This window comes from Durio zibethinus, chromosome 23 (assembly GCF_047325235.1).
Source record: "Durio zibethinus cultivar Kanyao isolate XHJ-2024 chromosome 23, ASM4732523v1, whole genome shotgun sequence".
NCBI lineage: Eukaryota > Viridiplantae > Streptophyta > Magnoliopsida > Malvales > Malvaceae > Durio > Durio zibethinus.
The window spans coordinates 8,433,004-8,493,951 of NC_143184.1; the positions used below are offsets into that span (position 1 = coordinate 8,433,004).

General features: G+C 32.1%; 6 protein-coding genes and 1 pseudogene across 15 annotated transcripts in view; 6 read left to right on the top strand and 1 right to left on the bottom strand.

Moving 5' to 3' along the window:
* Window positions 1-514, top strand: part of LOC111314519 (heat shock protein 90-6, mitochondrial-like) — a 5,581-nt gene extending 5,067 nt beyond the window's left edge. Inside the window, exon 20 of the mRNA XM_022915950.2 lies at window positions 75-514. Within this exon, the coding sequence (XP_022771685.2) occupies window positions 75-242 (168 nt within the window). The 3' untranslated portion in view covers window positions 243-514. The remainder of the gene's footprint in view (window positions 1-74) is intronic.
* Window positions 515-13,542: 13,028 nt separating this feature from the next.
* Window positions 13,543-25,247, top strand: LOC111314520 (histidine kinase 2-like). Of its 2 annotated transcripts, XM_022915951.2 has the most exons (14): window positions 13,543-14,682; window positions 15,503-15,772; window positions 16,523-17,017; window positions 17,288-17,563; window positions 19,980-20,149; window positions 20,242-20,454; window positions 20,527-20,713; window positions 20,886-20,937; window positions 21,035-21,264; window positions 21,382-21,480; window positions 21,980-22,647; window positions 23,243-23,749; window positions 23,959-24,345; window positions 24,796-25,247. In XM_022915951.2, the coding sequence occupies exons 1-13, from the start codon at window positions 14,302-14,304 to the stop codon at window positions 24,206-24,208; spliced, it is 3,798 nt and encodes a 1,265-aa protein (XP_022771686.2). In that variant the 5' UTR covers window positions 13,543-14,301; the 3' UTR covers window positions 24,209-24,345; window positions 24,796-25,247. The 2 variants fall into 2 exon arrangements, with proteins under 2 accessions (XP_022771686.2, XP_089609363.1); XM_089753237.1 differs by having other exon boundaries at window positions 13,555-14,682; window positions 20,242-20,713.
* A 761-nt stretch (window positions 25,248-26,008) lies between these two features.
* LOC111314521 (major pollen allergen Ole e 10) lies at window positions 26,009-29,182 on the top strand. 3 transcript variants are annotated; one of them, XM_089753238.1, is made up of 3 exons: window positions 26,009-26,244; window positions 26,515-26,766; window positions 29,039-29,182. In XM_089753238.1, exons 1-3 carry the CDS (start codon window positions 26,052-26,054, stop codon window positions 29,065-29,067), a joined length of 474 nt encoding a protein of 157 aa, XP_089609364.1. In that variant the 5' UTR covers window positions 26,009-26,051; the 3' UTR covers window positions 29,068-29,182. The 3 variants fall into 3 exon arrangements, with proteins under 3 accessions (XP_089609364.1, XP_089609365.1, XP_022771688.1); XM_089753239.1 differs by lacking the exon at window positions 29,039-29,182 and adding an exon at window positions 27,899-28,045; XM_022915953.2 differs by lacking the exon at window positions 29,039-29,182 and adding an exon at window positions 27,328-27,506.
* A 4,887-nt stretch (window positions 29,183-34,069) lies between these two features.
* Window positions 34,070-37,941, top strand: LOC111314522 (scarecrow-like transcription factor PAT1). Of its 6 annotated transcripts, none has more exons than XM_022915954.2 (2): window positions 34,070-34,290; window positions 35,780-37,941. In XM_022915954.2, exon 2 carries the CDS (start codon window positions 36,095-36,097, stop codon window positions 37,673-37,675), a length of 1,581 nt encoding a protein of 526 aa, XP_022771689.2. In that variant the 5' UTR covers window positions 34,070-34,290; window positions 35,780-36,094; the 3' UTR covers window positions 37,676-37,941. The 6 variants fall into 6 exon arrangements, with proteins under 6 accessions (XP_022771689.2, XP_089609374.1, XP_089609375.1 ...); XM_089753248.1 differs by having other exon boundaries at window positions 34,089-34,246; XM_089753249.1 differs by having other exon boundaries at window positions 34,120-34,469.
* A 473-nt stretch (window positions 37,942-38,414) lies between these two features.
* On the bottom strand, window positions 38,415-41,426 carry LOC111314524 (WRKY transcription factor 1-like; annotated as a pseudogene). The gene is made up of 5 exons (XR_016332874.1): window positions 41,149-41,426; window positions 39,874-40,438; window positions 39,620-39,788; window positions 39,388-39,546; window positions 38,415-39,194 (listed from the first exon to the last, which is right to left on the bottom strand). The product of XR_016332874.1 is annotated as a WRKY transcription factor 1-like (transcript).
* A 112-nt stretch (window positions 41,427-41,538) lies between these two features.
* On the top strand, window positions 41,539-43,399 carry LOC111314523 (DGCR14-like protein). Its single transcript, XM_022915955.2, has one exon. The coding sequence runs from the start codon at window positions 41,639-41,641 to the stop codon at window positions 43,175-43,177; it is 1,539 nt and encodes a 512-aa protein (XP_022771690.1). The 5' UTR covers window positions 41,539-41,638; the 3' UTR covers window positions 43,178-43,399.
* A 14,606-nt stretch (window positions 43,400-58,005) lies between these two features.
* LOC111313519 (BTB/POZ domain-containing protein At5g48130-like) lies at window positions 58,006-60,586 on the top strand. The gene is made up of 4 exons (XM_022914206.2): window positions 58,006-58,192; window positions 58,279-58,348; window positions 58,535-59,686; window positions 59,918-60,586. Exons 1-4 carry the CDS (start codon window positions 58,092-58,094, stop codon window positions 60,584-60,586), a joined length of 1,992 nt encoding a protein of 663 aa, XP_022769941.2. The 5' UTR covers window positions 58,006-58,091.
* Window positions 60,587-60,948: the final 362 nt, after the last annotated feature.

Sequence of the window (60,948 nt, forward strand, 5' to 3'; positions counted from 1 at the left end):
ATTCGTAATTTTGAATGTGATGATATATGTATTATACCTATAGTTTTCTTACAATTTTGATGTGATATATACAGCCTGACAATCCAGCACAGCTCAGTGGTAAGATATATGAGATGATGGGAACGGCTATTTCAGGTAAATGGTCAACATCTGGTGTCCAGGATACAGTATTGCAGTCTCCCTGTGTAGAGGTATTGGACGCGGAGGTGGTTGAGCCAATTCAAGCTGATGGTCAGAAATGACAAGGGCATGGTTTGTTTTAAAGTTGTTCCATTTGCACATACCATATATTCAGCAAATATTGAAAGGGCTTCGTCAACATGTACCAGATATATTTTGGATGCAGTGATAAGTTAAATGCCATTGAGAGTTTGTGTAGAACTGAGTTGGACAAATTGCGCTCCTTTTGCTCTCTCTTGGCTATTCTACAGCTGTTGAGCTTTATGTTATTGTTTCATGATATGTATGCAAGAAAAACTAAATGAGAAATAGATTAACTTGCTTCTTTTTTTTATTTGTTTTGCTGGAAGGGGACGGATTAATAGCAAAGAGATTAACTCCTATCATGTGGTATATTAGTAATTAATTATCATAATAATCATATTAGGAAATGTTAACGTATATCTATTGACAATGATAAGTTTTCTGTTGGCAAATCAGTTTCAATTATTTTTCTGGTCCGACAGTAAGTTGTCGACAGCTTTGATATGTGTGATAGCCTTGCTTAAACTCTTCATGCCCTTTTTGAGAAATTTGCACTTCTGTTTTTGATTCAGATAAATGAAAGACCTAATTCTGTTTTTGTAGGGATCTCCAGTGTAACTCCTGAATTGACATAGGATAGCAAGGGAGGGCTGTATAAAATAGGCAAAGTTGATTGTGTGCTAAATGTTGTGATTTTAGGACTTGATTAGAAAAGATAATTTGGGGTTTGAGGGCTTCTGTTGGATGGAAAAAGACTCAATCTTGACAACCACAAGCGAATGGAAAGGAAAAACGTGCCCATTTCTCTGGTTGTGAACGATCCCTGCAGACAGTAACTCGGGGTTGGGTTGAAATGATGGTAATGTTGTTGCGGGTTAGGTCAGCATGAGAGTTTCAAGTAAGATTTAGTACTGCTTATCAGGTTTGGCTTATGTGGATATCTGCTTGAGTTTCAAGTAGAGATTAGGACGGCTTATTCAGTTTGGCTAATGTGAATATCTGCTTGGGAGTTCCAAGTAATGTATAAGACAGCCTATTTTAGAACTAAAAAAATGATGGAAATAGGGGAGGAAAAAGAAGATAAAGATTGAGACTGCATTCATAGATTTCCTGTTTTAGCTTTATTTTACGGTCTCAAAGGCTTCAGCACCTACGGTTGCTCCACACAATAATAATAAAAAAAGCATAATGGCACCTACAATTCTCATAGATGTTCTCCCTGTTAATTAATTGTACTGATGTCTCTCCGACTAGTCGAAGGACTTGGACTCCAAATCAGAAGGTAAAGAGCAAATCCCAAAATTGTTAGGCTTGGAGTCTGCAATTTTCAGTAAATCTAGAAATTACCTAAGCTCCTAAATGAGTAAAATATTAAAGAAAAATCGTAAGTTTCAGATATTCATGACATTTGATCTCGACTTTTGAACTTTGTTGTTCTCTGAATCAATAATTTTGTGTTGTATGAAAGTTCTTTTTGTTTTAAATCATTGTTACTTAAATAGAGCTTGATATGGATTGTCCAAAAAGCCTGGAAAATGGACAAGGTGGGTGGTTGATAGCAACACAAGAGGCACGCAATCGAATAGCAGATATAGTGCAAGAGGCCGTATGGAAGATGGAAATGGTGGCTGATGAGAAGATGAGGATGTTCAAGAAAGCTCGCTTAGCTCTTGACGCTTGTGAGCGGGAGGTTAAGGACAAGGCCAAGGAGGCAGAAGAAATGAAGCTAGAGAGAAAAAATAAGAAGCTGCAGATAGAAGAGCTGTAGGGAATTGTGAGGCAGATATTTCCAGCTTAAGGCCAATGAGGCAAAACAAGAGGCTGAGAGGCTTCAAAGAATTGCTACCATCGATATTTATAGGTTCAATGATATTTTATTTTTTATATTTAGTAATATTTTATTTCTTATCCGATTTGAGACTAAAGCATTTTCTCTTATTCTAGTCATGATGCTCTTGTTACGGTTGTCTGCTTTCTTTTAAAGTATGTTTGACGTGATTAGATTTTACCTTATAAGCTGATTTTGTACAAAAAAAAATAATAATTACATGATAAGTACAATCAAAACTAATTTTTTGACTCATTTGACATGGTGTTAAAAATTTTAATGAGATAAATAAGATAGATTAACTTAATACTTAATCTAATTACTTAAAGCCAATGAGGCAAAACAAAGGGGTTGAGAGATTTCAAAAAATTGCTAGCGTCAATACTTAGATGTTTAATGATATTTTATTTTTTATATCCAATGATCTTTTATTTTTTATCTGATTCGAGATTAAAGTATTTTTCTCTATTCTAATTGTGATGCCCTTGTTACAAATGCATACTTTTTTTTAGAGTATATTTGACGTGGTCAGATTTTGTTAATGTATTTTATTATGATATTTTATTAAGTAATTAGATTGACCTATCATATTTATCTCATTGAGATTCTTGACATGAAGTCAAATAAGTCAAAAATTAATTCTAATACCACTTATCATGTGATCATTATCCTCTTTTCACAAAATCAACTTATCGGGGTCTACAACATTAACATTTACATGCACAACAATATTTTTTTTTTACTATCCAATATAAAATTAATGCACCTTACTTATTCTCTACGAGCGCTTGGTATAAACTTGTCACGTGATCATTTTCTTTTTCTTGCAAAATCGATTTATTAGGATGTATAATACTAACACTTATATGCCTAATGATCTTCTTTTTTCTATCAGAAATAGAATTAATATACTCTATCTACTTTCTTTGAATGCTTGGCGTGATAGTTGCGGTTACTCGGAACTTTGCTTGAGTGAGGCAGAGGCTGAAAAGAAATATTTGTTTGAAAAAATAAAGCTGCAGGAGAGTCTAGTGCTTCACGGAGCAGCAGTGGAAGAGATCCTTCCCTGATCTTCTACATGGATACAATATCGCTTCCAAGGCAGAATTCCAGCCAAATGAGCGCCACAGTTTTAGAACTAATCACTAAGGAATCCTGGATGATATGTTATTTATTGAAGCAAGCTATGAAAGTTAGGATGTTACTTTGCTGGTAAATTAGAGTGTTAAGATTTGCTACTTCATTTTATCCATGAACCTTCAGTTAGTCAGTTAATTTATTATCCTGTAAAAGTGATTAGTAGTTGTAAATACGATTCCTTTTTTTGAGCTTTTGTAAAGAATCAGGGTGAGTATCATAACATTCTGTCATTAATGATGAACTTGCTTTTCTGTGGCTTATGTGCAATGAGAATGCTTCTGTTTCTTCATGTATTTGCAATTTCACGTTAATGTGTTCTAACAGGAATTTTGTTCTGTAACTAATCGTACCATGTGTGTAATTCATAGAATTCCCATGTCTTATTGCTGTTCTTGAGAGTATATAATTTGAGGGGAGACATTTATATGGTAGCTTCAACAATGAAAGATGATGATGCTCCACGCTTTTCTCTTCTTACTGAAATAGTTGTTTGTACATGGCTTGCAAGCACGATGATACAATTTCCATGAGCGTTTACTCCTCAGCACTACACTTGTTCATTGGTTCAGTGCAGTGCGGAAAAAAAAAATCCTTTTTCAAGTGAATTTTGCCTTGTCATCTGCTTTAAGAGAACTCCTGAGCTCTGGTGCAAGGAGATTAATGGATAAGGTTACTGAGAGAAACAACGCTGTCAAATGTTATAGCTTTGCTCATTCCATGACAGCTTTTCAGAGAAGTTACATCCTTCTGGATCCTTGATTCTTGTAATTGGTTCATCATCATGCCTGCTCTTTCATCATGGGTGGTATTGAAAAATGGAAGCGGTTGAAAAAAATCACTATCGAAATTAGGTGACAGAAAAATCAAATCCCAGAAATGATCTCAACTGATGGCAACTGATATCTTTAATTCTTTAGCAAGTAATAAATCCACCATAAAAGGATTATTTTTATTTTTGGGTATATAATTAACTCTTAGTTGCCATTTCCACAGCTCCAAAATAAAACCAAAATGGCTGGGGACAAATTTTTTTTTTTTCAACTTCTTGGACGGTGGCATGGGACCATTTTTAGACTGTAGAGCTTATATATTAAGCTTTTCAAATCTTCTTGTTTATGTATTGATCCCATCAGGTACCCGCTGAAGGACAAATCCCACATCTAACAAATCCAGCGTTCAAAGATTCATATTTGACCAGCCAAATAGTTTTCCATCATGTCATAAACAAATGGACACGGCTGCTGATTAAGGTCAGTGATCTAATCCGTTTCCGACGAATTTCAATCAAATCTGATATTATGAGATCAATTTTTTTTTTTTTTAATTTAAGTTTCGGTTCGGATCGAATAAAATTATGAAACAATCGAGTTCAAGTTTTAGACAAACTCGATCCGACTCGACCCGATATTTATATAAAAAATTATTTTTAATTAATTAATTATTTATTTATTTATTTATTTATATATATTTATATAATGATATTTTTAAATATTTTATTAATTTCGGATCGGATGCTGTTTATATAGTGTCGGGTAGAGTTCGTGTTCGGATACGAAAAAACAAAAAAAAATTGGGTAAGATCGGATTTGGATTTATTAATGCATAAAGTCGCGTCGGGTTCGGGGCGAGCAAAATCCATCCCGAATCCGATCCGATGCCAACCCTACTGCTGATCATGAACTTCGTTACACCATTTACTTTCAATCTTTCGAGATGTTGAATATTAAAGTGTTTGTTTAAAATAAATTGGTTTATTAAATTAAAATGAATAATTACATTTTAATTATTTATAACTGTTAAATTTTAAAATTCGTATCTAAAAGTTTGGAGTTTGAATTAATCTTTGAAAATGAAGAGTAGGATTTATAAAATCGAAAAAAAAAAGTTTTAATTAAACTTCGCCTAATTGAAATAATGAAATTTCCAAGTAATACAAAGGAGGGGTTGGAAAGTTGTGCCAAATATATATTTAATTCATGTTCTTGATTCAAATCAAGTTTGTATAATTGTAACAATCAAAAGTTGTCAACATCGACCTAAGTGGAAAGATGGAGCTCTTCAAAGAAAATATTAGTTAGGTGATCGACAGCTATCTCCCCATATTCGAATCCTTCTTAATTCTTCCCTACCTTTTGACTAGATTGTCACCTTCTTGGTGTCGAATAACACTTGGATTTATTTTTTTTTAAAGAAATATTGTAAACAATTTTTATATTATAATAAAAAATTTAATGTGATATTTGAATTATAAATTTGATAATTAATATAATACTCATTTCTAATATGATTAATCTTAGATAATCATATATGATAGATAAATAATTTTTTAAATATCATATAAAATAAAAAATTTATAATTCAAATATTGTATTTAATATTTTATTATCATTTAAAAACCATTTCGTAATATTAATTTTTTTTCAACAAATTGCGTTCTATATGTGGTGTTGGCCTTAGATGTTCAAATGCAATATTTTGTTTGTTAATTAATTAGGATAACACTCTCCTAGACCAAGCCAATTGAAGATGACATGCATTTTGGTTAGACTTATGAAAATGACTAGATTTGAGAAAAATTCTAAGTACATAATATCTTTTTAAAATGAGTTAAGTAGACAAAAATTGAAGGTTAATAATGAACTCTTATTATTAAATCTAGAAACCCTAAAAAGAAACTCCAATTATTTTATTGAAGATTGGGCAACTAAATTAATCATGGTTATTGTCCTCTTTCTTTCTGCTTCACAAATTCAACTTTAATTTGTTTAAATTAAAGGTCAAATTGACATTGAAATCTTAAGAAAAGAGCTTTGTCACACATTGTATGTATTATAGTCACATAAAACTAGAAAGAAAGAATAAAATCCAAGAATGTTAGGTTTTAAGCTCTCAAAATCTCTTCTCTTTTAGCATTCAAAAATTCCATGTCACTCCCAATAGAACTTAGAGAAATTATACCTATACATACATATATATGCTCTATACTAAAGTGAACATCCCCAATGCAATGGCTAGAAGATTTTGTCATTAGTTTATTCCTAAAGTTGATTCTGTTTTGTAATCATTCATTAATTCTTCTTTCTTTTTTATTTTTTTTTATTTTTTAAAGTTAAAAGCATCTATAATTTAATTATATTATCATTGAAAAGTAAATTATGATTAATTATTACAAAATAGGGAAGGGGCTGAAAAGAATCTTCTCCCATTTCCCTCTCCCCATATCTACTCACATGGACCACAATAAGATCTCATCTCATGCAATATATATTTATATTCAAAGCATTATTTTTTTTTTCTAAATTAACATAATTGCAAATGATTATTTCTTTGATATTTCTTAGTTTCCAGCTTAATAATTCACATGAAAAATATTTTATACCATGACATGTAATTTGTTAATGGGTAAAAAGATTGTAGGTAAATTACTATTGAGTTTTCCAAGGCAAAGAGTGTTATTATAGCAGCAATGCTGTGAATATTTTATTTATAACTTTGCAGGTCAAGGTAGTGTTATCATCAAAAGAAATACTATACTAATAATTTTAATGGCATTCTTTAATTTGTTGAGAAAAAAGAGTTGAATGATTATATATTGGATCAATTCAATTTAGATTATATTTGATGTATAAGATTAAAATTTAAGGAAAGTTACTTGTGAGACATAGATAATCAATCTTTCCTCGTATAATTATTACTTTTACTATTTCCCCTTTCCTTTTCTCAACCCTAATAGAGGAGTAATTAGAAGATTCTTGATTAAAGAAAGTTGTCTGGACTTCACTTGAACAGTTGGCATTGTTGTGGCCAATGGTGCACTCTCTCTCTCTCTCTCTCTCTCTCTCTATATATATATATATATATATATATATATATATATATATAAAGGAAAAGCATCATTTATATCATTGTTACATTTAAAAAAAAAAATTAAATTAGAATTAAATTTATGATACTTATATTTAATTATTTTGATTTAATAATAAAGAAATATATTTATACTAATATAATATTTTCTTATATATATATATATATTAAGGTGTTAAAAGGAGTTGATGCATGAAGAACAACACCAATGATTTGAGAAGACAACAAATGAAGCTTCAAGACAACCTTTTATCCAGCAAATGTATCAAGTTTTTTTTTTTTTTTAATTTCAAAATTTGGATAGGATTGATTTTTTATTTAAGGATTAATTCAGTAGTAATTTACAAATTTAAAATAATTTTAAAAAAATTCATTTACATCAATACGATCAAAATATATCATACATACATTAATAAAATTTATAATAACAATCAAATAATTTTTAATATTTGTGCCGAGACAAAAGCATCATAAATAGTATTTATATGGCTTAACTAAATACTAATTAAAACTATGTAATAACTCAAGAGCTTTATCATGAAAATTATATCTCCAAAGACAAGGAGTTAGACTTTCATTTTTGCATGGGAGGCAAAAGGTTGTCAGTGAATGATATATTGAATAGCTTAAATTATGTCACCTATAGTTTGGGAAGGACAGGGGATACTTGGTAGATGGCATAAAACCACATTTATGGTGACAAAGATGGCTATTGGATTTTCAATTATGAGAAACGTCCTTTAGACGAATGGAACATGTCCTCTATAATTAATGCGGAAAAATGATTTTATCAACCCTAAAAATTAAATTACATTGTCATTCTTTTCCTACTCCCTCAATGTTTTAATGCAGCAAATACTAATAGTCATACATAGCTTGTTGAATACATTTATTTGGAAAATAGAATATAATTAATTTAATAAAAAATCCAACATTTTTCACTCAAAAAACCTGAATACCCTTTTTTTTTTTTTGTTTTTGTTATAAACCTGAATAATATCGATTGTAAATAAATAGATAAAGAAAAAAAAAGTCAGAACTGTAATTTGGATGAATTAAAAAAAATTGAAGAAAATTTCTAAAAACACTCTTGTTTTTGCTCTTCACATTTTTTTTTTTTATAAATTAAAAAAAATTATTTAATTATTCTTTCTACAAGTTTCCAGATAATTATATTCAGTAAATTATATAACTTTTTGAAAAATAAGTTTTTAAGCTTTTTTAAAAAAGTTATGAGAATAAAATTTTGTAAAACATTTTTATTAATTAAAGTAATGAAAAAATTATTATTAGAAAGGAATCATAAATTTTAAAAGTAATAAAAAGGAAGTTAATTTTACTATTTTAATAATAAAAAAAGTCTTATAAGACCCTATTTAAATATTTTGTCTTTTAATGTGGTGAGAGATAATAAATAAATTATCATATCTTATAAATACTTGAGAGTTGAAACTTTTGAAAATTATATAAATAATACTACTAAATATTATATAATCTATTATTTTAATTGAAGAAACTCATCACGGTAAATAAATAAAAAAAATTTTCTAAAGAATTTAATTTAGTCAGATCGTTGGACTATTTTAAAATTTTAATAACAGATAAAAATATTTATTAAAAAGGGAAATGGTAAATTTTAAATTTATAAAAAAATTATATGTATACTATTTTATTTTTGGTGGAATTAGAATCTTATAAAATTTTATTATTTTTTTAAAATCAAAAAAGTAAAATTAACTTTTTTCATTAATTTTAAATTTTATAATTTTTTAATAATAATGTTTTATTACATCAGTTAATAAAAACTTTTAATTAAATTTTTTTTCATTTTTCTTAAAATTTTAAATGCCTTCTTTTTTAAAATCTTATCAAATATTGATATTCAAATTTTATAAAAAATAATTAATTTTATTTAAAAAATTTTGTAAAACAAATGGGATGTAAAGGAAAAAAAAAAGAAAAATATTTAGAAGCTGCCGCAACTGAAATACATGTGCACAGTTTACCTCCAACTTTTGTCGCATGGTGCAGTGGGGTGGGGCGGGGGGGTGGTTTTGTCTGTCGGGTTGGTTACGGTTATAACCGAAGCGAAGCTGTTTTTTTATACTTGTGGGACCCTTAAATTAATCGACGTGTCACTCCATGCATTGGCGCGTTCTTTTTACTTATTCTTGCCGATATATAAATAATCGCGGCGAAATTAGTTAAAAAAATAAAGGAGCGTGATTTGTCAGATCGAGCTGTCATGGGGTCCACCTGTTACTTCACGGCTCGCGATGATGGAGACCACTCCTTATATTTAAAAATAAATAAATAAATAAAACAAAAGCAATTTTGGGTGCGTCGATTGGGAAACTTATTGGCTCGACGTTGTTAAATCGTATAGTGCGGCGTAGAAACATTACATGAAATGAAAATGGGCAAAATATACCCTTGTTTGATGAATCGCGTCCTATAACTTCATCCATCAATAAAATTAAGATTAAAAAATAATTTTTATTACAACTCAAACTATCGAAAACGATATATGAATTAATATATATTTAAAGTTGAAAATATCTTAAAATTTTGGTTAAAATAATAAAAATTCTCTGAATTTTATCACTAATTTTTTATATTTCATTATACTTAAATAAGCAACTAACTTATAATTTGTACTAAAATAAAATTTTAAATTTTAATTTATATTTAAATAAATATTTTTTAAATTTATATCTAAATAATTTTTTATCATAAATTAATATTTGATTTGAAATAAGGACTTATTTAGATAAAAAAAAGAATAAAAACTTATTTGAGAATAATAAAAATATAGAGATTAATTTTAAAAAATAAAATAATTTAAAAGCTTTTTAAATATTTTAACCTAAAAATTTTTGAAAAAAAAAATGAGGATTTCTAAATTTTATAGAATGGAATCTATCTCAACTTTTAAAACTAAATATTTGAATTGATATCTTTTCATTGATTTATCTTAAAATTTTCATTTAAATTGAAATTTATTTTTTTTAAGTAAAAAATTCATTAATCAATGCAACTTTTTATCAATTTCAATTAATATAATGACATTCAAATGGTTGAATGGTTAAAGCGCTCAACTCATAATTGGCAAATTTATAGGTTCAATTCTTAGTGGATATATTCTAATGGAACCTTAATTTTAGCTTACTCTTTACTTTACTCAATTAAATAATTTACATTTTAATTTTTGATTAAATAGGTTGGATATTATTTTGGTCTGTTCTTTAGATTTCTTCTTTTATACTTTGTCCAATCTGAAACTTTTACAAAATTTTAATTAGATTTCAATTAGATGAGTTGAAAGGGTTGGCTTTTTTATACTAATGAGTGGTATTTATGGTTATAGCTCCAATGTGATATTTTTTATTTGAGTAATATCATGATTATTTGAATCTATTGCTAAAGTGATGATAAAATAATGTTATAATATCAATTAAATTTGAGATATTTTAAACACATAAAATTAAAATATATCTATGACCATTTCACTTATTATTAATTGATTTTAAATTAAATATTTATCTTAAAATGTAATAAAATTCATAAAAAATATATAAAAAGGAATTTTATGCCAAAATAGAGGCATGACCCAACCTTTTTCAGTGAATTATTTTATTTTTGTTTGAGGGGATTCTTAAAAGCACAATGTCATTCAGGGCTGTTATTAACCCTTTAAATTGGATGGTCAAGAAAATTCCAGTCCATTGTGTGAACCAAATAAATGAAGTGGAATAACGGCGGAATTCCGTCGAACCAAATGTGGAACGATAAAGTTAGATTTGAATTCTATTGTATTTATAATGTGGTATAAATAAATTTAAATATTAATTTTAATAAAATTTATTTAATATAAAGCTTTTATTAAAAAATTATAATTATAATTATAATAATAATTATTTTTTTTAATATTATCCAAATTAATTTTATCACCGTCGCAAATAAAACCTAAGTCCATAACTCAAAAATTCTTTTTGCTATTGTGGTCAAACTAATCACTGGCATTGACATAAAATGATTATTTTAATCCTTGCTTGGCCATCTCAACATTTTTAATTATTTTTTTGCTATTCGTTTAATGCTGGTGGTTAAGGTACATAGCCGACAAACATTTATGTTGATGCCCACATCATCAATTATATTCCCCCACAGACTGCACAGATTAAGAATGTCAGCCCATACCGTAGCAATTGCCGATTTTTTCCCGTTTTACTCCGCTTCCGTTTTCCTATTCTTCTTGTGGGCATAGAATATATATATATATATATATATATATATGTATATGTATATAAATAAATATTTATGACAAGGATTCGTATAGAATTAATTTTTATTTAAATATTTTAATTATTAATTTTAATAAATCTAAAGATGAGATTAAATTATTTTATTATTATTTTTTAAAAATTTATTAAAATAAATAATTAAAAAATATATAAACTTAAAAATTTATATCATATAAATTGAATCTTCCTTTATACATATATAAAATAACAAAAAATTCATTTTAATATTGAAGTTAAAATTTTTAATATTTTATTAAGAAAATCATTTGATTGGTGATAATAATGTTAATGTAGTGTTATTAATGATTCACTAATTCAATTTGTAAAAGGATTATTCTTTTTTATTTAAAATTATTAAATATTAAAATTTTAATATTTTATCAATAAATTATATTATAATTGATGAAAGATGAGTGAGTTCTTTTTTTTTAGTATTTGGGTTGAATTTTTGTATAAAATATCTCAAGAGTAAATCTTAAATATATAAAATTAACATCAACATTTATTGATCCGAGTGGTAAGAAGTTCGATTTTTTTTAAATAAAATATTAATTTCAAATTTTATGAATGAAAAAAATAAATTTAAAAAATCCATCTCCTTATAAAATTTAATTCGATTCGATTTCGAATTAATCAAAATTTAAAATAATTTTTAAATATCGAAGATTACAAATAAAATATATATATATCAAATTAATATAAGAGAGTATATTCTATAAAGGTTCAAAGATAAAATTAGGTTCACACAATTTTAAATTGATAATGATAAAAAACTACAAACACTTGTTAATAATTAGAAATTAAAATTTTATTTAAAACTTAAATTTTGATTTTAAGACAAGAGGATTAGTTTTTTTAAAAAATATATATTGGTAAAGTAAAATTCATGCAACAAAAAGTATAATTTTTTATTATATAATTTAAGATTATATATAAAATAAAATATTTAGTAAAATTTTTTCTTACAAATTAAATTTATAGTCATAAAAAAATAAGTTCCATACAGTGTTACTAATATCTAGGACAATGTTTTTTATTTATTAGAAACTAAAAAAATATTAACACCCTTTTAAAAGAATTGGAACTTTTATGAAACGATTTAACAGTTAAAAATTAAAATAAAATTCGAATGAAAGATTTTGACATTTTATCCGTAATTTCAAACTGGAGTCTGAACAGGAATCCTTGGCTATCTGGCGTGGCTTCTATTCGGGATTGTGAAATACCAAATTTGACCTTCTCAGTCCCTGAGTCTTATCTTTCGTACGGAGACTTTTTAATGTACCACTTAAATTTCTTTATACATCAGCAAATTCATTTAAAAAATATTCATTTATCTTTTAATAAATTATACTTTTACTCCCATGCTCTTTATATACTTATTTTTCTCTCCTTCTTCTTTACAGTTCTCAAAAATAGAATTAAAAAAATTTAAAAAAAATTTTTAAAATAGATTTTCAAAAAACTTTAGCTTTTAAATTTTAAGATTTTCGAAAAATTTTTTGATCAAAAAGCTTTTAGACTTTTTTTTTTTATTTTTGAAAAATTTTAAGTTCTTTTTAAAAATAAAATTTCAAGAAATCTTTTAATTTTTTCAAAAATTTATTTTCAAAAAACTTGAATTTATCTAAACTTTAACTTATATTTACCTGCATTTCATCTAAATTTCAACTAAATCAATTCAAAATAAGTTAAAAATTTTATCTTTAATCAATGCAAAACTTAAAAATATAAGTGATTTGAGATTAATTTGATAGATTTATGATTTTTTTGATTAAAAGTGAAGAAGGAAAAAAAATAACGAAGGAGCAAAAAGGTGAGAAAGAAAAAATAAAAAATAAGGAGTGTAATGTATTTAATAAAAATAGTAAGTTTAATTTTAAAATTGAGATATATTTAATAATGATATATATATATATAAAATATAAATAAAATTACCCTCATACTGTACCTGAATCCGTTTGTCTGAGATAAGCTACACAACAGCTGAGGAAACAAATACCCCACCCTCTTTAAACGCTGAGTGGTGCAGTCTCTTTCAACTCACAAAAAGGCAAGAGGACACCCTCACCAAAAAAGAAGAAAAACGCAGATATATAAAAATGAAAGTGGTGAAAAAGTTTAAAACTTTGATGTGATACTAAGTAGTAAAATAATAAAAAATAAGGGGAATATATATGTATATATTTTATTGGAAGGGTTGGTTTCTAATGCAGGAGTTTGTTTGCTTCTGCGGCCTAAAACCTTCCCCACTAGATGATGAGATAATCATACACCCCAAAAACCTTAGTTTCAATTGCTGGACTCCAAACCGAGCATAGGGAGAAAAAGGGGGGCCAGTGAGAGTGTTAAAAAGAGGAAAAAAAGAAGTTACACACCTCTTCTTTTATCCAAAGTCCGACGATTGATTCCAGTTGGTTTACCTCACAGACCAGCTGGGTTAAAGTCCAAAATTTTGGTTTCTAGATAAATTCTTTTTTTGTAAAAAAAGTTATGATCTTGATACCTTCTCTTGGTTGTACAGACTGTGAGGGAAGGTTGAGAGGCATTGGTATAGAAAAAAGCCAAAATTTTTACTTCATTTAATGATTCCCTTACAGGTTGCCCAAAAGAATACTGGGTTGGGTTCAGATTGTTTGTTTTGGCATGATTGCTGATCCCTTTTTAGTGTTGTTTCAAAAGAAAGGCATGGTTTTTGATGGGGGAAAGAAAAAAAAAACTTAGTATTTGAACTATAAAGTGGATGGTAAAGAGAGAAAGCAAAGAGGTTTGGAGTTTGGACCACTTTGCTTTCTTGGTATGGTGAATAATTGAAGCTTGTTTTTGTTGAGAAATGAGCTGAATTTTCTGCTGAGTTCTGTACTTGGTTAGGTGAAGAATTTTTTTTCTCGGTTTCATTTTGGCAAATTTGAATCTGCTGTGGAATTTTGATCTCGGGGTCACCTTGGAGGTTTTACTTTCATGAGTTGTTCTTCTGGAACTGGGAATTTTGTGAAGCTGTCAAGGCTGCTTGGGGAAATACATAAGATGTCTATGAACGGCAAGCTTTCTGGTCCTAATTGTAGATTATCAGCAAATTTCAGGCTAAAGAAGGCAAAAGAGACTATGCATGGATCCAATTCTTTCAGGAAATGGAAGAGAAACCTTCTCTTTCTCTGGCTTTTAGGCTTTGTTTTTACAGGGATTATTTGGTTTTTCTTGAGTTTCAATAGTGTAGCTTCGGAGAGGAATGAGAAGAGTCCTGATTCTTGTGAGGAGAAGGCAAGAATCTTGCTCCAAAATTTCAATGTTAGCAAGAACCAGTTTCATGCTCTAGCTTCTTTCTTCTATGAATCAGATCAGGTAATTTTGTATCTTTGATAGCTTTAGACTTTACCTGTTTTGGTATAATTTGCTTGGTTTATAGCTGGAATTATTGTATACTGACAAAAACTGTTTTTTAGAAGGTTCTTGTTTTGGTTTATGAAGGCTGAATTTGGCCAATATAATACGATAAGACAAATGTGGCTTTGTTCTATCAGATTTTTCCTTTGTAGAAGATGATGTAGGATGAAGATGATGTAGGATAAAGATATTGTTTATTGGTTTTTCCCAGTTTCAATTGTAGTTGTGCTGGAAATCATAGAAGACATGAATCTGAAAATGGGGTTATGGTATGATAGGATAACCTATTTGTTATCCTGTCCTTGACTCCTTGTATAGTTGAATAACCCAAGACGAGTGCAGTCTACCTGAAATTGAAATATGTTGAATGGATTAAGCTGATGCATTAGTCCTCATTCTCATTCAAGCTTGATGGGCCAGATCCCTTTGCATTATTTATGTGCTCCACTACCATGTAATTTCGTCAAATGGAATACTTATATACTGGAAATGTTCTCTAAATCGCTTTCCACTTCCTTCAGAATTGCATTAATCTGAATATTTTGAAAGAATGGAATCATATGAACCTGTCCGATTATGTAATAATGGCAGCAAGTACTGGAGAAAACATACTTCAGATCTTTTCTTGATAGGCAATGCTTTAGATCTATAACTTGATACAGATAACTTATTATCTGACATCATCGAGAACAGTGAACAAAATATGGTTGCAAAGATGAATGTCTTAGATTTTCTACATGGAATGTCTATCATTCTCTCATTACTCTGCATATTCCAGATAACATTCCTCGAATGTAGCAGCCATTCAGGACCTAAAAAGCCTTCAAGTGATGGTATTGCCTGTGCTCTTAAGGTACTGTGTTCAGAGAAGCAAGACTTCAAAAAGCAGCAGATGTGGGCTGTAAAAACTACAGAACTTAAGGATCAATGCCCAGTCCAAGTTGAGAATATTCCTGGCGAGCATGACTTGTCATTGCTGGAGCATAATACTTTTGTCTCACAAAATGCAGATTCATTAATATCATGGAAGCAGCACAGTGATGGAAAGGTAGCAACCAGATTGTAGAAACACCTGACTCCAAATATTGAACCTTTTAAATTTCAAAAGCAAAGTAGTTAATGCTGTACAATGAATTCTTCCTTCTGATGAGTAAAATTTTATAACATATCTTTTCCCCTTCCCTTGGAGGAAAAATAAAGAAGAAAAAAGACAGACTATACATGGTTACCAAGTAATGGTATAGGAAAAAGGTTGTTTACAATTGTGGAGCTGTTCCATTGGCCCATAATAATTTTGGCTGCAAAATATTTCTGAAAAGAAGCTGATGAATTTTTGCTGCTTTTGTTAGTATATATGGCTCATAAAACAATGATATATAGAGTTAAGCATCACAAAATGTTAAAGACAATTCCATTACTAAAAGATTGCAATGAATTTTTATAGTTCTTCGATACTAGATCCTGTTATTCTTTATGAGTGATATAATGAAATTTATGGTCTCATTTGTGAATTGAACTGTCAGGATTATAATACATCATACAGTTAAGCATGTGTATGTGAATTGCCATGAAGTAAAATAGCATTTATCCAAAAGAAAAATCAATGATGGAAAATGGCTTTTTATGCCCCTCCAGACCCTTTTGCCATAATCAGATAATGCCTGAGTCATCTATTTATTTATACTCTTTCTGGAATTGCATGCTTGAAAGTGCTAAATGAATAGAACTATACCAAATATGGATATCCATGAATAATTCCATTAAAATAACTGCATTTTTTGTTGTTTGGCATAAGCAGAACATCTCGCAAAGAAGTGCACTGGGAGTCCAATCAAAAGATTGTTGTCAGAACTTGTCTTTTTGTATGGTGAAAGGATGTTTGTTGCTTCTTGTTGGAGTGTTACTGAGCTGCAAGATTCCAGGAGTTTGTTTGAAGTGCTGGAAGAACAGAAAGAATGAGCCTGTTCCATTGCAGCCTGTAGCTCAGCAACTACAGCTGCTGCTGCAACAAAAGCAGCAGCAGCAAGCCCAGAGCTCTCCCAAAGGTGCAGGGAAGTGGAGAAAGAAACTCCTAATAGTATTTGTACTCCTTGGGATGCTTACATCCTTCTGGTTATTTTGGCATTTAAACCAAAAGATCATTTTGAGGAGAGAAGAGACACTTGCCAACATGTGTGATGAAAGAGCACGGATGTTGCAAGATCAGTTCAATGTTAGCATGAATCATGTTCATGCGTTGGCTATTCTCGTATCCACTTTTCACCATGGGAAGCATCCATCTGCCATTAATCAGGTTATATTCTATGCGCTTGCACCTGAATATCAAATGCTTTTCTAATTGTACTTGTATGGATAAGTCTATGCTTATGAATGATGATAGCAAGTCTCAGTTATGTTGTATAGCTTACATCATATCACTTAGTTAACTGATTGATGTGATAATTAACCACTATGTTACTGTAATAATTGGCTTAAAATTGTATGTGAAATTCAAGTACTTACAGCATAGACAAATTTAGTTCTGCTTATATGTCAACCTGAACTGCTATTTCATGTTTTGCAGAAAACATTTGGTGAATATACTGAGAGAACAGCTTTTGAGAGACCACTTACTAGTGGTGTTGCTTATGCATTGAAAGTTCTTCACTCAGAGAGGGAGCAGTTTGAGAAACAGCATGGATGGACTATAAAGAAAATGGAAACTGAGGACCAGACTTTAGTCCAAGATTGCCTGACAGAAAATTTGGATCCTGCACCCGTTAAAGATGAATATGCACCTGTGATATTTTCACAAGAAACTGTGTCTCATATTGTCTCTATTGACATGATGTCTGGCAAGGTATGTTTTAGCTTAGCTTAGGCTGTGCTTTATATCTATTTTCCCTTTTATGAATAACCTGTGCTCTCTTGGAACTGTTGATTGCCGTTTTTGTTACCCCCACCACCACTACCATAAACAACATAAAAAAGTCAAATTCTTCCTTTACTCTTTTTCCTTGTTGTGTGTAAGTGTGCATGTGTGTGGATGGATGCACACTTGCACAATGATTTCTTCTTCCTAAAGCTACCCTCCTGGTTCTTATATTATCTGGCTGACTTTGAACTGCTAGTATCAGATTGAGATAACCCAGTTTCTTTCATAACTCATATGGAGATCAAGCGAAATGATTGCAAGCATGCATTAATTTTTTAGATTAATCAAATTATATGTTGCTTGAAGTCTGTTATAGAAAGCTAAATGGATTGAGAATTTCACTAGTTGATAGTTAATGCTGCTGGAATATTGTTTTTATGCAGCTGGTAGGCATATGCCATGTGCTTTACTTAAATTTTGACAGGAAACTACACACCTTTTAGCTACATATTGGTTGGTTCTTGGGAAGTGTCTGTGAAATAATCATATGGAAGGACTAATGATTTGCCTACCCTAAATGGACAGGAAAGTACTAAATCCTTTAGCCTTCGCATTGTGGGAAAAATCATTTTTTCCGCGAGAAGGACAAAATACAAGAAGTCAACTTGTAGTGAAGGTTATTGTGGTATATGAATTCTCCAAATATGATCCTAAGTGTTACTTGGACTTGATTGGAATGTCGTGTTTTTGGTTTTGCTTGGGATCGAAAGGGCCAAAGACAATGATAAATACACAAGATGACATGATTGTCTCCACGAGCTCTTGAATGTGGCCTTCATATGGAACCATGTCATCATTGTCTTCATGGTTGTGAGTTTGTTATTTCCCTTTGGTCATTCTCAACATTGATTGACCATGAGTTTGACATGATATTGGGGGGCTTATCATGACATGGGGCTAAGAGTGGAGCTATTCCTAGGTGTGATGTGGATGATAAAGGAAAATTTAAGAGTAAATGAACTATAGTCATGGTTTAAGAGAGAAGTTAGGAGCAATTGGAATCAGAGGTTTGAAATTAGGGGTTGAGATCTGGTTCTATTCTTCATTTAGGGCCATAATCAAGGGGAGTAAAATAATAACTACTAACTCCTAGCCTTACACCAAGTCATTCTAGGAATACCCCAAATGAAAAGAATTGTTGCACATTATAAGCTTTAAAGAAACAAAACTTTGCTGAATTATGATAATACTTAAGTTGTAAAGAGAGCAAACAGAAAAGGCTTATGCTGGTTTTCCAGTATTTTCGTCTAGTAACAACTAATCTTGACGAGTAGCTAAAACATCTGGAGCAAAATGATATAAATTAAAAAAAAAAAAAGAATAATAATAAAGTGCTGTGAATTATTCCTGCTTCGTGGTGTGAAAAGTACTTATACAGCATGGGAGAAGAAAAGGTGTAGGGAGACAGAAAGGAGGTAGAAAAGAGGGAGAAAAGAGAGGAGAGGAATAAGAGGCGGGAAAGAATATGATTTCGCTATCCCAGTATCAAAGTCTGACTGAAAATTATAAATAGAAAGTACTGATAGTTACAACCCATGTAACTCCAGTTCCTATAGGAAACTTCAAGAATAACCCTTACTATTAAATAAACCTTAAAGTACCTAATATAGGTCTTGCAAGTTATCCCATTTCAGGAAGAAGAATTAAGCTCACCACACGGCATTGGTGCATCACTTAAACAGTTAAATTCCTGCGGAAGAACTAGAAACCAGGGCAGGAAGCTTTAAAGTACCTCGGTGCACATCCTTCCTATTGAAAGCAGGACTAACCTTTAAAGAGTAGGCAAATCGAGAAAATTCTCTCTAGATACAAGCTTTTGAATGATGAGAAATGGTTCATTAGAATGCAGATTTAGTAAACATTGAGGACGACTGTGTACTGTGACAATATTGCTAAAATTAAATTGCTTAGCCTTGGAATGCAGATTAGCAACAAGTCTGTAATCTACATTATCCAAAGTAATTTCTGTTTGATCTCAACACTGAAACATTAATGTATTACGCAAAGGGATCAACAAGCTCAGAAACACAAGTAATGAACTTGATAGGGGTATGGTGTTTATAATCATAGCAGTCAATTTTCTAAGAGACCAGGTCAAAGATTAAAGAATCAAAACCAAATCCCTTTTATCCTGTTATAATTGTAGGTCTACTATTTTAGTTGGTAGCCCACTAGTAGGAATACATTCTCAATTTCATGCTAATAATGTTAAATACAGTTTCCTGAAGAGTTTTACATAAAAATAACACACCTCAGAAGTGAGTCTATTTACATCTTCTTACTATCTCATCTTCATTTAGCCAATAATGTTATTTTAATTTGCTCTTTCTACTCTTCATAGGAAGACCGTGAGAACATCCTGCGGGCAAGGGCAACTGGAAAGGGAGTATTGACATCACCTTTTAAGCTGTTAAAGTTCAATCACCTTGGCGTTGTGCTCACATTTGCTGTTTATAACAAGGATTTGCATCCAGATGCTACACCAGAGCAACGTACTGAAGCGACTGTGGGGTAATTTTCTCAAGACAAGTATTATTGTTATTGTCAGTTAGTGTATTTTTATGTTTATAGGAAAATATTTCAATAGTGAATCTCAATTACAGGTATCTGGGTGCATCTTATGATGTCCCTTCCCTGGTGGAGAAGCTTTTGCAGCAACTTGCCAGCAACCAAACGATCGTTGTCAACGTTTATGACACAACCAATGCATCTGCTCCCATCAGCATGTATGGTACTGATGTAACTGATACTGGTCTATTGCATGTTAGCAGTCTTGATTTTGGGGACCCATTAAGGAAGCATGAGATGCACTGCAGGTTAGTTTTCCCAAAAATTAAAAAGATAATATTGGCAAAAAGATGTGGGATGGTAATTTTTTTCTCTTGCAGGTTCAAGCAAAAACCTCCATTACCTTGGATGGCAATCAATGCATCAGTAGGAGTTCTAGTTATTACTTTGCTTGTTGGTCATATCTTCCATGCAGCTATATGTCGAATAGCAAAAGTAGAGAATGACTACCGTGAGATGATGGAGCTCAAAGCTCGTGCTGAAGCTGCAGATGTAGCCAAATCTCAGGTGCATTTGCTACCCCTAGCAAACACGTTTCTCTCCTTTTCAAAACTTTGGCATAATTATATCCAAATTTATTTCTCTAGTGATTGTCATTTTAGTAAAATTTTCCCCTAAATGTGGCCATAATGGAGTAGTTCTACAGTGTTTTCTAACTTAATGGTTTTCCTTTTTGTAGTTTCTAGCCACTGTTTCCCATGAAATCCGGACTCCAATGAATGGTGTTTTAGGTGATTAGAAACCCTTTCATTTGTATAAATATTAATTCTCTATTCTGGCACAATAATTAAAGAATGGTATTTATAGTTCATTTGTATAATATTCTAGGTATGCTGAAAATGCTGATGGACACAGATCTTGATGCGATCCAAAGAGACTATGCTGAGACTGCTCATAATAGTGGGAAAGATCTTATCTCATTGATAAATGAGGTCCTTGATCAGGCTAAGATAGAATCAGGCAGGCTTGAGCTTGAGGATGTGCCCTTTGATCTACGCTCTCTTCTTGATAATGTTCTCTCACTCTCGTCAGATAAATCTAATGATAAAGGGATTGAGGTAAACCGAACTGTTCCTTTACTATTATTAATTTTTTAAAATTTATTTGATTTCTCTTTCTTCTGCTTTTCTTCACTTATATAATCTTGTTTATTTGTATTCTTTGAACATGAAAAGCTGGCGGTTTATGTGTCCAACCGGGTTCCTGAAGTTGTTGTTGGTGACCCTGGGCGGTTTCGGCAAATAATTACAAACCTTGTTGGAAATTCCATTAAGGTTTGTTATGTTTGAATTTCCATGTTTCTTCTCTTTCCTTTGCATTATATAGTTAAAACTTAAACGACCAGAAGACTAGGAAAATGATATGTTGCTTCTGAACTGGATGCATTTTTCTTGCATAGAATTGAGTGGCTCTATCACCTCATATTTTTATTCAGATTCTTAATCCTACTAAGTTCAATCTGGCTCTGACATGTTTCAATGATTTAATTAAGTTAATAGCAGAGGGTGGATTCTTTCAGGGACAACACATGCCTTAAAGTAGATTATTCTTGTCTGTTGATAGTATTTACAGTTTAAAAATTTTTAAAAAGGCATTGAGCAATATGGTAAATTAATGTAGCCAAGCTTTTCCGATTCATAAATGCACTCTCATGTTTAACTTGCACTAGAAATCCAAGAAATCAGATGAATATTTATGTTTGTATATAATTTCCAGTTTCAGATTTTTGACATTTGAATGCATTCCCTAACTTATTGGTCCTTTAAATTGCAGTTTACGCAAGATAAGGGGCATATTTTTGTCTCAGTGCATCTAGTAGATGAAGTGAAAGGCACATTTGATGTGGGAGACAAGGTGCTACAACAAGGCTTGAACTTAGTTCAAGACACGTCGAGTAAAACATATAATACCTTAAGTGGGTTTCCAGTGGTAGAAAGATGGAGAAGCTGGGAGAATTTTAAAATATTAAATGACAAAGATACAATGGAGGATCCTGAAAAGATTAAATTACTAGTAACAGTTGAGGATACAGGTGTGGGAATTCGATTAGATGCACAAAGTCGAATTTTCACTCCTTTTGTACAAGCTGACAGTTCCACTTCACGACATTATGGTGGGACTGGAATAGGATTAAGCATCAGCAAACATCTGGTGGAACTCATGCATGGGAAGATTGGGTTCGTGAGTGAACCTGGGATTGGCAGTACTTTCTCGTTTACTGGAGCTTTTGGAAAAGGTGAAGTGAGTTCTCCGGATGCAAAATGGAAGCAATGTGATCCAGTGGTTCCAGAGTTTCAAGGATTGAGAGCACTGATTATTGATAATAGAAGCATCCGAGCTGAGGTCACAAGATACCATCTACGGAGATTGGGAATATCTTTGGATATAGCTTCCAGTATGGAGTCAGCATGCACCTATCTCTCAAGCACTTGTGGCACAAGGTGGCTAGAATAGTTCTGGTGGTGCTTATACATAGAAGATTGAAAGCTTTTGATATTTTACACAAAAAAAACCAACTTTCCAAGTTAGAAGGCTTTAATTTGAATTGATTATAATATTAATCGGTACACAAAGGAGCCTAGGGAAAGATACATGGGTACTGGGGTTTTTGCTCTGACATAATTTATATAACATGCGACACTGTGAATACTCTAGTTACTGTTCTGAATCTAAACAGCTGTTATAAAGCTAGAAAACCAACATGTAAACATTAATCAGGGATATTGTTCACAGTTTTTGAAGGCTTTTTAGCAGAAGTTTCTGAGAGTCACCTGTCAATATCAAGACACTTTATATATATATATATATATATATATGATATATATATGTAATATATATAATATATATATGTCCTCTTTCAAAACTGCATCAAGTTTTGTAAGTAATGATACTAATAATAATAAGCATGCTGACTTATGAAAAACAAGAATTTGAAGACGATTACTTTTGGATATTTGAATTACCATGAAAGCTTACTGCCATGCCATTCAACTTACCTTGGTTTTTCTGATGCATTTTTATCTGTTTCTTCTGCAGTGAATTTGCACATTTGGCCATGATTCTTATTGACAAAGATGTTTGGGATCAGGAAACAGTTCTCCATTTACGTACATTGCTCAAAGAACATGGCCAAAATGGCAGGCTAGATGTTTCAACAAACCTTCCAAAGATTTTTCTCTTGGGTACCTCCATGAGCCCTGTTGAACGCTCCAAACTTAAGACTGCTGGTTTTGTAGATAATGTGCTGATGAAGCCTCTTCGTTTGAGTGTCTTGATTGCCTGTTTCCAAGAAGCCCTTGGAAATGGTAGAAAGGACCAAGTACATAGAAAGAAAACATCTACACTTGGGAGTCTACTTAGAGAAAAGCGAATTTTAGTGGTTGATGACAATAAGGTTAACAGAAGAGTGGCAGAAGGTGCTTTAAAGAAATATGGAGCAATTGTCTCCTGTGTGGAAAGGGGCCAGGATGCTCTGGACAAGCTTAAGCCACCCCATGATTTTGATGCCTGCTTCATGGATATCCAGATGCCGGAAATGGATGGGTAATCTATCTAACATTCTAACTACCCTTTGACTTTGTTATTGTAATTTGTTACCTCTGGGTCTAAACATCTTCAAGATATGTTCTAAATGGAAAGAGATCCTCAAATGTCGTGAATGCCCTTAACTTCTGATAACTCTGACTAGTTCACTATTCATTTTTCCTACTCTTAGAGTATATCACAATCCTGATACTCCAAATATTATGCAGATTTGAAGCAACTAGGCAAATCCGCAGTGCGGAGACTGAGGTGAACAAAAAACTTGCTTCTGGAGAAGCATCAATTGAGATGTATGGAAATGTGTCTCACTGGCATGTTCCAATATTAGCAATGACGGCTGATGTCATCCAGGCTACAAATGAAGAATGCCTGAAATTTGGGATGGATGACTATGTGTCAAAGCCTTTTGAGGAAGAGCAACTTTATTCGGCTGTTGCACGTTTTTTTGAGTCTGGTTGATAGATTGGGAGGTGGTTCAACTTTATTTGTCCAGGTTGACCCTATGTCTTTTGGTTGTCTGACTAGTGACGAGCCCTAACTGCCATGAGTCTGCACTGACCGATGTCTTGCCTCATACCATGGACGTCTGAAATATGGTAATTTCGGCATTACTCTTTTCTTTCTGTTCTGAGTTGAATGCTAGTAATAAAATATTGACTATTTCATGCATATTGCTTCACTCCAGTACTACAAGAAGGCATCCTCAACCATTTTTATCTCCTCTACAATCTTTTCATATTGTGTTCTTTTAGGTTGAGTGAACATGCTTTCTATTGTGCTTTTCTTTTTCTTTTCAGTATTTCTTCAGAAAATTTCCTTTCAAAGTATTTGTTTTGAAAAACCTTTTCTACATCTATAATCTATAAACTGCAACTTCTATGTTTCTTATTGTGGGTTTTTGTTTTGTGTTTTCTTTTTGTTTCTTTTGAAAGTGATAAAAGAAGCTTTTTCATGTGCATATCACAAATTATATCATGAATTCAAACTATTTGATGACATTCCACACAATGGTTTTTGGATATTTACCATATGGTTTTTGTCTTCAGGAATGCAGAGCTTGCATCCATGATTTTGCTTCCAAGTGTGTTGAATACCAGGGGAAGAGTATTCAAATTCTTCTGACCCATTGTTTTTGGTCCATTTTGCTCAATATGATCACTTGCCAAGTATAATGGAAAATGTGGTGGCTTTTCTGGTACATACCAGTTTTTATTTAATTGTAATTGACCTCCATTCTTTTTCCCCCCATATTTTATATGTTCTCAGCCAAACAATAAATTTTTTTGTAGAGTTTCCATGTTTCAAGCTCTTGTAAGATGAGTGATTCATTTTTATCATCCTAGTCAGCTTTTGTGTTGGAAAATCTGACAAAGTGTACATGGATAAAATATTGAACTTTCTATTTTATTTGGAGTCGAATATAGACATCTTGTAATGTTACCATTTTACATTTAAATGGACCAAAGGAGATGCAACTATTGTTTGGAAGTTCAGTAAAGCTTGAGCAAATAGCAAACTCCCTCATCAGAGAAATTAAGTATGCGATACATACAGTTATCTTTGCCGAATGATTGTGTTCTTCTTGAATGCTTTGGTTGTCTGTTTCATGTCATGAAGGAGGTCCCCTTGTTGCAACTATGACTTTTCATTGTATATTATCGTTTTCTCTTCTTGGTACGATCAGTGCAAACTAGTTGTAACATATAATGTTTGCCGTGGTTGTAAGTAATAAATTGCTTGATTTGATTAGATTTGTCAAACATTTTGTTCTCTGCCTTTATTTCATGGTGTTGCTGAGCACTTGTGGGTATGGTTATGTACTAGTCACATGAAAGCCTTCGCAGCCATCACAGCATGCTTAGTTTTAGATGGTGAGCTTCAACATGAACCTGAGATTCTGCATCCATGACGTATAATATAATATTGTTGCTCAAAACATTCCCGAGGAAAATGAATCTCTTGTTGCTCAAAGGTTATTCATTTGGGCCTCAAATTTGAGTTTTTGAGCAGTTTTCTTTGTTGAAGATTTCTTGAAACATCTCATTCTTTCTCTGAAGTTGAATGTTGTAAAGGGTTGAGCGTAACATGGCAGGCAATGACCAGGTGCTAATACTGGAAATTTTGCTGAAAAAATTGAAAAATTTAAACGGTTTCTTGTGCTTAGTTTCCGCACTGTGTTTTGCTTTTATTTCAGGTAATACCTTTATTTCTAGTTTGTCAAAATTTTAAAAAGAGAGCCAACATGAAGCCCATATGACCCTTCACATGGCCCCTGCTACGTATTTTTGCAAAGGGCTATGTTATGCTTTTCACACTATATAAGGGATATTGGCAGCTTGTGGCTATGACATCTCTCAGTGGATCATATAGATCATTTTCCCGGTTCCCAGACCGAATATCTCTCTCCGTCTCCCTTTCAAAAAAGAAAATGTCACTCTTGTTGATAAGGGTAATGCTTGTTCTGCTGTTGATGTTGACAATTCCTCAAAAATCAGGTATGATTTTTGCTAACTTTAAGGTTCTAAAGTTGTCTTTTTCATACTCCAAATAAGCAAACTGTCATGATTGTTCAGGTCTGATATTTTTGCTGCATATATTTCCTATTTAATTCTAGCATAAGAAAACCAGGGTACATTGTCAAACATAGTTAAAACACCTTGTCATGTCTCTAAAATAAATATGCTATCTGATACATTCAAATAAGATGGTTTCATGTGTATGTTCTGCTTTTTCTAAAATGCTGATTCCTATCCATGCTACATCAGCTGGGGAATTTGAGCAGTGGTGCATAGCTGATGAGCAAACCCCAGATGATGAGTTGAAGGTAGCCATGGATTGGGCTTGTGGGAACGGTGGTGCTGATTGCAGTAAGATTCAGGTGAACCACCCTTGTTATTTTCCTAACACTATGAGAAACCATGCTTCCTATGCATTCAATGATTATTTCCAAAAGTTCAAGCACAAAGGCGGATCTTGCAACTTCAAAGGAGCTGCCATGATTACAGAACTTGATCCAAGTAAGCGTTAGATAAAGATACTAACTGGATAAACTATTTTTCCTCATTATTTTGCATGGAAATTTCTGCAATATAAAATTCAAAGCAATAATACTAATAATATATAAAAAAAAAAAAACAAGATGAGAAAATCACAAGTGCCTAGAAAGTAGAAACTGCAAGTCATGTGAAATAGCCGTTTGATCTTTGGTGGGTCATGTGCTGCTGTTTACTCGTTTAGGGAACATGTATGAAGCAACTTGCATCTTAACGATGCTAAAGCAATGGATTAGCTGATTCAAAAGGAAGAAAAAAGATATAAGAAATCAGGATTATTACAAAATCCATGTGGGTGCTACTAAATCATATCTTTTATTATGGTCGGAGTGAAAAGAAAAGATAAGTCTCCCTTACAGAACCAGAGGTGGATGACAGCTAGCTTACCGCTTAACTCCATCTCTGTCCATAATCAAACTTCTTTTTGATGCCTTTTTGACTAATTTTCCTTTGCTTATTGATCTTTTCATACACATATACATTGTTCTCTTTATGATGACCTTTATTCCTTGTATTTACCTGTAGGTTATGATTCTTGCCAATATGAGTTTATTCCCTGATTCAGAGTCAAATCAATTCATGCAATAAAATTAGATGTTGGTCATTCTACTTCTTCCCCTTCCACGATCAAGCCTGTTTCTCGTTCTACCCCTGTGGTGATGTGTTGAGGCTTACTATTTCTTGTTGAAAACAAGCTGAAAAAAGCTTTCAAAAAATATTGGTAGAAACTATTTTCCTGCATTATGACCAATTTTGAGAAAATTGGGAAGCTAGTCAGTATCTTGCAAATTGGTTCCCTGTTTTTCCTCTTTCATTTTGTCAAATTAACGCTTTTTTTTTTTGACGGCAAATATAAAAGTTCTCGTATGCTGAGGGTTTAACTGCATTAGAAATTGCATAACTTATCATGAAAAATTATGTCTTTATGATCATAAATTTGTAATAAAAATATGTTTGTACTATATAGAGTAGGATGATCATGCCCAAAAGCACCAAAACCAACACATGCCAATATATATATATATATATATATATATATTGTATTAGGCAATGCTGTTATAATAAGTACTTTGTTTTTATTCCCTTCCAAGAGCAGTGAGAATTCTGTAATAGTAAAAGTTCGCAGATCAATCCACAAGGTATCTGATGGGACAATAGCAAGCACAGTAGCTATGCAGAGGTTACATTATAAACAATGGCAAAGAGGAATATTCCCAAGCACCTGTTTAATTCCAAAGCCTATATGCCTGAAGTTGGAAACTTCCTGATGCATCAGCATAACTTCTTCCAAGAAAATTTCAATCCTCAAGATAACAGACTTGCCCTGCAATAAAAGCCACCAAATGCAGCTAGGGCAGAATAGTTTCTATCCTCCAGATATGCAGCTGTGCAGTACCTACGTAGTCAAAGATTTAATTACATTTTCATCATTAACGATATAAATTCTGCATCAATGAATTTAACTTTGATATAAATACATTCAAAAAATAATTTTGTTTTATTTATATACAATATGATCCTTTTTCTTGTGAAATTTTATATTAGGAAAAGATTTGGTGGGTAATAAGATAATTTTATGAAAAAAAAAAAAAATCATCATCAATAAGTATCCGAACAGTGACTATTTGTAGAATTTGTCAAACAATAAAATAAAGGTCCAAGCACACTATGGGCCAGCTCATGGTTAAACCCATTTTTATGTCATAGGCCTGCGCAGAGTTTGATTAGCATTTCCTTATATTACAACCCAAGCTTATTGTTCATGTAGATATAGTTTCAAACCTTAGAACATGCAATCTTTTTTTTTTTTTTTTGTCTTTATATAAGCTGCGGTTTCTTATGTATCAAATTATTAATTTAAAAGTCAGTTGATAGGTAACCAGACATTTGAAAAAAAAAAAAAAAGATAAGAAACCAGATAGGTAAGTAGAATTAAGCATCTAGACTTTGTTCTAAGAAATTTTGAGCTAGAATAAGAAAATTTTCCTGGTTTTAAGTTAGAAATAGAGGGCAGTCGTAATTGTTGAGTAAAATGATATTTGGTCATAACTAGGTGGAATCTGTCTTGGAAAAAGGGGTAGTTCGATTATTATGACTTAAAATCAAACGTTTTGGACCTAAGGACTTTTTGAGTTGGCCGAGATGATTTCTTCTTCAACAATTTGTTTGAAGTCTTGTGGAAAGTCCGAGTGTTTTACAGTTTTAGTAGGCTTGACTCCGCAGATTTCTTGTTCAGGTCAAAGTTTTTTCATCTTGGGAAGGTGAAGAAAAAACATGCAGATGCAAAAGGTGAAAAATTGGAGGAGTCCATCTCCAATAAAAGCTCAAGCGTGCATATGGTCGGTAAGATGACGGGCAAAGAAAGTCAAGCTTTCATCATGGCCTCTTGCTTTTCTATTTGGTTCATGGAACTTTGTAATAAAACTTGGAAAAACTATGAGACATCAAAGTTAAAATCTACTGATAACTACTGATAACTTATAGTCTTATTGCTGCCACCGTTCCATGCCATGCGTGGAAATATATATATATATATATATATATGGACTTTAGGGAACATTCAGGGTTTGATTTGTTTTTTTTTTTTTTTTTTTTTCCTTTTTACTTCGTTTATTCTTTTCTTATCATATTCTTTTACTGTGCAAATTGAATAATTTTTTTCCTGATACCGAAGCAGTTAGAAATTGAGACCATCTCAAGAGTTTTTATCGAATTTAAATACTGACATAAACAAAATAAGATTTATGAAGTAAAACAAAATTAAATTTATTTGATTTATATAATTATATTTAACAGATAATATTTAATAAATTTAAAATTTAAATGTTAACACGTATAATTTTTTCTTAAATTTGTTTTGTGAACAAAACAAGAACAGGAAATTATTTTTTTTTCATTATTTATTTTGAATTTTTACTAATTAGCCAACCTACTATATATCAGAAATATGATTTTATTTCCAAAATGTTTTCAATGCATGCACTAATTTTGGATCGATTTTGCAGGTTTCAATACAAAAAGATTATATTTTTGGCTCCATTTAAATCTAAAGACAAAGGCGGGGACTTTTTAGTTCATTTCTTAATTTAAACTATTAAGTTGGATGGTTACTAGTAATATAATATTAGAGTTACTTTGATTAAAGGTGTGTTTGCTAAATAATTGGAATTTTTTAATTTTATTTTTAATGATTTTATTTTTCAAATCTTTTGATAAATATTTTTAGAAACCAGTTAAAGAAAATAATAATAATAAATCGAAAATGATAAGCAACTTTTAACTATTTAACTAATTGAGTCCATTTTATTTTTAAAAAGGTTAATAAAAGTTAATTATATTAAAGATGAAGATCTCGTTAGTTAATAAATTTATAATTTAAATTTTATATTAAAAAATTTTAAAATTAATATTTTATTATAATTTAGGAGTCATTCATAACATTAATCCTTAAAATATTATATTATTTAATTACATTAATATTGTATTTTTTGTTTTAACTCTTTATTCCTTTTTTAACTTTTTTCAATTGTAAGTAATAATAAAATCATACTTCTCTAAGTACATTTAGTTTTTATTAGTATACCAAACAAATTTTGCATTATAAATTCAGTATTTAAAATTTACAAAATTAAAAATTAGCAAAAGCGTTAAAAAAGTTTTCGAATAAAAATTTAATAATCATTTAAATTTTTGATATTTTATTGCAATTAATTAAATTTTTAATTTTTTATTTCGGATCAATTGAGTCATTATATATTTATTTTCATTCAATTGAACTTTTAAACATTTATTTTCACTCCAATTAAATCTTTGACTAAATGAAAATTGATATTTACAGTTAACCAATTTCATCTAATAAGGGTTCAATTCATTAAAATAAATGTTTAACAGTTTAATTGATTGTAATAAATCGATAAGAGTTTGAATGATTATTAAATTTTTTTTCGAAAATGTTTTTGACCCTTTAATTTTAAAAAATTAAAGTTTATGAGCATATTTCTAGTTATATTTCCAAGGGTGTTCTTATCCAAGAAGTCAATATGTCTCCATCAAAATAATGAAATTATATTGTTAATTGATGACAAACATTCATATTTTTTTCAAAAAAATTTGATGAGGGGAGATTATCTTAGGAATTGGATATGTTATAGGTACATTGAACTTATAAATCCTTGTTTATTAATAAAAATTATTGATAATAACATTGAATTTAAATTTTACAAACGAAATATTTAATATTTATCGATTTAAGCAGACATTTTTTATTTTTTTTTAACGAGAAGTTTATTTTAAACATGCAAGAATTTCATTTCTTGCTTCTAACTTGCCATCCTAATTAAGCATCCCTTTTCAGCTTAAAATTTTCCTATTGCACTAATTTTAAAAGTTCTTTTAAATTTGTTTTATTTATGGTTTTAATTCCAATAATAATTATTATATTAACCCATGTCCCATGCAACTAAAAGAGAAAAGTAAAAGAAAATAAAATCTAATTAATGATGGAGATCTAGCTTAAAATATAGTTTGCATCATTGTTGGCTTGATAAATCTTAAATCTCATGCCAAGTCTCATAGTATCCTCCAAACAATGAATCAAATCATGATTTGGAAAGGATTTTGGAGGTCACTTTAACTTGGACGTAAAGGCACATTACCAAAAAAAAAAAAAAAAGGCACATTAGCTCGAGTCTCGAAGCTCTCTTTCTATCTAATGTTTGGGACAAATATTGCACAAACAGAAAATTCCAAACCATGGCATTGACAAAGGTTGATAGAGATAGAGTTGTGGGGCATTAGGGACACAACTTTGAAGGGGTCAAAGAAAAAACAGGATTCTCATTTTCTTAGTTTCAATGTTTTAATAAATCCGAACATACGATCAATCGCTTGGGTTTTCGATATTTCTATTCAATTGATTCATTTGGTTCAGTTGACCCAATTTTTTATTTTTAGTCGGTCCAATCAATTCAACTGAATAAAATTTTTATTTTTAGTTTAATCAATTTAATTGATTAATTTTGATGAGGATGATAATTTTGCCAAATATGAATAAAAGTGAACACTTACTCAATGGAGTGATCACAAATAAAAAATAAAAAATTAAGATATTAAATAATATGAATAAAATCAATTTAATACTAAATCTAATTAAATTTGATTCAATTGATATAATAACTATCCCACTTCATATATTTTTTTAAATTGATCATGTCATCGATTGAATCGATTCGTTCAATAGGTCCAACCTGATTTTGACAATATTAAATAATATTTTATTTAAAACGAACAAACCATTTTTTAAACTTTGGAATCACTTGGTTCATTACATCAATGTTGGATTATCTTATTCCAAAAGCAAAATTAAGGATGAATATTGTCTGCTTCTAGACGAAATGGGTATGATTATTTTAATACATCACAAAAAACAATGAAATACAAGAAGAGAAATAAACCAAGCAAAATTGAGATTAGAGCAATTTATTGAGAAAAAAAAAAAAAGAGGACAAACTACAAAGTAGAAGTAAAAGAGGGATGGATGAAGTATGTTTTGGTTCATTAGTTTCGTAAAAAATAATTTTTGAAAAATAATTTTTAAAAAATGTTTATAATTTTTAAATTGAAAGAAATTTTTTTTATTTAAACGAGTTAATGAAAAATATTTTTTGTTGTTTGGTTGTTTTCTAAAAATTTTGTTTTTAAAAAAATAATATTAATATAATTGTTAAAATATTAAAATATATTTATTGTTAAAATATATTGAAATTATTTATTATTAAAAATACTTAAAATAAAATTATTTATTATTTATTATATTATTTATTAATATAATATTATTTATGAATATATTATAATATAATTGTGTTTGTTTATTAATATAATATTATTTATAAGTAAAATTATACTCAAAAGTATTATAAATAATTTTACTCAAAAATAATTTTTTTTGAAAAATAACTTTTTTTTTAAAATTCGTACGATAATTTTTTAAAAAATAATATAATTTTTCATTAATTAATAAATCATTTTTTCTTGATTAATCAATTTTTTACTAAATAAATATTTAAAAAAATAAAAATTATTTTTTGCGAAATAAGTGGGTTCTTAGATTAAAATGATTGAAAGGGCAATTAGCAATTTAGGGGGCTCTTGCGATATAAGAAAAAGGGGATTGAATTTGGAGAATGTTGGCTGTATTGCGATGTGATGTAAGTGTTAATGTTTGCCCCGCTCAGCCGTGTGGGTCCTTTCCCAACCCCCCCCCCCCCCCCCCACTCCATTTGTGTATTTCTTACATTGCCCTTTTTTTTTTGTTGATGAAAAAAATACAAATAAGTAGAATGAAAGGCATTGAGAAATGATGGATAAGAAAATTAGAGCAAGCCTTAAAATAACATCAAAGTGATATCAATTTAAGCAAGATGCTAATTTATTTAATCATAGTTATAGTTCACATTAACCTTTAAATCAAATAATTAAGTGTAATAAAAATCAGCACCAAAATCTCAATTGGGAAGCAACCTTATCCTTTTTTAATTATTTGGCATAAAAAACGAAAATAATAAAATAATAAAATTTTTTTGAATTTGTAATTTTGTTTAAATAAATTTTTATTTTTATTATGGAAAAATAAATTTTTATTTTTTTATTTATATTCAGATAATTTTTTAATTTTTAATTTATATTTAGATAAAATTTTAATTTATATTCAAATAAATATTTAACCTTTAATTTTATCTAAAAAACCCTTTAACATAAATTAATTTTTTATTCAATAAAAAATTATTTGAATACAAAAAAAATATAAAATTTTATTTACAGAATGTGAAATAGCTCAAAGCATTTTTAATATTTTTGCAAATAAATTATAAAAATATTGGTGGAAAAGATTCCATAGGATGAATTTTCATGCGTATTTAACAAGGGTATTATGGTCATTTAAACATATCCAATAATAGTATGAGTAACTTGCAAGACAACTCAAAATGTTTCATGTCTTTCTTTCCTTTTTTTTTTTTTGAGTTTGATGGCAATTATAAGTTGTGACATAATTTAGTTGTGCTGATTTGTATGTTTGTATAATGTAAAATATTAAGATTGATATTTTTATATTATATTTTATATAAAAATTATGAAATATAATTTATATTTTTTGTTTTATTAAATTTATATATAATTATTATTAAAATTTAAAATATATCATCTACATATTTTATTTTATTTTTTATATTTATATATATTATTATTTTGTATTTTAAAACTTCAAATCTAAACGCTTTTAATAATTCATCAGTTTTTAATTAATAATGCACATGTGGCTCTTCACAAAAGAGTTACTGAGCTCTCGCCATCCTATTTCTTACCTGTTCTCTCTCTCTCCAAACAAAGAGCTCTGTTTTTCTCAAGTGTAATTTCACTAAAGCTGAAGATTCCTCAGAATAAGTGGGTATGATGATGCAAGTGAATTTATTCTCTCAGATTGAATTTAAGGTCTGTTCTTCTTGGTTGCCTTTTTTTGAGGGGGGTTCTTGGAATTCTGGTCTTTTGTTGGTATATTTTTCTTGGGGTGAGTAAACTTGTTGTTGGATTCTTTATTGGGAGGGAAAGACGAATGTTTTGGTGAATGAATTAAGTTTACTGAAAATGGGTTTGTGATGAATCAGCTAAAAGTAAGATGGTTTTCAAGAATTTCTAGTTTCGGTTTTTTTTTTTTTTTTTACTTTAAGAATTTATTCTTTCTGATGTTGAAAGTTTTGGTTTTCATTTTTTACCTTGAAATGGCTCTCATTGGGAGTCTTAGTGCCTATTTGCTATGTTCGTGATTGATGCTTGATTCTCTTTCAAGCGAGGAATTGATTTAGTTACAAACTGGGTTGTTCATACTTGTTAGAAATCTTGTTTGCAATGACAGGAATAAAGAAAGAAAAAAGACAACGTTGTTATGAAAAACTAAGTGAGTTTTTTACAGTTTTCTTGGTTTTAGATCAGTGAAAAAAAAAAAAAAACTAATATTTTTTGGTTGTAAAAGCTTGATCTCCTTCACCTCTGCTAGGGCAGGATGTCTGATAAGTAATGATATGATGCTGAAATGTGTTTTATTTATTTATGAAGTGCAAAATAAATTGAAGTTCTAGTGGTCATGGTTGATTTTTGCTAAATGCTGTTTAAATAGGACTGATTTTGACTCCTGCATCAAAGATGTGTTGTGTTAGGGAATACCCCGCGGATCAACTCGAAAAACAATGTAATAGCTCTAGTAGGTTGGATTATTCAACTTTGTTATGTTATGCATCCTTCTTGTTGAAGGTCTAGGGAACCTACTGTTGAAGTGGTATCTACTATTGAGTAATGATATTCCATTGTTATTTTTATCAATCCCATCAATGAGGAAGTGTTTCTCTTCCTTCTCGGTATAGGTTTGAAGATGTCAAAATTGCATCTCCATTTAGCAAATCTATGGGGACAACGGGAGATGATTTATGGATCAGTATTTATAACACTCTGTGAACGTGAATGCATAGAAATGCATTACTATTCTTTTCAATAATTTACGTTTGTGCGCCATATTGGTGATAAAGTCTTAAAAGTACTTAACTTACGAAACTAGTTTCTGGATTTGAGTTGAATAAAGTCTTTAATGAATTTTTTTATTTGATTTTGAGGCATATAGGGATAAAGACAAACACTTTTGCCTTTATATATATATATATATATATATATATATATTCAATACTCCTTATTCTCTGCTTTAAATATACAGGGAGAGGAAAAGGAAGAAAAGAAATTTTATTATATGAATCTCAGTGTTTCCTTCCCTACTGAGCAAACAATTTTTTTTAATACTAAAAGAAAATGTTTACTTAGGTTTCCCTCAAATTGGCTGTGAATATTGTTGTCATTGGCTTGCTGAATCTGGAACTTCCGATGTATCCTCGTTGCTGCCGTCAACTCTTGCTGAGCTTGTTTCATTTTTTTGCAGATTATAAAGAGACAGATGGAAGCAATCTGGATGGTCAGGGGTGAAGGATCGTAGTGATGTTGATTTTTCTCTCATCTGTTTATTCAGCATTTAGCATATCAAAGAGAATCCTAGGTTTCTTAAGTTGCTGTTATTAGAACCAATATACACCAATAAAATGCTAAATTCTGACTCTTAGGACCTTTCGTTTTAGTTTTAAAACAATCTTTCCAGGCTTGAATCCTTTGATTGCCCCAGCCCCTATAAAGGGACAGAGAAACTGTTCAAGTAAATTATCCATCGATGCAAGCATCCCAGCAACACTGAAGTTCAGTCATGGCCAGCGGATTGTACCATCAAGTAAAGCAAGAAGTTGAGCCCTACTGCTTCCCTCAATTCCCAACTATTGATTGCTCTCTCTGCTATAGTGATGGTAGCCACGGATCCCACTTCTCTCTTAAGAATTCCCATGAGCATTATTGCACTTTGGAGTCATCTTCTGCAAATGGCAGTTGTACTTTCTACAACTCTTCATCAACTGTCAGTTTCTCACCAAACGGAAGCCCGATATCACAGCAAGAATCTCAGTCATATCCATCTGACCTGCATCATTCTCCTGACAATACCTATGGCTCTCCTCTTAGTGGTTCCTGTATAACTGATGATGTAAGTGATTTGAGGGATAAGCTGAGAGAGCTGGAAACTGTGATGCTAGGGCCTGATTCTGATTTTATTGATGGCACAACCTCACCAGAGATGGATGGCTGGAGACTTGTAATGGATGCAATCTCCAGAGGGGACTTAATACAGGTCCTTGTCTCCTGTGCAAAAGCAGTATCAGATAATGATCTATTGATGGCACAATGGTTAATGGATGAATTACGAAGGATGGTGTCAGTTTCTGGTGAGCCCATCCAGAGGTTGGGAGCATACATGTTGGAAGGACTTGTGGCACGACTGGCTTCCTCAGGGAGCTCTATCTACAAGGCTTTGAGATGCAAAGAACCAGCAAGTGCTGATCTATTATCTTACATGCACATTCTTTACGAGGTTTGCCCCTACTTCAAGTTTGGTTACATGTCTGCAAATGGAGCCATTGCAGAAGCCATGAAGGATGAAGATAGAGTCCATATTATTGATTTCCAAATAGCTCAGGGGAGTCAGTGGATCACTCTCATCCAAGCATTTGCAGCTAGGCCTGGTGGTCCACCCCACATCCGCATAACTGGTATTGATGATTCCATATCTGCTTATGCCCGTGGAGGAGACCTAAACATTGTGGGAAAGAGGCTGTCTAAGCTTGCAGAGCGTTTTAAAGTGCCATTTGAGTTCCATGTGGCGGCCATGTCTGGTTGTGAGGTTCAGCAGGAACATCTTCGAGTTCAACCTGGAGAGGCTCTAGCTGTAAATTTTGCTTTCATGCTTCACCACATGCCTGATGAGAGTGTCAGCACCGAGAACCTTCGTGACCGACTCTTGAGGCTGGTTAAGAGCCTGTCTCCAAAGGTTGTAACCCTTGTGGAGCAGGAATCTAACACAAATACTGCTCCATTCTTTCCTAGGTTCCTTGAGACATTGAACTATTACACAGCCATGTTTGAATCAATTGACGTGACTCTCCCACGGGAACATAAAGAGCGGATCAATGTTGAGCAGCACTGCCTGGCAAGGGATGTTGTTAACATCATAGCTTGTGAGGGGCCTGAGAGAGTGGAACGACATGAGCTGTTGGGAAAGTGGAGGTCAAGGTTCAGAATGGCAGGGTTCACTCCTTATCCTTTAAGCTCCTTGGTTAATGCCACCATAAAAACACTGCTTGAGAACTACTGTGATAAATATAGGCTTGAAGAGAGAGATGGGGCTTTGTATCTTGGTTGGATGAATAGGGATTTGGTTGCTTCTTGTGCATGGAAGTGATTTTTATAATTCTCTTTAATATTGTACTCACACATGAGAATAGGTGACTTGAACTTAGGACCTCCTAGTTACCCTGTTCTTAATTCTACCTCTGTTCAAGGCCTCTGGCATGCATGGAAGCGATAATTATGCTTCAATTAGTGTTCTTTTAGGAGCTTGGGGACTAAGCTGTGATAGAGTCTTTACTTCTCTTTCTCTTAGCTGCCAAGAGCTTATTAGAGGGTGTACTTTTTTATAAATCATAAGTTAGCCAGCTTCTTTGCATTCATCTTGTTCTATTGTTTTACTCATTCTGCAAGCTGTAAGGGAGGTCTTATTGCTGGTAGATCGAAGGAGTCAATTTCCAATTTCTCGATCTGACTGACTGCAATTCTTTTGGTTTTGTCATAGTTCCTCACAGCTCAATGGGTTGGCAAATGGTCAATACATCTACGCTGATGACCACACGCCACACCAGTAACACCAACCCCCCAACCAACCCCACCCTTCCACCTCCATTTTACTTTCTTCTAGTTTGCGGTGGAGGTATGGAAGCAAGGGGGTGGAAGCTGGGAGTTTACATGGGGATTGGACAATGGTGATAGATGATTTGGCCATTCCAATTAAAGCATTTTACTTGTGAGAAATTGCATAGCCTTAGAACCACAGATTTGTCCATAACCAATAAGATGAAAAATAACTGCAAGAATGCCCTCTTTAAAGATTAGCAGTGACACCTACTGTATATGTGATCTTACTGTAAGATAAAAAATACCACATGTTTAATCTGGCATTATTTAACTGGTTAAAATAATTTTACACATGGGTGGTTTGCCAATATATTATTGATACACCCAACCAACTGCAGCCCCTACTTCAAAATCCTGAAAAAGATCCATTTGAGAATACACTGCCACTTAGGACCATAATTAAACTATTACCCTCAGTTCAGCTTTGGACAGGTTCTGCACTAGGCATTTGTTGCTCATGAAAATTACACTCAGAACGTGGAGTCATATGAACCATCTGCTTAATGCAAACAGTATCATTTTCTGATTTCGTTTCTAATTTGCTGCTCAGTTGCCCATTTTATGTATTCTGAGAACTCAGTTTTACTATGAACAATCATATCCCTGCCAACTGCATCACTTTCTTTACAGGGATCCAACTTCCCACCCCGTTGCTCAGTAGACCCACTTTCAGGACCAAATAGAGGTGCATCAATCATACCAACACTTCTGACTTACTTCTTGACTCACCGTTCAATTGCTCACTTGATTTATTCTCAGCTCCAGAACTAGAATGAACAGCCATACTGAGGCAGACGGTCTCACTTTTTTCTACCTTGGTGCCTGATTCGTCATTAGGAGCTGCCAAATGATCATTTACTCCCCTTGAATTGTGAGTAACAGTCCTATTTGGAGGCAAATCATGGTCATGTCGCCCCTCATATGTAGTTATAACCAATTTAGCATCATGAGAAGCCCTCTCTACATGTTTCTTGACAGGGCATCCAGGATTTGAGCACCTGTAGTAACTCCTACATCACAAGTAATATGCATCAAGCGCTATCTATGCATTAGAGATAAGGAGGCATCTCCAATTAAGATGACGATATATCTACAGTTGGTGTAACAGCGTAATCATCACAATAGCAAATGAGCAGAAATAAAATGTAAATTAGAGAAATTTAAGTGTTTGAAAATTGAAATGTGCACAAACTTGATACATACCTTGGATTTGGATTGCCTTTAACTAATTTCTGCCCATATTTGCGCCAGCGGTACCCATCATTTACGATGTCAACCTCACTCAGAGTCTTAATAACCATTCGTGATTCACTGGTTGGCTTCTCCATCAGACATGCATCAGCATTACTATTTTCTTTCTTCCTGTTTACATTTATGGCTGTTAAACAAAGGTTAAGAGGATATACAAACACACAAGAGAAATAAACTAAGGTACCTTCGTTTTGAGATGAGATGATCATCATCACTATCAGCAACATTTTCTGTCCTACTTGATTTTGATGGTGCACCTTTTACATCTTCACTGGCAGCAACAGCTAAAGGCTGAGAACCATCTCTTGGCTCAATCTGGCGAGGTGTTTGGATATGTGCATCCAATGACTTGTCTTCAAATATGAAGTCAGTTGAAAATTAGGCAATTGATACTTCATTAGATTAGACTTGTCACAAATGATTAAGATGCTTTCTTACCTTCGACAACGGTTGGAGAGGCCTTATCTGGTCTCTCTTCAACAACGGAGACAACAAATCCAACAGCTAGTGGAAGGTTCAGTGGCTTTGGATGATCATGCTGACCAAAATATACAGTGTCAACCATTTTCCCATTATGTGTACGTTCTAATTGCTTTTTCACTAGGCAGTTTGGATGTGTACATTTGTAATAACTTCGAACAAATTCATTTCCTTTAACAAGTTTCTGCCCATATTTACGCCAGTTATACCCATCCTCTGATGCTTTCTCACGTACTACAGGACTGCTCCCTTCTGTACCAGGCAATGGAGAGGGAGTCAGCAATGTTTTCTCGGATATCATAGAGGAAGCATTTCCTCCTTGCTCCAGTTGTGAAGGATGTTCCCCAGTATCAGGAAGCAGATCTTTCTCTGATTTAATAGAAAGGGTTCCTTCTCCTTGTTCAGATAGTGCTGAGTGACTTTTACTATCAAAGATCTGTTGCAATGCATGACTTCCAGCGTCTAGGCTCTGTAATTTATCTGTACAAACTTCATGTGTTACACACTCCTCCGAAGAAACCATCTGAAATAAAGAACATCTTATCAGTTGAAGGTATTTCAGAAAAAACCCAAGTTACCATAAAAATATGCCTCTATTGCTAGGCCAAACTTGAAAAAGGCATTTGCAAAAGACTTTACATATACTTAAACAAAAATATGTACATGACTTAATGGTGATCAGATAATTCCAAATAAACTGGCTGAATCAGTGCAGCAAGCAACATATATCAGCCGTTAGTATTGAATTGCTCAGAAAATTAGAGTATAATCATATGATATTGCATCAGGTCATGACTGGCTCGCTTGATTAAGAATTTCAGAATTATAACTAACAAAAGACAGGAAAGGCTTCCAAACGCCAACCAAACAATCCCTAATTCAACTACTAACAGAACGATGAAATTTGTGAGGTTAATTTAATATAAGAAAAAATTCTAAAGTTCGTTACTAAAGGAAACACAAAACAACCATCAAATCACCTGGAAAAAACTCACTTTAAATATGAAATTTAAGATATTTCAACTATTGAGAATTTAATTCAAAGACTATGGTTTTCCAAACTCTTTCGCTCTTTTTCGTCGAGTTTCTCAGCAAACAGAGTACGGAAACAACTAAGAGCCATAATTTCCAGAATTACGCCGGCAAACGCTAGATTCAATTCAATTCACTCCAGCACAAAAAAATTAGGTAAAAGAAACAAAAACTGAACCAAGTAAACACAAAAAAAGTTACCTATGCAATTGTCGAAGAGACCATCAAGAAACACTAGCCGAAGATTGCGTGGAAAGCGCGTGAGTATACAAGTCAATCAGCGCCGTAGATCACACCAGCTATCGTGATTGGACCGGGAAAGTGAAAGTAGGTTAGCTAAAGGGTGGAAGTAGAGTGGGGAAAGAGCGTTTCAGATTTGTTAAAGTCTAATAAAAAAAAAAAAAAAAAAAACACAGTCGGGCAAGGAAAGGGGAGGAGAGCTTTGGGAAAATAATAAAGTACCGTCAGTAACACTCAAGTATCTGTGTTTCCTTTGTCTTGAGACGCGGTTATTGGTTGCTTATTGGATTTTTTTCTTAATTTTGACTTTGTCGTGGGTCCTTATTTATGCTTATATATATGGAACCCATTACCCACTAAAATTAAAATTAAAATTAAAGTAGAATACGTCATAGGGGCGAGCCCTAAAATCAAATTTCAGTTCTCTGAAAACCCTAATTTCTGAGACACCATGCTTCTCTCTCCAGGTCACTCTCCGCGCCATGTTTCATCACCGTCTCCATCTTCATATTCCGACAACTGCCTCCAAACTCCCAACGCTTCTTCCTCAATCACCCCGAATAATCCTAGCAAAAAACGCCCCCGAGTCCTCGATGAGGACTCCTACGTCGCCGCCATCGAGAAGATCATCGAGCGTGATTTCTTCCCCGACATTTCCAAGCTCCGAGATCGACTCGATTGGCTCGAAGCCATCAAGACTGGCGATCCGATTCAAATTCGTGATGCCCAGTTGAAGATAATCGAACGCCGTGGCAAAAAGGTAAATAATGTGAATTCCGATGGTAGAGGTCAAACTCAAACCCCTGGTTCTACTTTTATGAGAAATTTTACTCCTTTTGATGAATTTGATGGTAAAACCCCCAAAACCCCAGGTGTTTTAGGTAGGGAATTGTCCGGTGAGGGTGATTGTAGGGAAAGCGAGGGTGAGGTCGATACGAGTTTGTCCTTAGATGAGTTTTTTAGGAGGTATACGAGTGAGGATAATGATAGTTTTTCAAAGATTTTAGAGAAGGTTAATAGGAAGAAGAAGGAGAAGTATGGGTATTTGACGCAGAGCGAAGAGGGGGAGGAGGATGTTAAATTAATTGCGGATGTGAGAAGGGATAGGATTACAGATGGGTATGGGACGTCTGATCAGCCAACGAGCACATTGGAAGGGTGGAAGTATACGGCCAAGAATTTGTTGATGTATCATCCTGCTGATCGGGGTGAGGCTCCATTGACTGAGGAGGAACGGGCAGTAAGATTGAAGGGTTTGACGAAGGAGGTCAACCGTGCTAACACACGTTTTCATGGTAAAGTGATGGATTCTAGGCCGAAAGATGATGGATCTGTGGAGGTGCTCTATACTCCTGTGGCGGGTGCAACTCCGATGCCTATGTCAGGTAGGGATGGGGATAAGGGCAAAAAGTATGATCTGGAGGATTTGAGAAAGACCCCACATCAGTTTTATGTGGAATCTGGGAAGAAAGCAGAGAATGGTTATAGTTTTGTAAGGACTCCATCACCTGCACCAGGTGTTGATGAATCCCCCTTTATTACATGGGGTGAAATTGAAGGGACACCTTTGAGGTTGGAGCCTGAAGATACACCAATTGATATTGGTGGTAGCGGTGATGGGCCTCATTTTAAGATTCCTTGTCCGCCTGCCAGAGATGTCAAGGCGCACTCCTTGTCAAGGGAAGCTGCTCGGAAATTGAGAGAGAGGTCGAAGATGTTTAAGAAGCCACCATTGCCATCGCCATATAGAGGTGGCAGTGCTAGTCCAAGTGTGCGTACCCTTTCTCCTGCTGCCCAGAAGTTTGTAAGAAATGCAATTGCAAAGTCCTCTTCTTCTGTGGATGAAACTCTTCGTGCCAGTTATCGAGGTGCAAGCCCTGGCATATCTACTCCTAAAAGTGTAAGAAGTGTTTCAAGGTTCGGAAGGGATGGCAGCATCGATTCCAGGTCACCTTCTGTAAGGGAGGCTTCTAATCCTCCAAGGGAATAGTTGTCTTAACTGATCAATGGTATTATGGTACCATGCTGTCTTGTTTATACCAACTCCTAAGCCTTGAGAAAATTTGTTTAATGTACCATTTCAGATGTTTGTCATTATCTTGGTAATTTTGGTTTTTTAAATGAATATAACAACGTTCAAATATTAAAAAAGTATTTTAGTTTCATAATTCTGATTAACTGACGTTGTCTATGATATTTTCTTACTCTTCAACCTCTCTCTCTCTCTCTCTCTCTCTCTCTCTCTCTACATTAACTTCTCTGAATTTTGGTTTATAAAGTTGGAATTAGATGGTTCTAATAGTACAGCCAACTGTCTAAGGGGAGACGAAGGTGCCTATACTCTGCGTATTTTAGAATAGCATCTCATGTGCTAAATTTGTAATGCAGTTTAAATTTATTTGAGAATCTTGAAAAGTGCCATATGAGTTGGCCCTTTTGTATGAAAAGGGGGGAAGGAAGCCCTTTCAGGGCTAAGCACAACTCTTTTGAGGTTATGATTTATGAATAGGTGCCAACTTTGCGTAACTGGGGGGACTGTTATTGCTACTCCTAACAGTGTACATTTTCAAGGTTGGTTCAGAAGGGATGAGATCATAATTTTAGGTCACTTTCTGTTAAAGAGGTTTCTAATCCTCTATGATACTGGTTGTCGCAACTGATTTGTTATATAATTGGTTTTTTTTTTTTTTTTTTTTTCAGTTATAACTTCCCGAACCAAGGTACCGGAGCAACCAGTGAAGTTCTTTTACGATAACTATATAGGGTTCTCATTTCTTTGCTTCTAATTACTATATTGCTACGTATTTGGGAAGTTTTCTGAACAGATTTTGATAACTCAGCCTCGTGTCATGTCTCCGATAGACTACAGTGATCTTTTCAGAATTATCTTTAGGGACCTAGTTTGTTCCAGAAAATTTAAATTCTTTTTAGACGATTAAGGACACATTCAATGGAAGATGGAACAAAAAGAGACCCGACTAAGATGAGAAACAACAACTATTGTCATTGCCACTTGCATGTTTTATATACTATGCTCTGCTGAATGCGTCTTAATTTCGTTTAATCAGATACTGAGGCATTGGCTCCATCGCTTATCAGAAACTTTTGCCCGTCTAGGTTCCCTGATCTTTCCATTTAATGGTTTACACCAAACAAAGACGGGGGAGTTCCAAGTTTTCCCGTGAAATACCCCTTGCCTGTAATTGCACATCTGAACTGATCATGCACTTTATTCTCTTCTTTGGTATGTTGTTTTGGTGATCTTGCTTCCAATTCAAAGATCCAGAATCATAACCAGGTTCTGACTAGGGATGGCATCGGGTCGGGTTCGGGGCGGGTTTTACTCGCCTCGAACCCGACCCGATTTTATGTTTTAGCATACCCGAATTCGACCCTACCAGATTTTTTTATATCTGAATCCGATCCGAACCGACACTATGTAAATTGTATCCGACTCGACCCGAAATTAATAAAATATTATTTTTTAAATATAAATATTTAAAAATATCATTATATAAATATAAATATATATAAATAATTAATTAATTAAAAAATAATTTTTTATATAATATCGGGTCGGGTTTTAGACATACCCGAACCCGACCCGACCCAGATTATTCCCTAACTATATCCGATCCAACTCGAAAACCGAAATTAAAAAAAAAAAATCCGATCCCATAGAATGGGGTCGGGTCGAAACCCGTCGGAGATGGAGTTGATTGCCGTCCCTAGTTCTGACGAATGTAAATAATTGCAAGTTGACAATTAAATCTAGCAGTTGCAGGAAGATATGAATATATGTTTTTAAAAAGCAAAAAGACAAAAATTATTGCTGGACCAAATATACAATCAAAAAAACCTACAACCATCGTCATTCGTGACCATAACGCTCAAGATGCAAAACACGTACGTAATCAATAATTAAAAAAGATTACAACAAATGAAAAGGGATAAAATATAAAGTAAAAAGCTGTTTTTATATAATGATTTTAGTTTTCTGTCTAAAATTAATAGTTTAGTTTTATCACCTAGTATTTACTGAATAAAACAAAATTTCAATTAGTAAAAGGAGTTTGATTTTCTTATCTTAGACTTAGAATTTATAGAATTATATTAAAACTATAATGCATCTCAAAATCAAATGTGAAATCAAAATCTTTAAAACAATCAAATGGAGTTTCAATTTCACAAAGTAAAATTCAAACCAATAAAAAATTAATAATTCAAAAGCTTTCTTAAAAAAAAAAATAACTTTTTACCATTGATGTCGATGTTATTTTGATATTTTCAACAAATAATTACTAAGCTTTACTAAGCTACCATTGAGAAATATTTCCAACCTACAAATTTAAAAATCATAATTAAAAATACATGCACATATGTAATCGAGCTAACAACAAATAAAACACATATTTTTAATACTATGATTAATATGATGTAATTTTATTTTTAAACATAATTGATTCAATTATTCAATTTATATATTCATTCAATTCAATGGCATTTAATTGAGCAAAACTTAATGCATCAAACCCTTGTAAACCATGAAACATATGTGCTTACTGAAAAATAACGAACAAAAAACCTACTCAAATTTCACATCTTGTAAATGAATAAAATTATATACTATCACGAAGTTTACAGATTTATTGACAAATAATATATGAATGTTATATAGCAATCCAAGAACTTAAAATAAAATGTATATATATATATATATATATATATATATATATATATATATATATACACACACATAGAATACTTTATCAATAACTTGCACTCAAAATCAAATTCACCAATATGAAAACGACATATGAAATGTTCCCTCTTAAAAAATTTCAGATTCTCGAATTAACTTGTGTTCCACTTTTAAAATCAATTAACTAAAATTGACAATAATAATGACCTAATTAACTGAAATAAAATAAATTAAAATAAAATTTATGTACAAAGAAGTGTGACCTACCATGTCTTCCTTTTCGGGGACTATTCCAAAAGGACACCTAAAAGGTTTATGAAACACTTTCATGTGCTTCTCCATTTCTTACAGTTGAAAAGCTTGCCCACATCTGTCGCAATGCACATAAATTTTAGTCTTTCTAATCCTAAAAATAATTCCACAACCAACATGTGGACAAACAACATTATGCCTACTACACCATGCTTTATGTAAAGTTACACTCTTTGGTATAAAATGCTTGCAATACTGATACATAAAAAAATCAAACATATACAATCACAATATCAAAACAAAACAAGTGGTGACATAGACATGTTGATCTACAATAATATGAATCTAAATGTGATTGAAGTAGATAATAAAAATGAAGCTGGAAATCCATCCCTTTTTTTGCCAAAAAAGTTGGAAAACCATTGTTATCAACAGTTTCAAAGATAACTAATTGTAAAAAAAGAAAAGGCTCATCGAAGAATCTTGAAATTTAAAGAACTATTCCTACAAAAAAAGTCGCATGAGAGTAAAAAATCCAAATAAGCACTAAAAAATAAATTCAGTAAAAAGGGATGATAAAGAAAATTACATTAATTACAAAAGTTACTTCACCTATACCATTATTTAAAAAAAAAAAATTAAAAAAAGAAAAGTTTAATAAAAATATCTAATTTTTTACTTAGATCTTTTCTCATCATTTTTCTTGTTTTTAACCTTATAATTAAAAAATTTATCATGACTAAAGGAAGACTGTAAAATATGAAAAAATTACATAATCCAACAGATTACCTTACTAGCCACGAAGAACCGTGATAGGTTAGACCATTGTGGCAATAATGGTGAGTTGCGATGAAAAGGAGATTTTCAAAAAATCAATCAAAAAGTAAATAAGAAAGAGTGGAGGAAGGAAGATTGGTTCGGTAATGAAACGGTGGCAATGACAAATAGGATGGGGACGGGTTAAGTTTTTTGCGTTTAGATCCTAAGCTCTAAGGATTTTTTTTAATACATAAAAGGTGAAAGGGAAGAAGTGGCTAAATTATGGAGTAAAACCGTTACTAGGATGATAGTGAACAATGACGCCCGGCGGTTGCTGACTGAAATTTATTTTTTAGAGAGAGAATAGGTTAGAAAGGGAAAGAAAAAGGAAAATGAAATGAAATAACCCAAAAAAGAAAGTAAAAAAAGGGCAAAAGAGTAAAATATTTGTCTCACGAGGATATCCCAACTGTTTTAATCATTCTCACTCATCCAATTTACCCTCCAAAAAGACCTTTTTATCCCAAAAAAACAATGAAAGAAAAAAAACTGATAAGGTGAGAAAAAAAGGGAAAAAAAAATTAAAAGCCGATGACGAAGACCACTCCATAAGTCTATGTTCTCTACAAAATTCATTGTATGGATACGAGGCTTCTTCAAATATGGTTCCATGCATGCTTGTGACATGCCTTTTTCTTCACAACTGCAGCAGCTTTCGACAGTTTGACACGGAATTAAAGTTTGGTTTGGAATCAAGTGCAGCTCTAGTGGGAGGCTAATTGTTATAAAAATTTGTACCAACTGATCAAGGTATCCATTTAGGTGTCAATAGTGTGGTGCGTTTTGTGATTTTTAGTCACTGAAAAAATTTGATTCAGTAGCCAACTGGCCACTTTTTTTTTTCTTTTATTCTATTTTTACCTTTTACATAATATTGTAATTACTAAAATATTTTTTCTTAATAATTTTTCTTTTTTCATTCTTTGATATAATATTATTTTTGTTACTTTTTAATTATTTATCAATAAAATTATTATTTGATATAAAAATAATTTATATCTTTTCTTAATAATTTTTCTTTTTTCATTCTTTGATATATTATTATTTTTATTACTTTTTAATTATTTACCAATAAAATTATTATTTGATATAAAAATAATTTTTTAATAATTTATTAATTTTATAAATGTTAAATCATGTAAAATTTTTATTACATATAATTTTTATTTTAATATAATTAATAATTATTTTTTATTCTCACTTCAATTCCTCTCATCGCTATAATTATTTTTTTATTTAAACACATATCTCATTTTTAATTTTAAACTCATCAAAATTAATTTTATCTCCAATCCGAATGAACTCTAAAAGTTTCGTAACACAACTCTGATGCGCGCTGCTATATATCCACCTAATATTTTGCATAGATCCGTGACATTTAAAGTACCACGGAACGGAAGCCTAAACAGAAAATGCATCTCCACCCCCTATTCATACTGTATGTTTTGATAATGCAATCTCGACTCTCGAATCCAAGCAAAATTTTCACCACCTGAATCCTTTCGTATGATCAATGCCTTAATCTTCAACATGTTTCTGATTCTTTTAATTATATTTTTCATATTAGCATTGACAGTTTTGTTTTTTTTTATTCTTCAAATTACTAATATTGGATTTAGTTTCAATTCGATCGAGGTTTTAATCATAATCCGTTTCTCCAAGATTGAACTGTTTCAAGTGAATTCTCTATTTGGATAATAGTTTTTGCAAGTATAATCTGTAAATAATATCTCATGATTCTAATCTTCGAAGATGCTGACTGCTAGTCCCATCCCAATATGTCTGATCGAGAGATGGAATTGTATGTCGAGGTTGATCCCACTGGAAGCTTTGGGCGCTATAATGATTTGCTTGGTGTTGGTGCAGTAAAGAAGGTTTACAGGGCATTTGCTCTGAAGGAAGGAATAGAGGTGGCCTGCGATCAAGTGAAATTGACTAACTATGCCTGCGATCAAGTGAAATTGACTAACTTTAGTGTAAACCCTGTGCTGATCAATAGGCTTCATTTTAATGTTGATAATTTTGTTTTGCTATTAGTTATATCGGTCAATACATTTCAGTATTAAAATATGATACACTTAAAGGGTAATTTTGATATTAAATTTAATATTAAATAATATCGATTGCTTTTATTAGTTTTAGTTGATTTTGATAAATTTTGGTTAATTAACTTATTTCAATCAATACGCGAATATCAAACATGTTTTATAACTAGCTTATTATCTATGCAATAAACATACTATTTTTATTTTATTTAAATTTAAATAAAAAAATAAAAAAATATTATTTAATTATTTACATATTCAAAAATATATAAAATATAAATAATATAATTAAATTATCAAATCATAATAAAAATAAAATTTTATATTAAAAAATTGACAAATTTTAAAATATACATAAATAATATTGAAAGAAAAAAAAATCTAAAAGGTATTGGAAATAATATTATTAAGTACACTAACAAAGTATTAAAATAAAAACTAAAAGACTATCACTTCAAATTAATTTTGTTCAATTTGCATCATCTCCAGCTCCTCTTATCATTTTTATACACCTGTAAATTTATGTAATTTTAAGATAAATTTTATTTATTTAAAAAAAATAATGATTTTAAATGTTTAAATAATATACATGATAAATCACATTTTTTTAAAAAAGAGTTTTAACAATATTATGATTTTTAATATCTATATAACTTTTCAAATATTTATGACTTTCAGTTGTTTTAAGATTGACATCTGATATAAAATTATGTTCCTATAACAACTTAAATGAAATAGTTCTAAAATTTGAGTAAGTAATGATATTAAATTGTAAACAATTATTTAAGAAAATTATTGAAAAAGATTTTAATGAAATGTATTAAATTACTTATTTTTTGTATTTTTTCAAGTAAATACCGATTGTAATCTATATAAAGTATCTCGTGAATATGTATAACAATTAATCTTAAACCTTCATGAAAAAAGTTATAATCATTTAGTTCTACCTTAAAAATATATGAATAATCTATTAATTCTTCCAATAATTTTTCTAGTTTGACATGCCCATCTTCCCATGAATGAGTTTTATATAAATTTATTGGTTGTCATGGGTCTCTTTGAGAATCCAATGGTTGATAATAGCGTGGTTAAACCAACTTGAGAGTCAGGTAAATTGGATCTATTCTGTTGTTATAAATGGACTTGGATGTTCTTCATTTATCATCATTTATGGGTGAAGAAGGAATCAAATAGACTTTACTAAATGATAACGTGTTTTGAACAAGAACACAGGGAGTTCGCAAGGGAAGCTGTGAGCAAAAGTCATGTCCTACTGAAGAACGGTGAGTTAGCTGATAAGCCATTGTTACCCTTTTTCAAGAAAGCAACTAAGATATTAGTTGCTGGAAGTCATGCTAATAAATTGGGCTATCAATGTGGAGGTTGGACCATTACATGGCAGATTCTTAGTGGCAATGATCTCTCAAGTGGTACTTTTTAAATTTACACTTAAAACAACTAAAACATATATATAGGTTTTGTTGGTCCAAAAGTTTTGACAAATAAAATGACTCAGAAAAGCATTTAAGTTTTATTATTGCCTCCGTTAAACTTGGTGGCATGCTTGGAACTTGATAGAACAGGATATAAAAGTCATTTGATCAATTATAAAGATATCAAGCATTGAATATTTTACCACCTTAAATCAATCCAAGTGGTAACTGTCATTTGAATTATTGTGAGAATTTGTTAATGTTATTAACAACTCTATCTCAAGGGCTTAGCTAAAATTGAAATGGATTCAGTTTGGTTGAGTTGAGTTTAATCATTGTTGAAGCCTTTATTTACGATGTCTTATGGTTTCGCGTATCATGGAAGAAATAATCTATCAGAAAAATGTAGACCAATCTTTACTAGCCAGGGTATTATCAAATGGAAAACTTTTCCATAATGTTAACTTAGAATGATTTGATGGAATACAATCAGCATGAACAGGTACCACTATCCTCTAGGTTATTAAAAATACGGTTGATTCAACCACTTAAGCTGTCTAAAGTGAGAACCTTGATGCAGACTTTGTCAAGTCCAACAAATTCTCTTATGCTGTTGTTGTTGTGGGAGAATCCTCGTATGTAGAAACAAATAGTGACAACCTGAATCTTACAATATCTGAGCCTGGCCCAAGTGTCACGGGTCGAGACTCAAGCTCCGAACCCGCGTGGCTCCGGAATTCGGGCATTCACCCTTCCGACGTTTCAGATCAACCTTCCTGCCACGGTTCACACCCTTGTGAGGTATTGTCCGCTCTGGCCCCCCTGACCTCACGGTTTTGTCCTACAAAAGGCGCCTCACAAGACGGAGGTGGTGTGAACTCTTTTATATCCCAGTGACCTTCCTATTATGATGTTCGATGTGAGATTCAGGACTCCCCCTTAGGTCCGTGACATTCTCCCGCACCCAACCTCGTGACGCCCTCGTCACGGAGGCCGGCTACCCTGCTTACCTTCCTCGAGGCGCTCGACGTGGATCGAACGGTTTAGGGCTGGTTCTGATACTACTTGTCACGGGTCGAGACTCAAGCTCCGAACCCGCGCGGCTCCGGGACCCGGGCATTCACCCTTCCGGCGTCTCAGATCAGCCTTCCTGCCACGGTTCACACCCTTGTGAGGTATTGTCCGCTCTGGCCCCCCTGGCCTCACGATTTTGTCCTACAAAAGGCGCCTCACAAGGCGGAGGTGGTGTGAATCCTTTTATATCCCAGTGACCTTCCTATTATGTTCGATGTGGGATTCAGGACTCCCCCTTAGGTCCGTGACATTAGCACTATTTACAATGTTTATGAGGCTGTAAAATGTGTTGTTGTGGTCATATCTGGTCGGTCGGTTGTCATACAACCCTATCCCTCATCAATTGCTACACTTGTAGCTGCTTTGCTTCCAGGGACTGAAGGCCAAGGTGTTGTGATGTTCTGCTTGGTGATTATGGGATCATTGGCAAGCTTGCAGGGACATGGTTCAAGATTGTCGATCATCTCCCTATGAATGTTGGCGACCCACATTACGACACTCTTTTTCCATTTAGATTTGATTTTAAATTACTTAAAAATTGGTTTTAAATAGAGATGATATCATATAGGAGATAAAAATTTTATTCAAATTTAAATGGTCTTTTATTTAAATTTTAAAATTTTAAATAATTCAATAATTTTTAAAATATATCTTTTTAATAAATAATTTAAAATTAATAAATATTTTATGTGTCATTATAAAAAGAAACTTTAGAAATTTTCCTACATGTTGAAAAATGAAACTATCCACATAGGCATCTAAGTCAACAAATTTTATTAAGTAACTATGTATGTTGTAATATAATATATATAATTTTTAATTTATCTTTTGTTATTTAACTATTTTTAACCTAATAAAAATAAAACAAATTGACAAAATAACCTTTGAAAGTTAAAATTTTCTGCTTTTTACTGTAATTTATTTTTTTATACTTTATGTTTTCAAATCAAAATTCATGAGTATTTCAATATCTTTCAAGAAAGTAATTGTACTTTCTTTCTAAAATTTAACAATCATAAAACTAAAGTTAATTTTTTTCATCTCTTTGATATTATTTTTTATATTTTTAAACTTATTTATTTGATTTTTAAAAATATTGCATTTTTGTTTTGTAGATTATTAATAGTATAATTATATACAAATTTATGTATATTTATAAATATATTTGTACTAAATAAAAATATTCAAAATAATATACCAAAATAACTCATCTTTTCACATACCATTTTATATAAAAAAAACGAAACATTATCTAATACATTATTAATAACCTTGCTTCAATCCGATAAAGAAAAATCTTTTACGTAGTGTTTGGATAAATATTAATAAAGGAAAGAAAAAAAAGAAAAAAAAGTTTTTTAAAGGAAAAAAAATGATATATGTACTTTTTGTTTGGATAATTAAAATTAATAAAAAAAAATTCTAATAACCTTTATTTGAATAAAAAGTGAAAAAAAAAGAAAATGACTTATTATAGTAATTTTTTTCACTTATAATTTTTTATTATCTATGATTTTAGAGCACTCTGAATATAATAATTTTTTTATAAAAATAAAATTTTTTCAACTTTCTTTTTCTTAACTTTTTGCTTTGGGGTATTAAAAAAGTGAAGATTATAAAGAAACTAAAGATTATTGAATTTTACTTCTTTCCTTTCCTTCAAATTAAAAATTTATTCAAACAAAGAAATGATTTTTTTGTTTTCATTACTTTCATTTATTTTCCTTTCCTTTCATTTATTCAAACAAAGAAATGATTTTTCCCTTCCCCTCAATCCAAATATAGTTTTAGAGATTAAGAGCAGACAAAACAATTAAGGTTCTTACTGGAGGTCCCATTAGAAAATCAAAATTTATTGTACTGGAAGTTCCTGAATAGCTGCAGAAGTTCTCAAGAGCTCCTAGAGACTACAACTGCAAGTTTCAAGTGTTTTAATTTTCTCTGTTCAGGTGAAAATTGGCGACCTGGGATTTGCAGCAATAGTTGGGAGAAGCTATATATGCTGTACATTCCATAATAGGGACACCAGAATCTACGGTACCCGAGCTGTGTGAGGAAGATTAGACTGAGATGGTTGACATATATTCTTTTGGAATGTGTTTGCTTGAAATTGTAACAATGGAGATACCATATAGCGAATGTAATAGTGTTGCCAAAATATACAAGAAGGTCACCTCCAGAGTGAAACCCCCTTGAACTCAATGCTAGATCCAGAAGTGAAGGCATTTATCGAGAAGTGCAAAATAGCCCTGCCAAGGGCAAGACCTTCAGCTTCTGAACTTCTCAAGGACCCCTTCTTTTCTGACCTCAAAGACGGTGAGACTGATTCAAATTCTACTTGATGGCTTTTCAAGTGAACTTCTACCAGCGTATCAATGGTATTCTCTCAACATTCTCAGGGATGTGAGAGCATGTGAGAAGTGAGTCTCAGCTAACTCTACCGCTTTTGTATACACAAAAACTGGATGGCCAAATTAAATCAATCCTATGTTTTCCAGGTGGCAAATTTGCATTGCCACTTTGAAACCCTGTTTTGCAGTTATAATTTGTACTATTACAATCATTTAATCAATCTTGACTAGCTTATAACTGTTGCTTCATAGAAATTTTTTAGGGATCATTCTAGTAATTTTATGAGTTGCCCACTGTTGTACATTGTTTCTTTCCTTTCAACTATATTATTTCTATTTGTTAGGTTGAGAAAAAAAATTAAAAAAATTGAAAAACTGATTTAAATTGTAATTGTAGACATCTAATTTGGTTCAGGTTCGGATCAATTGGGTTTGGTCCAAATGGGTAAGCTCAATTTTGTTTTATATTTTTGTTATTTTTATTTTATTTGTATTTTATATTTTATGAATATATTTTTTTTATATCCTATGTATTTATTATTTATTTATTATTACTATTTATTAATATATATATTTTTATTTTATTTTTCCTTTCTTTTTTCTCTTTTTCATTTTATTTTATATGTATTTTTATTTATCTAATTATATATTTATTTATCTATTATTATTATTATTGTTTATTTATTTATCTTATAATATTGTTGATTTATCTTATTTTTCTAATTATCTTTTTTTATCTGATTTTTATTTTGGAAGGTTGAGATTAAAGGCTGAAGAATTCTACCGTGAATGGAGATTCAATTAGAATCCAGATTGGATTCAAAGATTGAATCTCCATCCAAAAAGAAATAGGGATTGATCAGAAACTCTTTTGATCAATCCCTATAAATAGGTATAGAATACAAAAGCAAAATACAAGAAAAACAGTGAGCAAAGAAGTTGTTGGTTGAGAGAACAAGAGCGTATAGAAGGCTAAGAAAATGTTTAGAAGTGTTCTAAGAATTAGCAAAAATTTTTTGGAGATTTTTGAAGATTTTTTTTCTGGGAATTTCTGGAAAATTTCCAGATTCCAATGATTTTTCCGACGAATGTTGAATTTTTTGGCGATAATTCTGGCCAACTTTGAAGTTTTCGATGAGTTGTCCAGTTTCCGGTGAAGGATCCCAGAAACCGACTAACTTTTTGGCGAACTTCCGGTGAAAAACTCAGATTTCGACAAAAAATTTTAGAATCCGATGAATATTCAACCGGAGTTTTTCGACCTTTTTAGAAAGAAGCGAGAGAAAAAGGAAGGAAAAGAGAGAGAGGAGAGAAGGTTTTTGTCGAAAAATGAAAGAAACAGCCTTATATACCCTTCCAAAACGATGCCGTTTTTGCCTTAAGTGACTTAGAGGATTTGCGTGTTTTGTCGAGATCCGACCCGAACCGAGCGTCGACACATTTCCTGACCAGCGCGTGTTTTGCCTCCCCGAGCCGTTAGCCGAGCCGAGCCGATGTCCCGAGCCGCTTCTCCGAGTCGTTTCTCTTCCTTGAGCCAAGCCGTATTCCGAGCCACTTCAGTTTTTTTTAATTAATTAATTAATTTATTAGATTAGGTTTATTTGATATTCTTTTATCTTTATTTTATTTTATTTTTATTTTTGTTTTACTTTTATTTATTTATTTATTTATTTATTTATTTTCACTTTTATTTTGTTTTATTATTCTATTTTCTTTAAATAAAAATAAAAAAAAATATTTTTGGGGAAAAGTTGAAAGTATCAATTTTCCTCGAAAATCAAAGTTTCCAAAAAATATTTTTGAGAAAAAGTTGAAAATATCAATTTTTCTTATAAATAAAATTAAAAAAAAAGTTTTTGAGAAAAAGTTGAAAGTATCAATTTTCCTCGAAAATCAAAGTTTCCAAAAAATATTTTTGGAGAAAGTTGAAAGTATTAATTTTCCTTAAAAATAAAATTTCAAAAAAAAGTTTTTCGAGGAAAAGTTGAAAGTATCAATTTTCCTTGAAAATCAAAGTTTTCAAAAAAATTTTTTGGGGAAAAGTTGAAAGTATCAATTTTCCTTAAAAATAAATTTTCAAAAAAAAATTAATTTTTGAGGAAAAGTTGAAAGTATCAATTTTTCTCAAAATTAAAGTTTCAAAAGAATATTTTTAGGGAAAAGTTGAAAGTATCAATTTTTCCTGCACAAGAACAATCCCTTGCACAAGAACAATCTTTCTTTCTTCTTATTTTTATTTTATTTCTTCTTTAAATAATCCGACGATGGAACCTCTGCAAGTGAAACAGTAGTTTTTCTTGCATACTCTTGAGGTGAGAGAATTTTCTCAATTTTCTGCTAAAAGTATTAGAGTCAATTGAAAATAATTTTCAATAATTAATTACTTGATAAAATTTTAAGGCTCATTGGATAACACAAATTTAAGCTGGTACCATCTTTTGATGGGCGTCGTGAGGGTGCTATAACCTTCCTCACACGTAACCGAACTCCCGAACCTTGTTCTGGTTAGTAGACCTGAACCTATTCTTTTATGGACTCTTAAACTTAGTTGTTCCCTGAAAGGATAGATTCCTTAGGTGACCAATCGCACCTAGATAAAAAAGATTAGTGGCGACTCCTAAAAGTCAATGTCTAGCGATAGATCTTCAGATCTAGACGTTATGACAGTAATATTTAATTTGAGAATTTTTATTGTATTTGGTTTTAGTAATAAAAATGTCTATTTGATTTTAATTGATTTTGATTCATAAAGTAAAAAAATAAAATTATTGGAAATAAATCAAATTATAGTTTTTATTATTTTTATTTTTCATAATTCATAATCAAGATCAGACAACAATACCCTAAACCTAATATTTATACTCTATTCGAACTCGTTCATAGAGATTTTTGTCTTATTTATAAGGATCAAATAGTGTTGAATACATGTATATTAAGAACACATATATGGTTAATGAACTATTGAAGAATTAAAAACCCCATTTGATGTTATGGAATAAAATAACTATGTTTCTGCAGCTTTAAAGGGAATCACATGTATAAGCTGTAGTTTGTTACTGTTTGGCATTTACTTTAATATCCCACCACCATGCCAAGATGAATTTCAACCTACAAGTACACACATATACAAGCATAAATACATTTTTCATTAAAAAAAAGTTGTTGTATCAAAGGGTATTAATTATTATCAAAATAAAAGGAAAAAGAAAAGTTTTGGGATGGAGATCTGCTGGAAGAAAACAAGCAAAACCCTCTCAATCTGAGCAACCCTTTTTTCAGAAGCCGTGCCTTCTTGGTTGTTAGCATACGCTACCAACGCTCACAAAACTTCATCCGCACTTCATCACCCACTTTCCCTTTTGTTTTTCTTCTCTATGACAACTCATAAGATCTCCTTTTTAACCCTTCCAAACCATGCAATATTCTATCTTAAATATAATAATCAATCAAGTTTTACATATGTTCCTTACAAAAATGAAATGACAAATAATTTATAAGGGAATAGTTATAGATATTTTGAGGCGTTAAATGCATATGTTTTAAAATTAAAAATATAATATTTTATATACGGTTTGATGGATACAAATCTTTTATATTTTTCGATTGAATTAGTAAGTGAAATTCATTTAATCTATCAATGCAAAGAAAAAGAGAAAGAATTATCAACATTTTTGAGGTTTTCAAAAAATTTTTCACCACATCAACATGTGGGTCTTTGACACAAGAATGCTCAAACTTTTTTATGGAAGGCTTATAAGAGAGGATACCATATTCTATGGGCGGAGGCCAAGGATTGGTACAAGAATTCAACTTCTCAGCATTCGAGGAACGTTTTTGAAGCCTTAAAATTTGGGTTTTGAGTTGCACTCGTGTGCATGATCTGACTTCGACTGCATAAAAAAAATATAGAACTATTGTTTGATTACTGAAACATATATAGCAAAAACATGTGTTGGTAAACAACCTGATCAAACCACCTCTTTTCCTTGTCAGTTCTCATTCTAATCCTACTTCTTTCCACTTTCCACTGTTTTGCTGGATTCTAAAAGCTGTGATACTATTTTTTTTTTACTTCGATTCTTGAGTCGGATCTCAATCAATTTATTATTGCCAATTGAAAGAGAGAAATGAAACTCAGGAGTGCAAGTGCATGTTTGTATTTGCAGTAATATTAACTTGGTTGCCATTGCCAAGTTCTGGTCTCAGTTTGTTTTGATTCTTGTGAACTATGACACTGGAAGTTTCCAGTCCAAAAGATAGCTCAGTAGCTTCAAGTCCTTTTCCTTCAGCCAATGTCAGTGCCCTGTTGAAGATTAGGATTATTGCATGGTAACAGTAAATGCCTTTCTTGTTCTATGTATTCATGTATACATTGCATTTCTGCTGAAAGACTCATGTTAGTTGGATCATTTCAGGAGCAAAGAAACTGGACTGCCTGTTTCTATGCGTGTTCGAGTTGGTGAAAGAACCTTCAGCCTGCATAAGGTATGTGAAATAAGATGCAATGAAACTCAATTGTTTCTGCTTAAATACAGTATAAGATATTTAGTTTCACAAATTAAAGTCCAATGGTTAACTTGTTGCAGATGCAGGCATGCTTGCTACTTTTAGAATTTTCTATAACAAGGTTTATAAATTTACATTAATGTCTTGTTTCTATGTATTCTGCAGTACCCATTGTTTTCAAAGAGTGGATACTTTCAGAAGAGGCTGACTGAATCAAATGAGCTTGAGCTACCACATGATTTCCCTGGAGGACCAGAAACATTTGAGATGATTGCATTACTCATCTATGGCTCCACCACATTGATTGACCCTTTTAATGTAGCAGCCCTGAGGTGTGCAGCAGAATTTCTTGAAATGACAGAAGAATATTGCATTGGCAACCTTTGTGAGCGTTTTGATCTTTATTTGAACCAAGTGGTTTTGCAAAGTTGGGATGATACACTGATTGTTCTACAGAAATGCCAAATGTTGCTTCCCTGGTCCGAGGAGCTGCTGATTGTGAGCCGCTGCATTGAGTCCCTGGCCTTTATGGCCTGCATGGAAATTCTTGATCCAGAGAGGAGAAGGGACCAACCAGTTGTTACATTAGAGGCATTGACCGGTGAACCTTGGAGCTGTGAAACAGTGAACGCACTTGCAAGTAAGGACCTATGGATCAAAGGTCTCATAGCTCTACCATTTGGATCTTTCAAAAGGATAATTGGATCTTTAAGAAGGCAAGGAATGAAAGAAAAATATGTGACTCCCATCATCGTCTTCTATGCAAATAAATGGGTACTCTCCAAGAAGCCGCGCCAATTTTGGGAGAACTCAGGTGAGAAAATTGGAGACAGTGACACAAACAACAAGGGTTCTGTCATTTTACAAGGGATTCTAGATTTAGTGCCCACTGGAGAGAAGGCCAGTAGGGCTATTCCTGTTGGATTTTACTTTTCATTGCTTTCTAGATCCTTGGAATTTGGTTTGAGAAGTGACAGCAAGACGAAATTGCAAGATCAGATTGCATCTATGTTACACTTTGCCCAATTGGACGATTTTCTCCTTCCACAGATTGGAACAGAATCCCTTTTTTCAAGCAAGAAGCTGGCTGCAATGAAGAGCATATTTTCAACTTTTGCATCATTTAAGATGGACACCAACCCTACTCCTTCGGGGACCAACTCGATTGTTGCAGAATTATGGGACACATACCTTGCCCAGATAGCTTCTGATCCAGAAATGAAGCCCAAAAAGTTCATGGAACTCATTGAATTATTACCAATATCTTGCCGTCAGAGTCATGATCAGCTTTATAGAGCAGTGAATGGCTTCCTCCAGGTTAGTTTTTTTTTTTTTTTGGGTAAATTTCAGCCAGCCTCAAAACCATATTGCAAATAAAAACAGAACCAGTTTGCTAAAACCATATTTCCTTAATTAATTTTGAGTGATCTGAATCATATTGAAGACTAAGTTTAAACATCAATTTGAGGTCAATCTTGGCTTGGACTAATCCAACGTTTTTAAGTTGCAACCATACTTGGAACTAACTTCGCTCCACCTATTGGTCAGGCACATAGAGATATAACTCAAGAAGAGAAGGGATCAGTTTGCAAATACATCAATTGCCAAAAACTTTCACAAGAAGCATGCATAGAGGCCGTTCAAAATGAGTTGATGCCATTGCGTTTGATTGTCCAGGCTCTTTTTGTTCAACAGCTGAACACCCATCAAGCTTTTAAAGAATGCTCGGACTCATTTAGGTTCACAGAGCAGTTTTCCGGAAGCCTATCCAGCTCAAGGTGTCCAAACTCAAGAAGCCTAAATCTAGGAGAAAGCCCATGCAAGGATGGAGCAGAGACAGACAGCAAAACTTTGAGCTTGTTGCTACAAAATGACCTTACAATGGAGAGGAATGATGAATCAACTAGCTTCAGACTTCACAACCTTGAACAAGAGCTCGTGTCCTTAAAGAAGAGCCTTCAACGGCATAACATGTCAAAGAAAACACATTCAAATCCAAACAAATCGCAGAGTACAAAACCGTACGGGTTAGAAAGTAGATCACTAAGCAAGAGAAGGAACCCTCCTGGAAAAGTAACAGGTTGCATTGGTTCTGTGAATTTTGCTTCACAAAGAAAATATGCTAGTAGGCTAATTAATATCATTCGTAGATTTTCATTGTTTGGTATTAGAAAATCTAAAAGAAAGTCAGGAGCTAGTGGGATCTGGGCTCAGTAAATCTAGCAGATTAAAATGTATGAAAAAACAGTATATGCCATGCTAATCATTTTGTTCTTAAACGCCATTTTAAGGGCGGGAGATCATTAAAATGTTCAGCTGATCGATTAGTTTCGACCATGGAGAAAGATAATTGTCTCAAATTTTCCACGAAAACCTGTGAAAGTTGCTAAGAGGGTTCAAATTATTTCAAAAGCTTAGGTTCTGCAACCTGATAAGAGAAAGGAAATTTAAAACAAAGTAAAAAACAAACTCCAGGACTATTGCTTGATCTGAATTTTAGTTCGGGCAAATATAAAACACGAAATTTGGACTACGTGATTTCTATCAAATCAGACTCTCTGATTTTCATCATTCACACC

Excerpts from the sequence above, each read along its gene's own strand:
- LOC111314521 (XM_022915953.2), top strand. The coding sequence starts at position 26,052 with ATGCTTTTCACACTATATAAGGGATATTGGCAGCTTGTGGCTATGACA. Across the intron at positions 26,245-26,514 it reads GACAATTCCTCAAAAATCAG|CTGGGGAATTTGAGCAGTGG; the intron begins GTATGATTTTTG and ends ATGCTACATCAG. Across the intron at positions 26,767-27,327 it reads GATTACAGAACTTGATCCAA|GTTATGATTCTTGCCAATAT; the intron begins GTAAGCGTTAGA and ends ATTTACCTGTAG.
- LOC111313519 (XM_022914206.2), top strand. The coding sequence starts at position 58,092 with ATGACACTGGAAGTTTCCAGTCCAAAAGATAGCTCAGTAGCTTCAAGT. Across the intron at positions 58,193-58,278 it reads AAGATTAGGATTATTGCATG|GAGCAAAGAAACTGGACTGC; the intron begins GTAACAGTAAAT and ends GGATCATTTCAG. Across the intron at positions 59,687-59,917 it reads CAGTGAATGGCTTCCTCCAG|GCACATAGAGATATAACTCA; the intron begins GTTAGTTTTTTT and ends CCTATTGGTCAG.
- LOC111314522 (XM_022915954.2), top strand. The coding sequence starts at position 36,095 with ATGGCCAGCGGATTGTACCATCAAGTAAAGCAAGAAGTTGAGCCCTAC.
- LOC111314523 (XM_022915955.2), top strand. The coding sequence starts at position 41,639 with ATGCTTCTCTCTCCAGGTCACTCTCCGCGCCATGTTTCATCACCGTCT.
- LOC111314520 (XM_089753237.1), top strand. The coding sequence starts at position 14,302 with ATGAGTTGTTCTTCTGGAACTGGGAATTTTGTGAAGCTGTCAAGGCTG. Across the intron at positions 17,018-17,287 it reads ATCCATCTGCCATTAATCAG|AAAACATTTGGTGAATATAC; the intron begins GTTATATTCTAT and ends CATGTTTTGCAG. Across the intron at positions 20,150-20,241 it reads CGTACTGAAGCGACTGTGGG|GTATCTGGGTGCATCTTATG; the intron begins GTAATTTTCTCA and ends TCTCAATTACAG.